Source organism: Callithrix jacchus, chromosome 2 (genome assembly GCF_049354715.1).
Source record: "Callithrix jacchus isolate 240 chromosome 2, calJac240_pri, whole genome shotgun sequence".
Lineage (NCBI taxonomy): Eukaryota > Metazoa > Chordata > Mammalia > Primates > Cebidae > Callithrix > Callithrix jacchus.
In genome coordinates, this window is record NC_133503.1 from 89,332,625 (window position 1) to 89,404,713 (window position 72,089).

Below are 72,089 nucleotides of genomic sequence, written 5' to 3' on the forward strand. Positions count from 1 at the left end.
ATCAGAGATTTTGGAAGTGGCTTTCTAGATAGGAATGTTGTTTTCTTGCCTGGATACTACCAAAGTGCTCAAGGATATAGACCTTTTCTAACTTGCTACTGAAAGGGAGTAGGAAGAAATTTTTAAGACAATGAGAAATGTATCCCCTGCAGTTTGTTGGTCAGAAAAAATGATGCCTTTCACAGAAGTCTAAAAGAGAGTGGTTGGCTATAACCTCTTCTAATTTCAGGGAAAGAAGAATGTCTACCTTTAGAACAAATTTTATTTATTTTCAATAGCTGGGAAAGGGTATAAGGCTTCTCATGGAGCCAGTGAATGCTTAAAAGATTGCCAAACTAGAGCCATCTGAAAAGGACTAAAAGGAACTTGGCTAAGGAGGATGTCTCATGGTGTGATGGGACCCCAAGAGAAGAAAATATTGTGGGGTCTTACGTTAGAAGGCAGGAGTCGGAGGGGCAGTAAGCAATGAGCTGGTGAGTATATGACTTGTACCTGGAAAAGGTGCCATAAAGAGCTTCTTAATGGGGAATCTCTGGCATTCCCATGTGTGTGCTATGAGAAAGAGTCAGCATTTGGGCATCTGCCTCCCTGAGAATCAATTATCCCATTATAAAACAGTGAAAGTCAGATCTTGCTTCATTTCTCTGATTATACTTTCCCTCTGCCCTCAGTCAGAAGAAGCCAGAAGCAACAGTTTATTTAGAATAAGAAAAGAGATAGGACAGAACACATTCTACCTTTCTAATATAGATACCCATCCTTGTGCCTAGTCTGAGGATGATTAAAGGAGAAATTTTAAATTAGATGTGAGACAATAGTACCAAATTAGACTGAACTAGATTTTGTACAACCAGGAAGTGAGTTTGTTTACCTAAAAGTAACTGGAAAGTTATGGAATCTATTAAAATAATACCAAACAAACAACACACAAACACACACACACACACACACACACACGCACACACAAACACACAGCAAAGAAAGTAACCAGGAAAAAGAAGATAGTGTTTACTGCTTATATCCTACTGAATTTAGCCCATTTAATAGACCAATTATATGGACCTTAAATTTTCCTTAACAGATATTCTCTCTCTCCCCTGTCTATATGAAAACCATTCTCTTTAATAAAAGAAGTTTGCATCTCAGAGGGCAGAGAGAAAGAATATGAATTAAAGTGTTAGGACATTAATGAGCCCAACATTGGAACAGACTAAACATCAGAGCCAACTATTTTCCACATGATTATCTTGAGATCAGAAAAGCTAAGTTATTTGCTTAAGCCCGAACAACTAGACATACCAAGAGGGCACATCTTGGTCTTAGTATTCCTGACTTATAGACAAGTTTTTAATCTACCATAGTAATAAGTGGTTTACCTGAGACAGACAGGGGCAGACAGAACTAGTACTGTCCTTATTATTATTTTAATTATTAGTTTTGGGCTTTGGCTCATTTTAGATTACCACACTTTCTATTGAATTGAAGTTCAGGACAAGATTTCAGCCCTAAGTGACGTCTTTGTAAATTTTGGGCCTGGTTTAGATTCTCCTTACATGCCCTCAAAAGACATATATATATATATATCACAAAACACATATATCCTACCTAATCCTCTTACATACATAAAATGGTACAACAAATTAAAGAAATAATCAAGTGTAGGAATAATTTCCACATAATGTTTTCTCTTTTACTAAAAAACCTGCTAAAATATAAATAGGTTTAAAGCACTGAGCTTATTTTTTTCTGGTCCAATAGAAAAACTGTTTAATTTCTAGCAGTGAATTTAATTCAAGAAAATGTTATATCAAAATATTTTCATTTCCAATTTAGCCTATTATAAACTGATTTTATATATATTTATTAGCTGGTAAGAACTAGAAGACCTTTTCTAGACCAAAATGACAAGTTGCAAATAGATTGGAAATTATCAAAGAATGATATAGTGCTAGTTTTATTTTGTCCACAAAGAAAACATATTACCATTTGATAAAATGAATAACCAAATCAACTTTAGCCTTTGTAACTATGAATAAGCTTTGACTTGCAAGTAGCAGAAAATTGTATTAGAATTACTGACGTCACAAATTTATGTTGAGGTCTTCAGGCTGGTGGATTCAGTGACATGATGGTATAATTATTACATGAATGTGTAACTAAGGTTCTTCCCACTTTTCTACTTTTCCTTTTACTATCAACTTTTTTCTGGCCTGGGTCATTTGTCAACAAATTTCAGCTAAGATAAACGCTGTGACCAATACTGCTACCTGCTTATTCTTAATTCACTTTCCCTTTACCTCTAAAAAATGTAGATCTGATTTTATTTAGGGCTACAATGCACATGTTTAAAAATTGCATTTTCCCTCATAGCCAGATATAGTTATGTGATCAAGTTTTTGCTAAGGAAAAGAAATGTATGGGGCTTCCAACTAAACTCTCTAAAAGAGATGAGCATTCTCCATTTCTTAGTCTTGTCAGTGATGTGTATACTTGAGGATTCCAGCAGTGATCTTTAAAAGAGGTGTTGAGCCCTTCTTCTCCTGTTCCCTTTCTCCTTCTTTCTGGATGACATAAGATTTTAACTGATAAAAATAGAGAAAACCCTGGGACTCTGATGCCTTTGTTGAGCTGCCATACCATGCTTAGTTGGTCTATCGTCAGACTTCTTTCTTAAGATGACAGCTGACACTAATCATAACTGATCCAAACACCACGTTTGGGTTGGCTTGGCCCTCCTCTAAATTAATCAATGTCAATGGAGCTGGAATTAGCAAGACTGGTTTAAACCAGTAGCTCTCAACCTTGACTGCAGTTTAAAGTCACCTGAGGAGTTTAAAAATCTTAGTCTCTACTTCAGACAAATTAAATCAGAGTCTCTGTATTGAAACCCAGGCATCACACCTTTTAAATTCCACAGGTGATTCCAGTATTGAGCCAACTGGCTTAATTATGCACAGCCCACCCTTGAAAGAAAGGTCAGTCTCCAAACCACCTTGCTGCTGCGTAGTGTGGGGAGGAGTGGGCCGGATGTTAGAGTCAACTGCAATGTACACTGCCAGCTGCTATCCTAAAAATGTCACAGTACAGTAAGAAAGGGGTTGTTTACTTTAGAAAGAAACACACATAGAAGGAATAAGGAGAGCATAAGCAATTATGTGTCCTTATTGTATGATAAATAATCAGAAAAATTCAGGGAGGTAGAAAACAGCTCTGGTCCTCTGTTAAAATGCCAGTTGTCCTCTATGTTAATGAAGATAAAAGCTATTTTGTTACATGCCTATACTGAAAACCTAAGGGTAAAACATTTCCCTTTGATTGATCTCATGCTATACAAAAAAGTCTTTGTTCACTATTTTTCTCGAAAATGCATCCTTAGCAACTGTCTCAGTATAGTAAGCAATAATCTCTTAAGATATTTGGCCTCTAAGAGTTCTGGAGAATTACTCTGTGGAATCATAAACATTAATGTCATCTTCCAAGTCTACCAAAAATATAAGAATAGTGAAAACAGAAAAAGATAAGTAAATTTTAATTATTTCTAGTAGTATAAATGCCAGTTTCAATACATAGAAAATATTATATACCAAAATATTGGAAAACGTATAAACCATGCAAAAAGGTACATAAAGTGAAAAAAAGACATGGTGAAATCTGAAAACCTTTTCAGTATGTAATATTTGGTAAGTAGCTTTGATGGAGGTAGTAATCCCTCAAAAAGGAAAATTATAAATAGGCTAGGCCGGGTGTGGTGGCTCACACTTGTAATCCCGGCGCTTTGGGAGGATAAGAAGGGTGGATCACCTGAGATCAGGCATTCAAGACCAACCTGGCCAAATAGTGAAACCCCGTCTCTGCTAACAATTCAAAAATAGCTGGGCATGTACCTGTTGTCTCAGCTACCTGGATGCTGAGACAAGAGAATTGCTTGAGCTCAGGAAGAGGAGGTTGCAGTGAGCCAAAATTCTGCTACTGTACTCCAGCCTGGGTGACAGAGTGAGAGTCCATCTCTGAAAAAAGAAAAAGGAAAAATTACAAACAGACTGGATTCAGAAATTTCTGTTTAGACATATTATCTTTGAATATGATTTTACCTTTTTTCAAGACTGTGTCACCATTAAGCTCACTTAATTTTTACATTAATGGTATGTTTGATTTCCAGGAGTCCCTGGGGAAAATACACAAATATATTCCCATGCTGTCACCATACATGATAATTTAGTAGTTACTGTTGTTCTTTAATTTAAGCGTGTTAGTGGCTGTATCAGATAATGCCAGTGCTCTTCCCTTCACTTCTAATATCCTGAATCTTAACTAAATTTTAGAGCGCTGCCATTGGCCACTGAAGCCACCTTGCCTACATCCAAAGAGAAGGGGTTTCTGATAATGTGGAGTGGATCTTCATTAGCCATGTCTACTGTATTTGAGAATTCATCTACTGACTAAAACTTATTTGTACCTGTAAATCAATGATGTGCCTTATGGAAAAAATATAAGTGATAGATAAGCTTAATTTAGGCATGAGTTTTAATGTTGCTGTCTATTAATTCAATGTTAATGAATAAAGCATGTGTATCTTTAAACAGAAACCTATAAAACAAGGTTATATGGTGATTGGTTAACAAAAATGTAATGAGAGGATCATAGGAACCTAACCTTTTATTTCCTCTAAGTACAATGATCAGAATTCATCATTCAGTGTTCATGATGATTTTGCAGAACATAACTACCATGAATAACAATAATCAACTGTATTTCTCTTACTGGGGACTAGGAGTATTTAAGCAGCCACTGGCCAGACTGGCAGATATTGAGCTAAGAAAGGTCAGCTGTCTTGCTTTGAATCAGGATACTTTTGAGACATAATCTAGACTCCAAAATTTTTCTGCAGATGGAAGCCGTCCTCTGTAGGATTTTCTTAAGATTATACCCTTGTTTTCCTTCTGCCCTTCTCTGTCCTACTTTGACCAATATTTTGCCGGTTCCTACTGAGAGTACTCTTAATAAATCATTGCACAAAAACTATTTTATGAGTAAGCTTCTAGAATATTTGATCAAGACAAGAAATTCAACCTAAAACTTAAATATTAACATAGTAAACACCAATATGGGGTATAATGTAATAATAATAATTGAAACAACAATAGCTACCATTTCTTCAACACTTATAAAGTGTCATATGTTACAGTAAAGACATCTTGCTTAATCTACACTGCTACACTATACTATACATATTTTAGTCACCATTTTATAAAGGAAGAGACTAAGTTGAGAGAGTTTAAATTGTCCAAGATTGAGCCAAGTACTTAAGCTATAGAGCTGAAATTAGCTATAGAGCTAAACCATGTGTCACGAAAGGTTATAATCTTAACCACTCAATATGATGTTTTGATATATACAGTATTAATAAATTGACCTTTTATGTTCCAGTTACAGAATAATTTTTGCTTAAATGTGTACCAACAAAAGGTTGGTTGTTGTGCTTAAAACAACTATAGGCTGGGATTAGAGGTTCATGCCTCTAATCCCAGAACTTTGAGAGGCCAAGGTAGGTGGATCATGAAGTCAAATATTCAAGACCAGCCTGACCAACATGGTGAAACCCTGTCTTTACTAAAAACACAAAAATTAGCTGGGTGTGGTACTACGTGCCTGTAATCTCAGCTACTTGGGAGGCTGAGGTAGGAGAATTGCTTGAACCTGGGAGGTGGAGGTTGCAGTGAGCCGAGATCTCGCCACTGCACTCCAGTCTGGGTGACAGAGCGAGACTCCTCAAAATAAATAATTAAGATAAACTACCTATCAGTCTTCCAAGAGGCACATAGCATATGAAACAGAAACTATTAGTTCTATTATCCGAGCTTAGAGCAGAAACTAGACCCTCCAATATGTCTTAAAAGGCCACACTGGCATGGCCCTGCTCACCTCTTCAGCTACACAGATAACCTTTTCTCTTTCCATAAAAATGCAAAGTTCACATTATCCCTAGGACACTGCCACAGGCATTTCTCAGATCTTCACAAAGCTGAATATTTTCATTTTTAATTTTTAAATTTCACTTTATTAAATTATAACCTCTTCACAGAAGCTTTCTCTGCCAAAATAACCTAAATAAACCAACTCACCTGCAGCATTCACTATCCTTTACAAACACTGTTTTATTTTAATGGTAACAATTGGCACTTTTTGGAATTATCTCATATCTTTACTTTTACTTGTTTCCTTGTGTATTATCTTTCTCCCTCACTATCATCTGAGTTCTATGAGGGGGATAACCCATTTGTCTTGCTCACCACCTTTATGCCACCACCTGGAATGTAGTACATCCTCAACAAACATTTGTTTACTAAATGAATAAGTGTGCATTACTGTGAAACTGTGGACTAATGTGAGACTAAAATACTAGCCTGAATTCACTGAAGACTCTTTCAGGTGTTCTTACAAAGCTCTTTGTGAATGCTATACATTTATAGTTGCCTTTCTATTGGCATCTGCTTTTGTATCTGGTCTTGGTAACTGTGAAGTAAATGATCAAATCTGGACAGAGACTATGTCATCTCATAGTGTATGAAGTATGTCATTGTTTTTGGTTTTCTGTGACTTTAGTTTCCTTTTGAAAAATCATATTTTAACATGTTACAGCAAAGAATAGACAAAATATTGATTTTATTTATTATCCAGTGCTTTGCTTTTCTTGAGTCTGTGAAAATGGTGACAGTACAATGTGTTTTCTCATTAATGTCTCTCATAGATATGGTTCAATCTCTCGTGTGTGTGGGAGGGGGTGGGGTGGGTGTGTGTGCACATGCCTGCACATGTGCATATCAGGAGATATTTTAACTGTACTCAAATTTTAGATATCCAAACCCACCAGGAATGTCATTATAATGTTTCAAGCTTTTCAGCAACTTGAAGCCTAGTGATATAAATGCTGTTTCTTCAATTTATGCCATAAGCTCATCTACCTGCAAATATCTTTTTTTGAAATTTTGAATCTAATTATGAACATTACTTACTGTGATATGTTACTGATACAGCTATTGATGCTGAGATACATATAAAATTTTAGTGGAACAGCATGTGGAATTTAAATATAAATAAAATCTGTAGTTGAATAAAGTGACTGAATATAGCATTTTGTTTTATATATATATATGTGTGTGTATATATATATATTTGAGACATAAGTTTGAATGACTACTGGCATTGACAATTGCTTTAAAATATATTTTTTAAGAACCAGATTTCACACTACATTTTAATTATCCAGTGCCTTTTTGAAAAAGAAGATCTGGCATCCACCACTGAAAAATTCCTATATATAGTGGACTTATTCCAAAAGTATTGAATCCAATGATGGAACAGCCTCCACATATAAGAATTTTTTTTTAGCTTCCCAAAATTAACTTTTTATTTTTGTGGTCAGCTGTCTTCACTCAAAACACTTTAGGATATCATTCTTGATTACACAATAGGTTTTTTTTTATTGCTTTTACACATTAAGTTAAAATTGACAATTGTGAATATGTTGCAAGTTATATTTAAGGTACTGTACGAGGACTTAGGTGTGATATACAGATAAGTAGGAAAGCCACTTCTCCCATCAAATATCTATTGTTGACAGAAATGGCAATTCTGCATACAATGCGATACATGATAGAAACAAGGGATAATCTAATATACTTCTAAGCAAAATGTTTTAGAAATACTAATCAGCCAAGGTCCTCACAGGAAACAGATGTAACACTCAAGGAGCAAGTAGGCAACAGTTCAATGAAGGGATTGCTTGCAAGATCATGAGGAATGAATAGTGAAGCACTCAACGATAGCAACAACAAGGACCTATCATTTACTCTGGGACTGAGGATACAGGGGGAGGTATGCTTAGTAGAACCTAGAGAGAGATGAAGTGGTGACTGTAGTAAAGATCACATTATATGACCTTCTGTATTAGTCTCTTCTCATGCAGCTAATGAAGACATACCTGAGACTGGGTAATTTATAAAGAGAGGTTTAATGGACTCACAGTTCCACATGGCTGGGAAGGCCTCACAATCATGGTGGAAGGTGAAGGAGGAGCAAAATCACATCTTACATGTCGCCGGCAAAGAGAGCTTGTGCAGGGGATCTCCCATTTATAAAACCATCAGATCTTGTGAGACATATTCACTACCATGAGAACAGCATGGGGAGAACTGCCCCCATGATTCAGTTATCTCCACCTGGCTCTGCCCTTGAGGATTATTACAATTCAAGGTGAGATTTGAGTGAGGATGCAGCCAAAGTACATCACCTTCCAACTGGGAATACAGCCACTGCCAATTTGCAAGCTGGAAGTGAGAAACTGGGGAAGTAGGTATTCTAAACTCACTCTCTCACCATGAATCTGCTCCTTGTAATCCCTTAGGCCTGCTAACCCCAAGTGGAAGCCAAGCGAAAAGGGAGCCTGAGAGATGCCGGTCACACTGGTCATACCTCTGGGCAGGCCTGACTAGGGGGAAATGAGTGGGACTCCAGCTTCTGGAGCAAAATTTAAGGAGGCACCACTAATCAAAATAATGTTTTATTGTAGTATTTTAAAACAAAAAAAAGCAATGACAGAATACTAAAATTTTAAATAAAGACAATATTCATATTACTGTTTTTTTCTATTTTTATTTTTTATTTTTATTTCCTCTTGTTTTAGCTTCCAGATGTCTCATCAAAGCACTGCTTTTGGGTAACAGCAGAAAAAGCGTGGAAAGTGCATTTGTAGGCTCAAAATGCTGGTTAATGATGCACTGGAGTGTAGGAAGGCTTTAAAAATCCCAACCTTGTGAAGGGGTGGGATAAGGGTCTTGTATCCTATGTGGTCATGGAGGATCCTGAATGCAAAAGTGTCCTACTTAGTATAATGCTTTGTCATCACTGTCTTGAAATTCTTAATTTATGAGTTAAAAGGCCCACATTTTCTTTTTGCAGTGTAGCCTGAAAATTACATAGCCAGCCCTGGCCTTTGACTATGGTTTACATTTTTAATTTAGATAGATTTATTTGCTTTTATTTTTTTAATTAAATATTTTAAAATAATTGTACATGCAGTTATAAGTAATAATATAGAGTGATACCATGTTTCTTTACCCAGTTTCCCCCCAGTGGTAACATCTTACAAAGCTATTCTACAAATAGCACAACCAGGATATTGGTATTAATATAGTCAAGCTACAGAACAGTTCTACCACCACAAGGATCCCTTATGTTGCTCTTTTCTAGCCATGCCTAGAAACAGCTCCTTCTCTCCCCCATAACCCCCACCATCTTTGATCCTTGACAGCCACTAATCTGTTTCTCAAGATTACTATATAAATAGAATTATAGAATGTATGACCTTTTGATATTAGCTTTTTCACTAAGCATAATTTCTGAGAGTTTCTAAGTTGCTGTGTTATCCATAGTTTGTTCCTTGTTATTGCTGAATAGTATTCCATGGTATGGATATACTGTACTTTCTTTAACCGCTTACTTATTCAAGGACATCTTGTTGGTATGTATAGAATGCCTTTCTCTATCATTTTGTAGTTTTCCGTTATTATTTTTTTTATTGTACTTTAGGTTCTCGGGTACATGTGCAGATCATGCAGGATTGTTGCATAGATACATACATGGCAAGGTTTGCTGCCTTCATCCCCCCATCACCTATATCTGGTATTTCTCCCCTCATTTTCCCTCCCCACCCTCCCCACCCCCGCTGTGCCTCCCCTAGCCCCTCCCTACTGTCCACAGTGTGTGATGCTCCCCTCCCTGTATTCACATGTTCTAATTGTTCAATGCCTGCCTATGAGTTATAACACATGGTGTTTGGTTTTCTGTTCTTGTGTCAGTTTGCTGAGAATGCTCATTTCCAGATTCTTACATGTCCCTATGAAGGACATGAACTCATTGTTTTTTATGGCTGTGTAGTATTCCATGGTGTATCTATGCCACATTTTCTTTATCTAGTCTATCGATGATGGAAATTTGTGTTGTTTCCAGGTCTTTGCTATTGTAAACAGTGCCACCATGAACATTCGTGTGCATTTATCCTTATAGTAGAACAATTTATAGTCCCTTGGATATATACCCAGTCATGGGATTGCTGGGTCAAATGGAATGTCTATTTCTAGGTCCTTGAGGAATTGCCACACTGTCTTCCACAATGGTTGAACTAATTTACACTCCCACCAACAGTGTAAAAGTGTTCCTATTTCTCCACATTCTCTCCAACATCTGTTGTCTCCAGACCTTTTAATGATCACCATTCTAACTGGCATGAAATGGTATCTCAATGTGGGTTTGATTTTTATTTCTCTAATGACCAGTGATAATGAGCATTTTTTCCCTATGTTTCTTGGCCTCATCAATGTCTTATTTTGTAAAGTATCTGTTCATATTCTTCACCCAATATTTTGTTTGTTTGTTTGTTTCTTGTAAATCTATTTTAGTTCTTTGTTGATTCTGGATATTAGCCCTTTGTCAGATGGGTAGATTGCAAAAATTTTTTTCCCATTCTGTTGGTTGCTGGTTCACTCTACTGATTGTTTCTTTTGCTGTAGAGAAGCTCTAGAGTTTAGTTAGATCCCATTTGTCTATTTTGGCTTTTGTTGCCATTGCTTTTGGTGTTTTAGCCATGGAGTCCTTGCCTATGCCTGTGTCTTGAATGATTCTGCCTAGGTTTTCTTCCAGGGTTTTTATGGTGTTAGGTCTTATGTTTAGATCCTTAATCCATCTGGAGTTAATTTTAGCATAAGGTGTCAGGAAGTGGTCCAGTTTGTGCTTTCTGCACATGGCTAGCCAGTTTTCCCAACACCATTTATTAAACAGAGTATCCTTTCCCCATTGATTGTTTTTGTCAGGTTTGTCAAAGAACAGATGATTGTATATGTCTGGTGTTGCATCTGAGGCCTCTGTTCTGTTCCATTGGTCTATGTCTCTGTTTTGGTACCAGTGCCATGCTGTTTTGATTACTGTGGCCTTGTAGTATAGTTTGAAGTAAGGCAGCATGATGCCTCTGGCTTTGTTCTTTTTGCTGAGGATTGATTTGGCTATGTGGGCTCTCTGTTGGTTCCATATGAAGTTTGAAGTGGTTTTTTCCAGTTCTGTGAAGAAGGTCATTGGTAGCTTGATGGGGATAGTGCTGAATCTATAAAATACTTTGGGCAGTATGGCCATTTTCACAATGTTGAGTCTTCCTAAGCATGAACATGGAATGTTTTTCCATCTGTTTGTGTCCTCTCTTATTTCATTGAGCAGTGTTTTGTAGTTCTCCTTGAAGAGGTACTTTACTTTGTTCATTGTATTCCTAGGTATTTTGTTTTCTTTTAGCAGTCGTGAATGGGAGTTCACTTTTGATTTCGCTCTCTGTCTGTTATTGGTGTATACAAATGCTTGTGATTTTTGCACATTGATTTTGTATCCTGAGACTTTGTGGAAGTTGCTTATCAGTTTCTGGAGATTTGGGGCTGAGACAATGGGGTCTTCTAAATATACAATTATGTCATCTGCAAATAGAGACAATTTTACTTCCTCTCTTCCTATTTGAGTACACTTTATTTATTTCTCTTGCCTGATTGCCCTGGCTAGGACTTCCAATACTATATTGAATAGGAGGGGTGAGAGAGGGTATCCTTCTCTTGTGCCAGATTTCAAAGGGAATGCTTCCAGTTTTTGCTCATTCAGTATGATATTGGCTGTGGGTTTGTCATGAATAGTGTTTATTATTTTGTGATATGTACCATCAATACCTAGTTTATTGAGGGTAAACAGGAGCTGAATTTTGAAAAGATCAACAAAATAGATAGACTTCTCACCAGACTAATAAAAAAGAAAAGAGAGAATCAAATAGATACAATAAAAAATGATAAAGAGGATATCGCCACCGATTCCACAGAAATACAAACTAACATCGGAGATTACTACATACAACTCTATTCACACAAACCAGTAAATCTGGTGGAAATGGATAAATTCCTGGACACTTGCATTCTCCCAAGACTAAACCAGGAAGAAATTGAATCCCTGAATACACCAATAACAAGGTCTGAAGTTGAGCCAGTAATTAATAGCCTACCAACTAAAAAAACCCTAGGTCCAGACAGGTTTACAGCCAAATTCTACCAGACAGCCAAAGAGGAGCTGGTACCATTCATTCTGAAACTATTCCAAACAATACAAAAAGAGCAAATCCTCCCCAACTTATTTTATGAGACCAACATCATCCTAATACCAAAACTGGGCAGAGATGCAACTAAAAAAGAAAACGTCAGGCCAATATCCATGATGAACATTGACCCAAAAATCTTCAATAAAATACTGACAAACAGAGTGCAACAGCAAATCAAAAAGCTTATTAATCATGATCAAGTAGGCTTCATCCCAGGATGCAAGGCTGGTTCAACATACACAAGTCTATAAATGTAATCATCACATAAACAGAACCAAAGACAAAAACCACATGATTATCTCAATAGATGCAGAAAAGGCCTCCTATTTATTCAAAGGGTTCTGTGTCCTTAAACTGGCTCAAGTCTGGAAATAGATTGAGGGGCTGTGATTCTCTATTTTTATAATTCAAATTAGTTTCAAATTAGTCTTTTGTCTACTCAACCTGGAAGTTTTCTGCTTATACAAATTAAGTAAGAATACAGTAGACTACCTACCAATTTCAATTCTAGGAACACCTTGATTAATCAGCCAATGCCAGAGCTCGACATGAGTCAGATGTCTAACTGGTGCTTTGTCTCTGCTCTGCATTAGGGTAGCTATGCCCACCTTACCCTTGACGGTTGAGTGCCACCTCAGAATCCAGTTATTCTTATTGCATTTATATTTTCTAATTGAGTGACTGTGATTTCCCCTGTAAGATCTGGCATACAGAGAAGAGCAATCACAGAGCTCTTCAGTGATGCAGGTGCTCCTCTCACAAATATATTTCATAAGGTACTGGTGAAGGATATGTCTTCTGGACCCTCCCAGCTGGGATAAGGGGATCTAAAGTGACTAATCCACTTTAGCATCCCAACCCTCCTAAGCCTTTGGATCCCTTCCTTACATTAAACCAAGGAAGATCAGGCATTTCTAGCTCACTCACAGTGGGCCATCTTTTGATCCATATTTCAGTTAACCAGTTAAATAAACTATTAGAATCCTTTCTTTCGTCCTTTTTTAACTCCCTGAGCTGCAACAGTTAATGCAAAATCCTTGCTTAGTGAGCCCAACAATTTTACATTCCTTCAACCATTACCCCACACCTTTGATATCCACTTCCATGCCTGTTCTTCAGAATTCTGCTTATATAAATCAGAAAACTCAAGCATTTAATTTGGGGTTTAGTGTAACTCCTCATGGGGCACACGATGAAACTCACCTCCAGAAGGCTGTCAGAAGTTTAGTTTAGTTATAGTTCTAGAAGCAGACAGGAGTGTTAGGGTGGGTCATGAGGAGCATCAGTGTTGTCTTGCCTTGCAACTATCTCAGGGAAGGCAATCACTCTTGCCTCAGGCAGTGTGTGATTCATCTCCTCAGAAAAATGTAGAAAGGCTGATGGCAGCCTGGATCTGCAAGGGGATGTTGCCACCACTGGATGTGGGGAGGCTGTTTCCTCTGGCTAAAAAAGGCACATCAGAGTTTAAAAGCTCAGTGTCCCCAGCATCATCAGGGCTCTCCCATATGTCCCCATTTCAGTGCCCTCACTTTAACAGTAAACACCTGGTGAGACTGAGTGTGCACCCAGGTCAGCCACTTGCATAATAAGAGCTAGTGTCTGATTTTCTGCAATTTCAGTTCTTTACAGAAAAAAAGACTCACTTAGGGCAATTTTAGAAGACTTGAGGCTCAGCTGGGAATGGTGGCTCATGCCTGCAAATCCCAGCACTTTGGGAGGCCAAGGTGGGCAGATCACCTAAGGTCAGGAGTTCAAGACCAGCCTGACCAACATGATGAAACCCCGTCTCTACTAAAATACAAAAAATTAACAGGGTGTGGTGGTGCACATCTGTAATACCAGTTACTTGGGAGGCTGAGGCAGAATAATTGCTTAAACCTGGGAGGTGGAGGTTGCAGTGATCCAAGATTGTGCCACTGAACTCCAGCCTAGGCAGCAGAGTGAGACTCCATTTCCAAATATATAAAAAAAAGAAGACTTGAGGTTCAGGATGTGCTTATGGAACTGGGAGTTAGAATGCCTGAGCTCACCTTCTTAGTTCATCATTTTGTCCAGTGGACTCAGGAGCAACCAACCAACTTCATTATATACCTTGATTCTCCACATATAGTCAAAGGTATTATGTACAGAGTCACTAAACTCCTTGCCTCTCAGGAGTAGTAAATCAGGAGTATCAAATGCTTTCATTTTTCCTAACTTTCTAAACAGTTCACACCAAAGACTATCAGTGCTTTATACTATTAGAAGTAGAATCCTTAACATTTTGGTATCTAATCATATTAAGCAGCCAACTCCCAAAATCCCAAAACCAACTAAAGAAATACATCCTTAAAATTCTGTTCCTCTAGAACCACTCCTGGTACCAAAATCTGTATTAGTCAGGGTCCTCAATAGGGATAGACTTAACAGGATATATGTGTATACGAAAGGGAGCTTATTAAGGAGATTTACTTACACGATCATAAGGAAAAGTCCCACGACAGGTTGTCTGCAAGTTGAGGAGCAAGGAAGCTTGTGGTAGACCAGCCCAAGTCCCGCAACACAACCTCGAAAGTAGGGAAAATGACAGTACAGCCTTCAGTCTGTGGCCAAAGGCCTGAGAGCCCCTGGCAAACCACTGATGTAAGTCTAAGAGTCCAGAAGCTGGGCATCAAGTATCCAGCACAGGAAAAAGGGGAAGGTCAGAAGTCTCAGAAAGTCTGCCCTTTCGAACTTCTTCTGCCTGCTTTATTCTAGCTCAATCTGGGTGGGCAGCTGATTAGATGGTGCCCACCCAGATTGAGGGTGGGTCTGCCTCTCCCAATCCATTGACTTAAGTGTTAGTCTCCTTTGGTAACACCCTCACAGACACACCCAGGAACCATACTTTGTATCCTTTAATCCAATTAAGTTGACATTCAATATTTACCATCACAGTATATAATAAAGATCAGAATTACTTTAAATTAAAAAAGTTTTACTGTAGATTAAGAAGAATATCTAAATACATGGATACAGTGGTCTGTGTTCTTTGATAGAAAAAATGACCACTGTAATGTTGCTAATTGTCTATAATCAATAATAATTACTGCAATTATGACCAAAATATCATCAGGAAATTCTGAGACATGACAGAATCATAAAATAATTAACAGAAATAGCTTGGACTATTTAGGAAAGGAGACTAACGAGCAGTCTTGGCTCCTTGTATGCTGAAATCATGATCATAATCATGATTATCATCATCATTGCTAGAGTTTGGATAGAGTTTGTTTGGACCCAGTAAATCTTACATTGAAATTGGATTCCTAGTTTTGAAGGTGGGGCTTGGTGGGAGGTGTTTGGGATGTAGGGGTGAATTCTTCATTGGTAGCTTGGTGCTACACTAACAGGAGGGCATAAGTCTCACTTTTAGGTTCCCTCAAGAACTAGTTGTTGAAAATGCTTGGTATCTCTTTCTTTCTTCTGTCTTGCCTCTTTCTTTCCATTTTATTCCTGAAGAGCTGGCTTCTGTTTATCTTCTCTCATGGGTGGAAGCAGATGCTGGTTGGTGTCATGCTTCTTGTACAGCCTGCAGAACAATAAGGCAAATAAACCTCTTATCTTTATAAATTACTTAGCCTTGGGTATTCCTTTATAGCATTCCAAAGAACTAAGACAATCCTCATTTTCAGCAATTATTGAAATAGAGTGGTGCTTAGAGAGCTAAAGACACTTAGTAAAGTAGAAGGCCTAAAAATTGTTCCACATAAATATGAAATTAGTTTATAACAAATGCAGTATCATAAACCTAGAATGGGAAAACCACTTGAATTATATATAAGGCCCAAACCATACAAAAATAATTGCAGTAATGATACTGAAACAGCTAGGTTAGTCATTAGAAAACCAAAAATATTAGCTCTAACCACATAACAAAGTAAATTCCAGATAAGGTGATGATTTTAAATGAGGAGGAAAGGAATACAGAAAATAGCAAAAAGAGGGAATGCATATATGTATTTTTGTATGATTATTAATAAAATAAAGCTCTATGCAAATTTCAAAAGTAGTAAAATTTGCACATATTCCAGAACAGTGTGGTAAGATTCCACAAGACAAATGCTTAAACACAACATGTCTTTGAGAATGTGACATTAATATTTATAGTTTATTGTTACCTGGCTTCAACTCTGTGTGCTTTCAGTGGTGAGCACTCTGTATGAATTTCTTGGTTATAGAGAATCTTTCTGAGATGGCTTCCTTAGATGCTGGCCGTAGGTAACAATCAACATAATGACTGGAATAGAACATTATATTTCAATATCAACATTGAATTTAAGGGATTCAAAGATTCAAGGATTCATAGGTTGCATATCTACTAACATGAAAGCTTATTGTTCAACAGGTAATATTGGCTGAGACCCTAATGAAGACAATAACCCATTCTTCAGGCTGTTTTTCTCACATATATGATATCTGGAGAGACACAGCTTCCACTCCAGGGGCATCATTAAAAACTAGATCCTCAAGGCACATTCAGGTAATCCTAAGGTAAGAAAGTGGAGGACATAGTCCAAGAAGAAAGTGAGAACACAGGGAGTCTTCTTATCACAAATTGGGTGTTCTAGTGGACATATTGAAAAAACTTAAAGGAAAGGAGAGGAAAGGGATTTGAATAGGATTATGGATGTGCTCAATAAAATAAGGATAAAGAACCCTGTGACACAGGGTAGCATAAAGGCTTAGACATCTAGTTTGATTTAGGTAAATAGTGAATGTTTATTTCAATTCCCATTGAAGATGGATAGATTTTAGGATTTCTCAGACCTGTAGCAATTAGTCTAAGCTAGAGTTCTGCAATTTAGTTATTTTGATATGAAGCAGTGAAAGAACAAAACTTACTGCATAAAAGAGAAACTTTTGCATTTTCAAATGCAGTTATTCAAAATACAGATGATGTCTCTTGTGTTTATGCATAGCCTGATAGGCATGGACTAAATTATATAAATAAGGTTCATGAGATGTAGAAAGAGGAATGTGCCAAAAAGCTATAAAGGCAGCAGTTTATAAGATTCAAGTGGTTATGAAAGCTGAATTCATTATCACCATCTTCAGGATATCACAGTGGCCACAGAAAGGTTACTAGTAGAACAATTTGAGAAGGATTTTGAGAGTTGGGAACTCATGATTTATGAGAATGTATAATACACAGGAAGGAAATATAGTATCTGTATCAAATGCTATGATAGAATAAATGAAGAGAGACAGACAAGAGGAAACAAAGGCAAAGATGTGCTGATAATAAATATCAATCAAGGATGATACCAGAATTAGGGCTTAGAACCTATAAACAGCTAATATTTAACATTCATATGCTCCTTATATGTTTAGACACTATCCCAGCGTCATTACAAATTTAACTTGTTTAATCCCCTTTAAAAACAAAACAATAGAAAACATTAGGAGATGTTAATGTCATTCTTAACCTCATTTTGTCTATTAGTAAATGAAGGCCTAGTAAGGTAAGGACCCTGCTATGGTCATGAAATAGTATGTGTTGGAGCTGAGATTCACACTGACTCTGTCTGTCTTCAAAACCCTTTGTCTTAACCTTTAGGAATTCAAAATAAGGAATTCAAGAACAGTACAATAAATTGAAGAATACTGTATTGGCAGAAAAAAATTTAACAACTCAATAATATTAAATAATTGATCAAACGGTTTATAAAAAAATATTAGACATTACTGAAGTTATACCAGAATTTTCATCATAAATATCAAGTTTTAAAAGTTTAATTACCATTATATCTAATATATGAACTTTGATCAGAAAAAAAATGCTATATGTAGACAGGACCTGGCTTCATGAGTATGCAACAAGTGAAGTCACGTGGTTCTCTGTGCTTACAGGAGCCTCATGCTTTGTTTAATGCTTTAATACCACCAGAGCATTATTTAATAAAATTTGAACAAGGAGCTTTGCATTTTCATTTTGTGCTACACCTTGTGAATTGCATAACTGGTCCTGTATGCAGATAATTAAATATTTCATGAATTATCCCAACATGCCAATATACTTAAATTTCATCTGATTTTAGCCAAAGTGAAAGTGATAAAAAAAATTATGGTACTGAAAATTTGGAATGTATTATTAAAAGGTAAAACAATTAAGTTTACCATATGTGCCATGTTTAAAACCAACATATCTCTGGTTTTTAAAATAGGAATGTTGATGCAACTAAATTAATAATGGTAAGGTATTTTGGAAGGATATCTCAATTATCCATAATGAAAATGCTACAAGTGTCCAGGAAGCAGTTGCAGCTAAGGCAGGTGTGCGGTGGGGGCAGAAAAGATCCAACTTAGTTTTAGGAAGAAAATGCACAGAGAAATGAGAAGGCATCTGTCAGATCTACGTGAAAAGACAATTTGAGAACAGATGGGAATAGAAAGTAGAAAATTACTTTCATACACATGTAGACATCTTTTGGCTAGCAGCGAAGAATTTGGTACAATGGGCTAAGTCCTTTAGGACATACTAGCCAACATGGATAAGAAAAGCCTTTCAAATCTGCTAGGTTTTTGCTAATGTCATTTTAGTCATTAATGTGTAGAACAAAAGAATACCAACTAATCTTTTAGGGGCCCAAGCAGAGATGTGTGTAGCAGTGTAGGGTCTCTTAAAAATTTTCTGCTTCAAAGTGTAGAGTAATAAAGTGAAGATAAAAATTCTGTTCAAAAACACATTTACATATTAAGCATGCCCAGAATGAGGATTTAGCCTATCAAATAAATGCAGTTCTATAATAAGAATGATAAAAAATTGCACCAGATTGTTATTTTGCTAGATAATCGAAAGACTGCATGTTTTAGGTCAAAATAGACTTCTGACAAAAATCTATTGGCTACACAAAGATTATAATTTCATTTCCCCTCCTCCTCCTTCTCTTCTTCTGCCTTTTCCCCCACCTTCTTTTCCTCCTCCTCCTCCTTCTAGCAAATTTGTGTGTGGGTCTATATAAAGAACTTATGATATCATATAAAGACAAGAAGGGTTGAGTGGAATTTAATAGCGTTAAACCTTTTTCACTATATCTTCATATTAAAGTATATATTTAGTCATAAAAATTCTATAAGCGAAGTGTGTATTTGTGTATGTGTATAATTATTTCCTTTTTTTGTAGTTTCATGTGCAGGTTTGTTATATAAATATGCTGCATAATGGTGTGATTCAGGCTTCTACTGTGCCCATCACCCAAACGGTAAAAAGTGCACCCAATAGGTCATTTTTCAACTCGCACCTCCCTCCCCCTTTTTGAAGTCCCCAGTGTCTATTATATCCATCTATATGTCCATGATTACTCAATGTTTAGTTCCCACTTATAAGGAGAATATGCGTTATTTGAGTTTATGTTTATTTCATTGTGAACAATGGCCTCCAGCTCCATCCATATTGCTACAAAAGACATAATTCCATTCCTTTTTACAGCTGCATATATACTACATTTTCTTTGTCCCATCATCTGTTGATGGACACTTGGGTTGATTTCATGACTTTGCTATTATGAATAGTGCTGTGATAAACATACAAGGGCAAGTAACTTTTTTATATAATGATTTATTTTCCTTTGATAGATGACCAGCAGTGGGAATGCTGGCTCAAATAGTAGTTGTATTTTTAGTTATTTGAAATCTCAATACTGTTTACCATAGAGACTGTAATAATTTACATTCTCAAAATAACATGTTGGTGAGGATGCAGAGAAAAGGGAACGCTTTCTCCACCCTCACTAACATCTGTTATTTTTTGACTATTTAATAATCCTCATTCTTAATCGTATAAGATGATATTTCATTGTGTGTTTCTCTGATGACTAGTGATACTGAGAATTTTTTTTGTATTTTTGTCACTGTATACAAGAATTAACTCAAAATGGATTAAATATTTAACTGTAAGACCTAAAAGATACGAAATCCTAGAAAAAAAACTAGGAAAAACTCTTCTAGACATTGACCTAAGCAAATAATTCATGATTAAGACTTCAAAAGCAAATGCTATAAAACAAAAATAGACAAATGGGACTTAATTCAACTAAAAATGTTCTGCATAGCAAAAGAAATTATCAACAGAGTAAACAGACCACATACAGAATGAGACAAAATATTCACAAACCATGCATCTGAGAGAGAACTAACATACTACATCTACAACCAACTTAACTCACCAAGATAAAAACAAATAACACCTTTAAAAAGTGTGTAAAAGATATGTACAGACATTTCTCAAAGATATATTTCTTTTTTTTAATTGCATTTTAGGTTTTGGGGTACATGTGCAGAAAATGAAAGATGGTTGCATAGGTACACACATGGCAGTGTGTTTTGCTGCCTTCCTCCCATTCACCCACATTTGGCATTTCTCCCCATGCTATCCCTCCCCAGCTCCGCTCCCCCCACTGTCCCTCCCCTATTCCCCCCAATAGGCCCCAGTGTGTAGTGCTCCCTCCGTGTCCATGTGTTCTCATTGTTCATCACCCGCCTATGAGTGAGAATATGTGGTATTTCATTTTCTGCTCTTGTGTCAGTTTGCTGAGAATGATGTTCTCCAGATTCATCCATGTCCCTACAAAGGACATGAACTCATCATTTTTTATTGCTGCATAATATTCCATGGTGTATATGTGCCACATTTTTCCTGTCCAGTCTATCATCAATGGGCATTTGGGTTGGTTCCAGGTCTTTGCTATTGTAAACAGTGAACATTTGTGTCCATGTGTCCTTACAGTTGAACGATTTATAGTCCTTTGGATATATACCCAGTAATGGGATTGCTGGGTCAAATGGAATTTCTATTTCTAGGTCCTTGAGGAATCACCACACTGTCTTCCACAATGGTTGAACTAATTTACACTCCCACCAACAGTGTAAAAGTGTTCCTTTTTCTCCACATCCTCTCCAGCATCTGTTGTCTCCAGATTTTTTAATGATCGCCATTCTAACTGGCGTGAGATGGTATCTCAATGTAGTTTTGATTTGCATCTCTCTAATGACCAGTGATAATGAGCATTTTTTCAGAGATATATTTCTACTATTTAAGTTAGCTACCAACTTTGTAAATGAATTATAAGAAAGTCTATTATTTTCAGTCAATAAACATGTTCTCTTAAGTGGCAGGAGATATTTTAGTTTTCCAACAACTGGGTGTTGATTTCAGATTCTCAATTGGATTATGTTTCAGGGATATTTTTTATTATTATTGGCCTATCTTCTGACAACTATTAATACTACATATCCAGAATAATGCCTCTGCAGTACAAACCACCATAGAATTCTTGAAACATGAGAAGGATCCCAAAGCCAATATCTGAATCAAGAAGTTGATACTTGGGGAATGCAGATTATATGAAACATATATTTCTCACATTGTATTCCCAGCAAAGGGCACAGAGGCTGTCACATGGTAAACATGCAATAATGTGTTTTATACTGAAGTAAATGGTTTAAAATACTTGTGTTAACAGAGTAATTGTGCTCTCCATTTATATTTAATGAGCACATACTATGTGCTAGGGAGCTGGGGATTTGGGTTCAAATTTGGTTTAATCTTACATGACTTATTTTTGAAACCCCAGTTATCTTATTTCTAGAATGGAAATAATTTCCCTCCTACCTGTAAAGGTTTTTGAGAGTTAAAAACTTAATTGACTATGAAAGTAATTAAATTTAAATTATTACAAAATATGTTACTTTAATAACACCTTTTTTTTTCATTCAGCAGCAGTAATTTTTGTAACACTTGAATCAACTGTAAAACTCAGAATGTGTAGATACCAGTTCATCAGATTTATTCCCTAGAACTGAAGGCTCACTTTAATTTTAATGCTTGAATTTGCTAATGAACCATGTTATAAATCCCTTACATAGTTAATATTGTATTATTCATAATCTCTTATGCTTAGTTTAATATATGAAAGAGACTATTTTGAGTACTGTACTTTCCCATATAATTTATATATTCACAGTGGATGCCCTCATTGAATCTGAAAATTTCTTCATTAAAGCTCAACAATATTCTATAACATAGTTTATCTGAATTGTTTCTAAATTTTTTCAAGTCAGTTTTTAGCTGCTGAATTTTTAATAGAATACAGCTAAGCTATATTATTGACCTAAATGTATAATTTCATTTTTTTTCATTTTCTTTTTGTCATATACATTCAGAATCCTCAATTGTGTTCATGCTTGCTTGGTCTAATTTTATCAATTTAGTTTTGTATTAAATATTTTGGCCTTAGACATTATACTAACGGGTACCATTAAATACCTTGTAGTTACCTAAATGATAAAAAAATATGTTTCTTGTAACAATGAATATTGATATATTATTGTTTACTCAAGTCCACAGTGTAGTATTTTTTTTACCTAATACCTATATTTTTATATTCTAAAATCCTATTCAAGATACCAATTACATTTAATCAACATGTTTCTTTCAGTTCCTCTTGGTTCAATTCTCCTTTCTGCCACCATGTGAAGAAGAACGTGTTTGCTTCCTCTTCCGCCATGATTGTAAGTTTTCTGAGGCCTCCACAGCAATGCAGTGCTGTGAGTCAATGAAATCTCTTTTCTTTATAAATTACCGAGTCTTGGGTATTTCTTCATAGCAGCATGAGAATGAACTAATACACATGGTTTTTGGCAAATGCACAATGTATGTATTCATCATTATAGTATCATACAGAATAGTTTCATTGTCCTAGAAAGTCAAATCTCCTAAGCTTTATTTATTCACCTATTCCTCCTTTCACTTAGAATGGATTTATGTTTCTTTCATGCATTTTTGTGCCTTGCTAGCTCATTTCTTTTTTTCTTAGAATAATATCTCATTTTATGACTGTATCACAAGTATCAATAGCAGAGTAGTCCAAGCAGAAGAAATAATCTCAGAGCTGGAAGATTATCTTTCTAAAATAAGGCAGCCAAGAATAGAGAAAAAAATGAAAAGGAATGAACAAAACCTCTGAGGAATATGGGACTATGTAAAAGGTCAAAACCTGTGACAGACAGAAATGAGAATAGAACAAAGTTGGAAAACATACTTCAGGATAAATGATTTTTTTTAATGTATTGTCAAATTTGGTATACTGCTATTTTGTTGAGGATTTTTTCCTCAATATTTAACAGAGATATTGGCCTGTATTTTTTTGTTTCTTTCTACCCCTTTGTCTGGTTTTGGCATCAGGATAATACTGGCCTTGTAGAATGAATTTGCAAGTATCAGTTTCTCCTCTATGTTTTAGAATAGTTTGGATAGGATTGCTATTAGTTCTTCCCTAAATGTTTGGTAGAATTCAGTAGTTAATCTATTGGGTTTGGGCTTTTCTTTACTGGGAAACTTTTTATTATGGATTCAATCTTGTTACTTGTTATTATTGTGTTCATGTTTTGGATTTCTTCATGGTTCAATGTTGGCATGTTTTGTACGTCTCTTAGAATTTATCCCTCTCCTCTAAATTGTCCAATTTATTGGTATATACTTTCTCATAGTAGCTACTAATGATCCTTTGAATTTCTGCATTATTAGTTACAATGTCTCCTTTATATCTCTAATTTTATTTATTTAGGTCTTCTTTTTTTCTTCATTAGTCTGGCTAGAGATTTGTCAATTTTGTTAATCTTTTGAAAAAATAACTTTTTGTTTTATATTGTTTTATTTCAAATTCACTTGTTTCGACATAATCTGTATTATTTATTTCCTTCTACTAATTTTAGGCTCAGTTTGCTCTGCTTTTCTAGTTCTTCATGATGCATTGCTAGGTTATTTTTCAAAGTTCTTCTTTTTTTGATGTAGGCACTTATGGCTATAAATTTCCTGCTTAGTACTGCTTTCACTGTATCCCATACATTTTGGTATGTTATGTTTACATTATTATTTGGTGGAAGGGGAAGTAAACATGTCCTCTTTACATGGTGACAACAAGGAGAAGTGCCAAGCAAAAGGGAGAAAAACCCCTTATAAAACCATAAGATCTTATAAGAACTAATTCACTATCATGCAAAAAGCATGAAGGTAATGACCCCCATGATTCAGTTACCTCCTATGAGCCCCCTCCCACATGCAGAGCTTATGGGAACCCAATTCAAGATGAGATTTGGGTGGGTACAGCCAAATCATATCAGATATTTCTTTGTTGAGTGTCTGGGAGATCTGTCCAATGCTGCAAATAAGGTGTTGAACTCTCTAGTTAGTGTTTTGAGGTCTATTTCTGCCTTTAGCTCTAAAAATGTTTGCTTTATACATCTGGGTGCTCCAGTGTTAGCATATGTATTTATAACTATTATGTTCTGTTGCTGGATTGACTCCTTTGTCATTATATAATGACCTTCTGTATTTGTTCTTATAAGTATAGCTACTTCTGATCTTTTTTTCGTTTCCATTGGCAATGAATATCTTTTTCTACTCTTTCATTTGCCGTATATGTTATCTTTGTAGGTGAAGTGTGTTTCAATGGGTCCTGTTTATTTCATCCATTCAGACACTCTACATCTTTTGATTGGAGAGGTGTGTCATGGGGGTTTGTTGTACAGATTATTTTGTTACCTAGGGTATTAAGCATAGTACCCATTAGTTATGTTTCCTGATTCTCTACCTCCTTTTACCCTCTCTCCACACTCCAGTATGCCCTAACATTGTCCTCTATGTGTCCATGTGTCCTCATCATTTAGCTTCCACTTATAAGTGAGAACATGTGATTTTTTTTTTTTCTGTTCGTGCATTAGTTTGCTAAAGGTAATGGCCTTTTACTCCAGCCATGTTCCTGCAAAGAACATAATCTTGTCCTTTTTTTATGGCTGCATGTTATTCCATGGCATATGCATACCACATTTTCTTTATCCAGTCTATCATTGATGGGCATTTTGGTTGATTCCGTGTCTTTGCTGTTTTGAATAATGCTGCAACAAATACACATGTATATGTGTCTTTATAATGGAATGATTTATATTATTATAAGTATGTAAGTATATAAGTATATTCCTTTAAGTACACCCAGTAGTGAAATTCCTGGGTCAGATGGTAGTTCTGCCTGTAGGTCTTTGAGGAAACCACCCTGTTTTCCACAATGGTTGACCTAATTTACACTGTCACCAACAGTGTGTAAGCATTCCCTTTTCTCCACAACCTTGTCAGCATCTGTCATTTTTAAACCTTTTAATAATAGCCATGGTAACTGGCATGAAGTGATATCTCACTGTGGTTTTGTTTTTCATTTCTCTAATAATCAGTGATATTGAGCTTTTTTATATGCTTTTTGGGCACATGTATGTTTTCTTTTGAAAAGTGTCCCTTTTTGTCCTTTCCTACTTTTTAATGTTTTTTTTTCTGGAAAAAATTTTAAGTTCCTTATAGATGTTGACTATTAGATCTTTGTCAGATGTCTACTTTGCAAAACTTTTCTCCCATTCTATAGGTTATCTATTTATGGTGCTGATAGTTTCTTTGCCTTTGCAGGAGCTCTTTCCTTTAATTAGATCCCATTTGTCATTTTTTTGCTTTTGAGGCAAGTGCTTTTGCCATTTTTTGGCATACAGTCTTTGCCAATTCCTGTGTCCAGAATGGTATTGCCTAGGTTGTCTTCAGGGCTTTTTATGGTTTTGGGTTTTACATTTAATTCTTTAATACATATTAATTTTTTAATATAATATAAGGAAGGTGTCCAGTTTCAACCTTCTGCCTATGGCTAGCCAGTTATCCCAGAACCATTTATTAAATAGGGAGTTCTTTCCACATTGCTTGTTTTTGTCAGTTTTGTCAAAGATCAGATGGTTATAGGTGTGCAGCCATATTTCCATGCCTTCTATTCATTTCATTGTTCTATGTGTCTGTTTCTGTACCAGTATCATGCTATTTTTGTTACTGTAGCCCTGTAGTGTGTAGTTTGAAGGCCGGTTTTGTGAGGCCTCCAGTTTTGTTCTTTTTGCTTAGGATTACCTTGACTCTTTGAACTCTTTTCTTCTTCCATATTAATTTTAAGACCGTTTTGGGTTTTTTTGTTTTTTACTTTTGTAAAGAATGTCATTGGCAGTTTAATAGAGCATTGAATGTATAAATTGCTTAGGATAATATGGCCATTTTAGCCATATTGATTCTTCCTAACATGAGCATGGAATGTTTTTCCATTTGTTTGTGTCATCTCTGATTTTTTTTGAGCAGTAGTTTGTAATTTACCTTGTAGAGATCTTTCCCCTTTCTGGTTAGCAGTATTCCTAGGTATTTTTATTTTTGTGGCAATTGTGAATGAGATTCTGTTCCTGATTCAGCTTCTGCTTGACTGTTGTTGGTGTGTAGAAATGTTAGAGACGTTTTAATGCTGCTTTCATATCCTGAAACTGGTGAATTTGTTTTATCAGCTTAAGGAGCAGAGCTTTTGAGCCATGATATGCAATTTTCTAGATGTAGGATTATGTCATCTGCAAACAGGGATAGTTTGATTTCCTCTCCTCCTATTTGTATATCCTTTATTTCATTCTCTTGCTGATTACTCTGGCCAGAACTTCCAATGCTATGTTGAAATGAAAGAGGGCAACCTTGTCTTATGCTGGTTTTCAAGGGGAATGCTTCCTTGCTTTTATCCATCTAGTATGATATTGGCTGTGGGTTTGTCATAAATTGCTCTTATTATTTTGAAGTATGTTCCTTCAATACCTACTCTATTGACAGTTTTTTAACATGAAATAGTGTTGAAATTTATTGGAAGCCATTTCTGATTTGCATATTAATTTATATGGAGATCAATAAATGTAATTCATTACATAAACAGATCTAAGGACAAAAAAACACACGATTTTCTCCATGCAGAAATTAAACCAGCCTTGCATCCCAGGGATAATGCCTACTTGATCATGGTTTTTGATGTGTTTCTGGATTCAGTTTGCCAGTATTATACTGAGGATTTTTGCATTGATATTTATCAAAGATATTGACCTGAAGTTTTCTTTTCTGTATGTGTGTCTCTGCTAGGTTTTGGTATCAGGATGACTCTGGCCTAAAAGAATGAGTTAAGGAAGAGTTCCTTCTCCTCAATGTTTTGGATTGGTTTCAGTAGGAATAGTAGCAGCCTTCTCTGCACATCTGGTAGAATTTGACTGTAAATCCATCTGGTCCTGGGCTTTTATTTGTTGGTAGGATATTTATTACTGGTTCAATGTTGGTGCTTGTTATTGATCTGTTCAGGCATTTAACTTCTTCCTGGCTCAGTCTTGGGAAGGTATATGTGTCTAGCAATTTATCCATTTCTTCTAGATTTTCTAGTTTATGTACATAGAGGAGTATATAATATTCTCTGAGTTACTTGGATCTTCTCTCTTTTCATGTTTATTCACTAAACATACTTTATTTACTAAACATACTAGTTCAACTAGTGGTCTATCTATTTGATTAACTTAAAGAAAGAACTCCTGGATTTGTTGGTATTCTGAATGGTTTTACATGTCTCAGTTTCCTTCAGTTCAGGTCTTATCTTGGTTATTTCTTGTCTTCCACTGTCTCTGGGGTTGGTTTTCTAGTTATTTTAATCATAATGTTTGGTTGTTAAATTGAGATCTTTTTAACTTTTTGATGTGGATATTTAGTACTATAAATTTCCCTCTTAACACTGCCTTAACTGTGTCGCAGAAATTCTGCTATGTTGTATCTTTGTTCTCATTAGTTTCAAAGAACTTATTGATTTCTGCCTTAATTTTCTTATTTACCCAGAAGTAGTTCAGAATCAGGTTATTCAATTTTCATGTAATTGTATGGTTTTTAGTGAATTTATTAGTCTTGATTTCTAATTTGATTGTGCTCTGGTCCAGGAAACTGGTATTATTTCAGGTTTTGCTTTTGCTGAGGAGTGTCTAATTCCTGATTTTGTAATTTATTTTAGATTATGTGCCATGTGGCAATGAGAATTATCCTGTTGTTTAGGGATGGAGAACTCTGTAGATGTCTATCATATCCATTCGATCTGCTACTGATTTTATGTTCTAAATATCTTTGTCTCCCACTATAAATGTGTGGAAGTCTAGATCTCTTTGAAAGTCTCTAAGAACTTGCTTTATGAATCTGGGTGCTACTATTTTGGGTGCTTATATATTTAGGACAGTTAGGTTTTCTTGTTGAATTGAACTCATTATCATTATATAATCCCCTTCTTTGTCTTTTTTGACCTTTGCTGATTTAAGATAGGTCTCTTGAAGACACCGTATCAATAGGTCCTTGTTCTTTATCTATCTTGCCCTCTGTGCCTTTTAATAGGGGTATTTTAGCCCATTTACATTCAAGATTATTATTGATATGTGTGGATTTGATCCTGTCATCCTGATGTTAGCTGGTTATTTTGCAGACTTGTCTGGATGGTTGATTTATAGTGTCATTGGAGTGTGTATAGAGGCTGTGAGTGGTCATTCCTTTTCATATTTAGCACGTCTATCAAAAGCTCTTATAAGGTAGGTTTGTTTTTTTTGTTTGTTTTGTTTTTTTTTTTGTTTGTTTGTTTTTGAGATGGAGTTTCGCTCTTGTTACCCAGGCTGGAGTGCAAAGGCGGGATCTCGGCTCACCGCAACCTCTGCCTCCTGGGTTCAGGCAATTCTCCTGCCTCAGCCTCCGGAGTAGCAGGGATTACAGGCATGCACCACCATGCCCAGTTAATTTTTTGTATTTTTAGTAGAGATGGGGTTTCACCATGTTGACCAGGATGGTCTCGATCTCTCGACCTCGTGATCCACCCGCCTCGGCCTCCCAAAGTGCTGGGATTACAGGCTTGAGCCACCGCGCCCGGCCGGTAGGTTTGTTTTTAATAAATTTCCTTATGATTTGCTTGTCTGAAAAGAATCATGTATCTTCTTTGCCTGTTATGCTTACTTTGGCTGGATATGAAATTCTTGGTTTTTATTTTCTCTAAGAATGTTGAATATTGGCCCCCAATCTTTTCTGGCTTGTAGGGTTTCTGCTGAGATCCACTGTTGGTCTGATGAGCTTCCCTTTGGCCTTTCTCTCTAGCTGCCTTTAACATTTTTTCTTTCATTTTGGCCTTGGAGAATCTGATGATTATGTGTCTTGGAGATAGAAATAAATACTTCTTGTGAAGTAACTTACTGGGGTTCTCTGCCTTTCTTGAATTTGAATATTGGACCCTCTAGATACGTTGAGAAAGTTCTCATGGATAATATCCTGAGAAATGTTTTCCAAGTTGGTTCCATTCTCTTAATCTCTTTCAGGAACACCAATATGTCATAGACTCAATCTCTTTACATAATTCCATATTTCTCAGAAGTTTCTATTCATTTGCATTCTTTTTGCTCTATTCTTGTCTGTCTTATTTTGGAAAGCCAGTCTTCAAGCTCTGTGATTCTTTTCTCTACTTAGTCTATTCTGCTATTAATACTTATAATTGCATTATAAAATTCTTGTAGTGTGTTTTTTAGCTCTTTCTGGTAGTTTACATTCTTTTATATTTTGGCTATTTTGTTTGTCAACTCCCACACTATTTTATTATGATTCTTACCATCCATGGATTGCATTTTGACATATTACTACATCTAAATAATCTTCATTCCTATCTATATTCTGATTTCTATTTATGTCATTTCAACCATCTCAGGATGGCTCAGAACTCTTGTTGGATAGTTAATGTGGTCATTTGGAGAAAAGAAGACACACTGGGTTTCTGAGTTGTCACGGTGTGTGATGATAGTGGGACACATCCTCATTTGCATGGTCCAGCAGCAGCAGCAGCAGTGTGGTAGGGTGCACACTTGTTAGCTGTGTCAATTAATACAAATAAAATATTTATTTTACTTTATTTAGTCTTTCTCTGACACTTTTCCTTTATTTAGATAGATCTGAGTTTCTCGCCACCATTTTTCTACTCTCTGAAAAGTATCTTTTAACATTTGTTACAGACAAATCTACTAAAAATAAGTTTATAATTGCTTATCTGAGCAAATAGTTTTCTTTTACTTTTGAATAATTTTGGTGAATACAAAATTTGAGGTTGGTGTTTTTCCTTTATTCTTCATTTAATACTTCAAATATTAGAGAACCTTGGATTTAAATTTTAAAAATTAGCACCCAAACAAAACAAACATTCCACTCTCTTCTTGCTTGTATGCTTTACAGTGTGAAGTATCATGTAATTCTAATAATTATTCCTTTATTGTTAAGATTTTTTATACACTCTGGCTTCTTTCAAGATGTTCTCTTTGTTTTCAAACTCATATGATCTTCATATGCAGTTTGCATATGATATGCCTTGGTGGTATCTATCCTCCTCGGGGTCCTGTGAGGATTCTATTTTCATTTTTTAAGGCAAATGTTATTTAAATGCATAAAAATAAAATTTTAAAATATGTGGAGTAGGCATCTACTCATCTTTTATAAAGCTTTTCTTCTGTTCACCCTCTGTATATCTCTATTTCAGTTGTTTTTCCATTTCCATTCACCTATTCATATAATAAAATTTATTGAACATCGGTCAGGTGCAATGGCTCACACCTGTAATCCCAGCACTTTGGGAGGCCAAGGTGGGTGGATCACCTGAGGTCGGAAGTTCAAGACCAGCCTGACTAACATGAGGAAACCCTGCTTCTATTAAAAATACAAAATTAGCTGGGCATGGTGGCACACACCTGTAATCCCAGCTAGTTGGGAGGCTGAGGCAGGAGAATTGCTTGAACCAGGAGTTGGAGGTTGCGGTGAGCCAAGATTGTGCCATTGCACTCCAGCCTGGGAAACAAGAGCAAAATTCCATCTAAAAAAAAAAATTACTGAACATATAATATGTGTCAAAACCTGATTTTGGAAAACCAGAACATGATCTTTATATTTGTTTTGCAAAATTAATTATCTCATTAAATTTGCAAAATTCTCAGCAACTACTACTTGAAATATTCTGCTTTCCTGTTTCCCACCTCCTCCTCTCCTTTTCCGTTTTGCATTTTAGTTTGGGAAGTTTCTATTGACATCTCTTCAAACTGAATAATTTTTTCCTTGGCCATGTACAATTTACTGATATACCCATATGATTTTGGATTTTAACGTTTAATTTCTATTTTTTCTGAAGAATTTTTTTCTCTTTTTACCTTACCCATCTGTTCTTGCAGGTTCTCTACTTTTTTCAGTTAGATGCCTTAATTTATTACTCATTGTTGCTTTAAATTCTCTATCTGATAATTATAATATAGGTGTCATATATGAGTTTGCTTCTGATGCTTGTTTTGGCTCTTAAGACTGTGGGTTTGTTTTCTTTCTTGCCTTTAGCATGCCTTATAAGTTTTTAATAAAAGCCAGACATAATCTATTGGGTGAGAGAAACTGAGGTAAACAGGCATATTTATGTGAGATGTTATGTTAATCTGGCTAGGAGGCTGGATGTTTTTAATATTTGTTGTAGGTGTAGATGTTGGAGGCTTTGGGTTCCTCTAGTGTCTTTGTTTTGTTCTCCCCTAGGTCTTTAAACCAACAATACCTCCTTAAAGAGATTGTAACATTCAGCTCTTTATGATGTAACCCACTGTTGTAATGGATATTCAACGATGTTGCATTTAAGTGGGGAAGAAGGGAAGTATTCTGTAATAGGATTCTTGGTGTTTTCAGTGAGCTTGAGTTTCTAGGCTATGACATTCAGAAATGTTTCTCAGCTTCATCTTTTTTATAATTTTTTTCCACTTAAGTGAGCTTGACGTGGCTGTCCTTCCCTTAAGTGAGCTTGATGTGTCTGTCCTTCCTCCTTCCCTCAGATTGAATAAGGCTCTGGTAAATTTTCTTCCTTTGGAAAGCAGGTTCCTGTTGTGAAATATATTGTGGGCATATTTCAAAATGGCTACTTTTGTCCTCAACTTGCTAGAAACATAAAGTGATTTTTTCTTTGCTCTTTACCTTGAAATTGATGGGGTTTTGAGGGATAAAAGCCATGAAAGCATAGGGTCCTAGGATTACAGCCTCAGAAAATCTGCTGGTGTCATGTACCGATAGGAACAATTAAACTATAATTTTGATGAACTGCTTTAGGCCTTGTGGAGTAGCATGAGGGAAAGCAACTACTCAACCTAATTTTTGGTGTTTTGAAGGCTGTCTTCTCTCTCTGATTGCTTTCAGGAACCTCCATTTGGGACTTCCACCAAATATGGCTGAATAGGAACAGCTCTGGTCTTCAGTTCTCAGCCAGAATGAGCCAGAAGGTGAGTGATTTCTGCATATCAAACTGAGGTACCAGGTTCATCTCATTGGGACTGGTTAGACAGTGGGTGCAGACCAAGGAGGGCAAATGAAACTGTGCTCCTGGTGCTTCACCCCAGAAGCACAAGGAGCCAGAGAACTCTCTCCTAGCCAAAGGAAGCCATTAGGGACTTTTCCAGACACTCTGGCTCAAATACTGTGCTTTCCTCATGATCTTTACAACCCACAGACCAGAAGATTCCCTCTGGTGCCTACAACACTAGCACCCTGGGTTTCCAGCACAAAACTGGGAAGCCATTTTAGCCACAGCAGATTTTTTTTTCTTTCAGCCAGTGGCGGCTGAAATGCCAGCGAGACAGAACTGCTCATTCCCCTGAAAAAAAGGAGGCTGAAGCCTGGGAGCCAAATGATCTGGCTTGGTGGGTCTCAGCCCCACGAAGACCAGCAAGCTAAGGATCCACTGGCTTGAAATACTCACAGCCAGCACAGCAGTCTGAGCTGGACCTGAGATGTTCAAGCGTGGTGAGGGGAGGGGCGTCTGCCATTGCTGAGGCTTGGGTAGGTGGTTTTAATCTTGCCTGTGTAAACAAAGTCACCGGAAAGTTTATACAGCAACTGGGGAGAGCCCATGGTGGCTCACCAAGGTCTCTGCAGGCAGGCTGTGACTCGACTCCCTTCTTGCTGGGCAGGGCATCTCTAAATAAGGCAGAAGCCCATCAGGGATTTATAAATAAAGGCTCCATCTTCCTGGGATGGAACACCTGGGAAAAGGGGCAGTTGTGGGTTCAGCTTTAGCAAACTTAAATGTCCTTGCCTGGCAGTTCCCAAACCATTTATCCTGACTGGGAGACACTTCATACAGTAGAGCTCTGGCTGACATCTGGCGGGTACCTTTCTGGGATGAAGCTACCAGAGGAAGGCACAGGCAGCAATCTTTGCTGTTCTGCAGTACCTGTGGGTGATTCCTATTAGGCCTCCAAGTCTAAGCCTGGCTATTTAAGCCTTGGTGAGCCACACGTACACCTCTGAATGGTCCCCAGGAGCCAGGAAGTCTGAAGTAACCAGGGGGCCACAGAAAGAGGTAAAACAACTTGTTCCTGTCTCAACTAATAGCTGTAAACCTGCATCCATTGTTCCTGTTCAACCTTGCAAAGTTTCCCCCAGACATTGGGTTTCTCAAGACCGCCACCCCTGTAACTATGTAATTTACTGCACCCTCCCCTCTGACTGCAACTGACACTCCCCACACTTATATTTATGCCTGTTTGTAATAAATGACCTTCCCCCATTGTGATCACACATCCCATGACACCCTCTCCCTCCCCAAGATAAATTACCACCATTAGCTGACCATTTTCCCCAACTGTATAACCAATCCCCTCTCCTACCCCCTTTGCCTAACTCCTTTCTCAGACTTGGCCCACTTGCATCCAAGCATGAAATAAATGGCCTTGTCTGGTGGTCTCTTTACATGAGTGACACATATGACAATCAGCGCCAAAACCTGAGATGGGGGACCTCCTACAGGAGACTAAACCCCCTGCCTCTACTCCTTGTGTTTCCTCCGTGAAGAGACCTACGTACGACCTGAGTTCATCAGACTAGTCCGTTCATCCACTCACCATTCTTAGATCATGTAAGAAGTTTGCCTCAACTCTCTTCTTTAGCCCTTCTCACTGCCTGTCAGCTTCCTTGTCCTTTCGGTTTCATTTTCTTCTCCCTTTCAGTGGAGACAAGAAAGACAGGAGTTTCCTTGAGGTTCATGACTAGAAAAAATCCTAAGTTGGTCATGGAACTGGGAAGACAGTTTTTCTTCAATGACTGATCATTGCAGAGACATTTGCTCTGGTCATTCACTCACTCATAGGGTGACAGATCAACTTGAGGGATGTCCCTTTGATCAATTCATCCCAGGTTCAGACCAAGTTTTAGTCTGGGACGCCTGCTAAACTGCTTGGTAATGTATTCACTTTCCTTGTCTCCACCACTCTTAAACTATGGGCAATCTCCCACCCTCCATTCCTCCCCTCCTCTCCCTTAGCCTACATTCTAAAAAACCTCAAACGACTCTAGCTATCACATGACCTAGAACCTAAGTATCTTATTTTCTTCTGTAATTCTGCTTGGCCTTGATATACATTGGGCAATGGCTCTAAGTGGCCGGAAAACAGCACCCTGGATTTTTCTATCCTGCAGGATCTAGACAAGTTTTATCATAAAATGGGCAAATGATCTGATGTCCCGAATGTCCAGGCACTGTTCACACTTCACTCCCTTTCCAGACTCCGCTCCCAATGTGACACCTCTCAAATTCTCCTTCTTTCCCTCTTACCCATGCCCCCGTCCCTACTGCCAGTGCAGATTCCTCACTCTCAGTAGACCCTTCTTATCTTTCCCTTCCCCCTCAGGCTACTCCTCATCAGGCTGAACTGAACTGTAATCTCCCCATTGCCCCATCCCCTCCCTTGCACACTTCCTCTATCCCTTCCCCATCCCACACCTGCTCTGGGACACAATTCAATCTAACAGTTTCCCAACCCAACAGTTTCCCCTTTGAGAAGTGACTGAAGTGGAGGGCATACTCAGGGTGCATGTTCCTTTTCCTGTGTCCCAAACTGGTCAGCACTTGGGATCTTTTTCGTCAGATTCCAGTAAATATATCCAAGAGTTTCAATATCCAACTCAGTCCTACAATTTAACCTGGAATGACTTACATGTCATTCTAACCTCTACTCTTTCTCCAGATGAACAAAACAGGGCTTATAATATGGTTCAATCTTATGCTAACACCCAAAGATGCCATAAGCCATCTCTCCAAGAGGGTGTCAGGGTAGTACCTAGGGGAGAACCCCATTGACAATACCAGGTGGGCTCGCCTCCAAGCATGACTATATGGTCTCTTGCTTAAATGAAGGACTTAAGCAGGCAGCTTACAAAGCTGTTAATTATGACAAAGTTAAAGAAACAACCCAGGGCAAACATGAAAATCCTGCCCAATTCATGGCCTGCCTGGTAGAAACTCATAGACGCTTCACACCACTAGACCCAGAGAGGCCAGAGGGTCACCTTATTCTCAATATGTATTTTATTACCCAATCTGCCCCAGACATTAGGAAAAAACTTCAAAAACTAGATTCAGGCCCTCAAACTCTACAACAGGAATAATCAAACTCATTTTCAAGGTGTTTTAAAAAATAGGGGGGAAGGAGCCAAACAACTTATTTCAGGGCTGCAACTGCTTGCCTCCTCAGTAAGACAAACTCCAGCCACTGTTTCAATGACAGCTTTCAGGTATGCAGGCAACTACAGTCGGGTGCTCTATCAAGCCATCCTCTACCAGGGCCTTGCTTCAAATGTCAGAAAACTGGCCACTGGGCCAGGCAGTGCCCACAACTTGGGGCTCCATTCTGCTTCAAATGCCAGAAGCTTGGACATTGGGCTAATGAATGCTCACATCCCAAGGCTCCCTCTAAGCTGTGTCCTGTCTTTGGGGAACCTCACTGGAAATCAGACTGTCTGACTCATATTATAGCCACTCGCAAGTCTACTGGAGTTCAAACCCAATATTCTTCAGCTGACTCCTTTACTAACTCTCCTTACAACTTTCCTATTTTGCCTGTCCAGAAACTGGACAAATCTTACCGGCTAGTCCAAGACCTTCACCTTATCAATCAAATTGTCCTTCCCATCCTTCCTGTAGTGCCAAATCCATATACTCTCCTGTCCTCAGTTCCTCCCTCCACAGCTCATTCTGTACTCGATCTCAAATACGCCTTTTTTACCATTCCCTTACACCCCTCTTCCCAACCTTTATTTGCCTTCACATGGACTGACCCCAACACCCACCAGTCACAACTCACCTGGATTGTCCTGCCTCAGGGCTTCGGGGAGAGCCCACACTACTTCAGTAAGGCCCTCATTCACAACTTGCTCTCTTTCTGTCCCTCGACTTCTCACCTTATTCCATACGGGGAAGACCTCCTCTTATGCAGCCCTTCTTATAAAGCTTCTCAGCAAGACACTCTCCTGCTTCTTCAGCACCTATTTTTAAAGGAATATCACGTGTCCTCTTCTAAGTCCCAGATTTCTTCTCCATCTGTCGCCTATCTAGGCATCATCCTCCAACAAAACACTCATGCTCTCCCCACCAACCATATCCAGTTAATCTCAATCCTGAATTCCTCAATCAAACAGCAGCTCCTCTTCTTCCTAGGTATGGTCAGATGCTTTCACTTTTGGATACCAGTTTTGCTATTCTAACCAAACCTGTATATAAGCTCACCAAGAGAAACTTAACTGACCCCATAGATTCTAAATCCTTTCCTCACTCCTTTCACTCTTTAAAGACAGCTTTAAAAACTGCTCCCACATGAGCTTTCCCCAACTCATCCTAATCCTTTCCTTATACACTGCTGAAAGTCAGGATTGTGCAGTTGGAGTTCTTACCCAAGAGCCAGGTCCGCATCCTGTTGCCGTCCTCTCTAAACAGCTGGACCTCACTGTCCTAGGTTGGCCCTCATGCCTGTGTGTGGCAGCTCTCTCTGCTCTGCTCCTTCTTGAGGTTTTCAAAATTACAGGCAATGCCTCACTTACTCACTCTATTCAGCTCTCACAACCTTCAGGCTTTAGTATCCTCTTCCCATCTCCCACATCTTTATCTGCCCCATGTCTTATCCAATTCTATTCACTCTTTATTGAAACTCCCACTGTGACTGTTGCACATGGCCCTGATTTTAATCCACCCTCTCATCTAATATCAAATATAAACACAAGCCCCGAACCCCATGACTGTATCTCCCTAATCCATAGAGCATCCTCTCCTTTCCACATATTTCTCTCTTTCCCATTCCAGACCCAGACCACACATGGTTTAATAATGGCAGTTCTTCAAAGCCCAGTCATTTAACACTGGCTAAAGCTGGTTATGCAGTTGTATCCCACTTATCTATCATGGAGGCTACCACTCTCCCTCTCTCTACCACTTCTCAGCAAGCTGAACTAATTGCTTTAACCTATGCTCTTATGCTTGCTAAGGGACTACATGTAAATATCTGACTCTAAATACGCCTTCCACATCATACACCACCATGCTGCCATGTAGGCAGAAAGGGGCTTTCTCACTACACAGGGATCTTCTATTATTAATGCTTCCTTAATACAGGCCCTCCTTAGGGCTGCTCTCCTCCCAGCCAAGGTGGATGCAGCAAACCACCATAGCACATGTACACGTATGTAACCTGCACATTCTGCACATGTACCCCAGAACTTAAAGTATAATAAAAAAAGAAGAAAAGCTGGTGCAAAAATGGATCTTTAAGTCAGATTCTGTGCACAGATAGAGCAATATGAGGCATGAATTAAAAGCACCTAGACATAATAGGAAGAGCTGATATTTATATAATCAGTGTAAATTATACTAAACAAATGTGGATTTTTTCGGGGCAAAAGGTGAACTTTAGGCAATAGGTATTCTCTCGCAGTTTACTTGCATTTTTGAGGAAGTGAAAATATCATATCAAAAAAAAATTCAGTGCATCTTGATAGATATTGGATGTCTACAGTTACCTAATGCAACATATTATATCATTTATTAATTTATTTTAAAATGATTCATTTAACATCCACTTGCTGGTAGGTGCCCTTCTAGATGTGCTTTGTTAATAGGTGTAGGTACTATGAGTACAATAAATTTTAAAATGAGCTAAAAATCATGGGTATAAAGTAAAAAAGACTGGTGTAAATCTGTTAGGAGATCCAGAAGGTGAGGAAAAAAACAAATAAAACAGGCAAAAGGAAGGATAATGGCTGCAGCACTTCCAGAATTAATAAAAGGCATCAATCTTCACCTATGGAACTTATAGAACACCTATGTTCACTTATGGAACACTTAAGACTTCCAAACAACAAAGAGCATCTAAGTCAGAAACAGAAGTGATAATAAGAGTTAAGTGTTCTAAGATCACTGTATTATTAATTACTAATGCTAAAATAGGGTAACCTTTGATAGGTTAAGTTTTCCAAGATAATTAGTAATGAGTTCACAGATAATACAGTAGCTAAGCATAGAGTAGACTCCATCTCAAGACAATAATCAGTGGTTAGAGCTGTCTTCTACCTGCTAAATTTTCAGGACTTTTGGCAACCAGTTATTAAACTATCAGAAGCTTGAAATCAGCCATGGCAGGAGTAATCCATGGGCAATACCACTGAGAGCCAGTAGTTAAACATTTACAGGCACACTGCAGCTCTGAGTCCTGTACTCTTATCTCTATGATATGCCTCTTCATAATATGTCTTGGCAACATAAGCTTATAGAATAGCAAAGACAAATTTTTAAAATGTTTTTCTGTTTCCTGCAAAACGGGGCATATGTTCCTCAAATATTCTCTTGCTTAATAAAGAAAGTATGGCCATGGCTAGTCCTTAATTCCTAATGAAGAAATAAAACTTTACAATTAGCTTAATTACTTGCCATCAGAAAAATTACACATATCTTGGCCCTGAGTAAATAATATGTATTACTAATGCCTAAAATAACCTTAATACATGCATCATTTATTTATTAGTAGAACATAGTCAGGTAACTTTTAAATGTTTCACAGTGAAAGAATGGAGGTAATAATTGCAAAAAAATATGCATACAATGAGAGTATATTGATTGAATGATAAATAAACATGTCCTAGATGTCAGCAAAGTGTCATGAGAAGGCAAGATCTGTCTTCCCAGAGTAAATTACCTTTCAAGTTATAGAGAAAGAATTGTTAGTCTGCTTAGAGATGAAAATGAAAACATATAGAGCAAAGAAGGGGAAGATAGAATCAAGGTTTAATTGTTTTAAAAATCTATGAAAATAATTTTTTGATGTTTGCATGATAGAAAAGCCACAATGGTTAAAAAAAAACATACACAAACACAGTCTCTCTAGATTGATAGGTTAGATGATTAATAGACAGATTGGTTGATCAGTGGTGTAATGCAAATTTCTATTTTGAGTTATAGACAACAGCATTTGAAGGAACAGGTTATGAGATCATTTTTGGAAAATCTGATATAATTTTGAAAAGTACAAACTGAGCAACCCCAAGGCACATAACCATCAGATACACCAGGGTCAAAATGAATAGGAATATGCTAAGGGCAGTCAGAGAGAAAGGTCAGGTTAACAACAAAGGGAAGACCATCAGACTCACAGAAGATCTCTCAGCCAAAACCCCAAAAGGCAGAAGAGAGTGGAGGCCAATATTCAACATCCTTAAAGAAAAGAACTTTCAACCCAGAATTTCATATCCAGCCAAACTAAGCTTCATAAGTGAAGGAAAAATAAAATCCTTTGCGAACAAGCAAGTACTCAGAGATTCCATCACCACCAGGCCTGCTTTACAAGAGCTCCTGAAAGAGGCACTACACATAGAAAGGAACAACCAGTACCAGCCATTCCAAAAACATACCAAATGCTAAAGAGCATCAACAAAATGAAGAATCTGCATCAACTAACAGGCAAAACAGCCATCTAGCATCAAAAGGGCAGGATCAAATTCACACACAGCAATATTAACCCTAAATGTAAATGGACTAAATGCCCCAATCAAAAGACACAGACTGGCAAATTGGATAAAAAATGCTAGAACCCATTGGTGTGCTGTATCCAGGAAACCCATCTCACATACAAGGATAAACAAAGGCTCAAAATAAAGTGATGGAGGAAGATTTACCAAGCAAATGGACAGCAAAAAAAAAAAAAAAAAAAAGTAGGAGTTGCAATTCTCATCTCTGATATATAGTCTTTAAAACAACAAAGAACAAAAGAGACAAAGAAGGACATTACATGATGGTAAAGAGATCAATGCAACAAAAAGAGCTAACGATCCTAAATATATACGCACCCAATACAGGAGCACCCAGATATATAAGGCAAGTTCTTAATGACTTACGAAGAGACTTAGACTCCCACACAATAATAGTGGAAGACTTTAACATCCCATTGTCAATATTAGACAGATCAACCAGACAGAAAATTAACAAGGATATCCAGGACTTAAACTCAGACCTGGAACAAGCAAACCTAATAGACATTTATAGAACTCTCCACCCCAAATCCACAGAATGTACATTCTCCTCAGTACCACATTACACCTACTCTAAAACTGGCCACATAATTGGAAGTAAATCACTCGTCAATATATGCAAAATAATAGAAATCATAACAAACAGTCTCTGACCACAGTGCAATCAAGTTAGAACTCAGAATTCAGAAACTAACTCAGAACCACACAGCTTCATGGAAACTGACCAACTGGCTCTTGAACGTTGACTGGATAAACAATGAAATGAAGACAGAAATAAAGATGGTTTCTTCGAAACCAACAAGAATGAAGACACAACATCACAGAATCTCTGGGACACACTTAAAGCAGTCTCTAGAGGAAAATATATAGCAATAAATGCCCCCATAAGAAGCAAGGAGAGATCTAAAATTGACACCCTATTGTCAAAATTGAAAGAGCTAGAGGAGCAAGATCAAAAGAACTTAAAGCCTAGCAGAAGACAACAAATAATTAAGATCAGAGCAGAACTGAAGGAGAGAGAGACACAAAAAACCCTTCAAAAAAATCAATAAATCCAGGAGCTGGTTTTTCAAAAAGATCAACAAAATAGACAGACCACTGGCCAGATTAATAAAAAAGAAAAGAGAGAATAACAAAATAGATGCGAGGAGGGGGACTCAAGATGGCGCTGTGAGAACAACCCAGGATTGAAACGTTCGGTGAATCCACAGAGAGGTGAGTCAGAGCTGCATTTTCAGACTGATCTTTGTTGCCCACAGAACGGGGAAATTCCCAAGTATAAAGGAGACGTGGGACACCAGGCAGAGGCTCTGCCTGGAGAAGCCGGCAGCCAGGGTGGCAGTGGCCGGCCCGACCCAGCACTCCCCAGAGGGCGCGCTTGTCCGGGTGCCCTGTTGAACCGGCAACCTGAGACTTGAGAGGGCTGAACTTGAGACTGAAGGAAACTTGGACAGTGGGCCAGCCCAGGGGATTGCAGAAACACAGCGCTTGGGGTAGCGCAGTGGGACAGAAAAAACGGGGATTCCAAACGCTCGCTGTGGAGACAGTCCCTGAGGTGCTCCGTGTAGGAGGGGCATCCACCATTACCAAGGCAACCCGCCCCAACTGAGATACATGCCCACTGCTGACGCAGCCTGCAGTTGCCAAGGCAACCCGCCCCTACTGAGATACACGCCCACTGCTGACACAGCCTGCCATTGCAAAGGCAACCCGCTACAACAGAGAGACTCCGCCGCAGGGCATAGCCCGTGGCGGAGACCGCAGCAGCAGGGCAGAGCCTGCAGCAACAGGGAGAACCTCACAACAGCAGGACAGAGCCTCAGCAGGCAAATAGTGTCCAGACTGCCTCCTAGCTGGGCAGGACACCTCAATGGTCATCCAAAAACAAAGCCCCAACCCCCCAAGACAGAGCATTTGAGGAAAAAAAAAAGGGTTTTTTAATGAGCTCTGTTGCAGCCGAATCAAACATAGCAGCCCAACAGCCCTGAATGAACAACAGAGCACACAGCTCAGCAATTGAGCTCCTATAAAGTACAGACTGTCTCCTCAAGCAGCTCCCTGACCCCTCTATATCCAAAAGACTGACATTTGGCAGGCATCATCCTGGGACAAAGATAGCAGAAAAAGAAACTGGTAGCATCCCTTGCTGTTCCGCAGCTGCTATAGGTGCAACCCAGACAAGCAGGGCCTGGAGTGGACCTCAGCAGTCGTATAGTGAAGGGGCTAGACTGGTAGAAGGAAAACCAAGTAACAGAAATACTTCATCACCAAAAATCTGGGTGTCCAATCAGCGAACCAATCGAAAAGTCAGCAACTACGCAGACGACAAGTGGATAAATCCACAAAGATGGGAAGAAACCAGCACAAAAAGGAGGAAAACACCCGAAACCAGAACACCTCGCTTCCTAGAAAGGACCAAAACTCCTCACCAGCAAGGGAACAAAGCTGGACGGAGAATGACTGTCATGAAATGACGGAATTAGACTTCAAAAGGTGGATAATGAGAAACTTTTGTGAGCTAAAAGAACATGTATTAATTCACTGCAAAGAAACTAAGAATATTGAAAAAAGATATGAAAAAAGATTTGAGGATATGATAACAAGAATGGATAACTTAGAGAGGAATATGAATGAAAGGAGCTGAAAAACACAATATGAGAACTTCATGAAGCATGCACAAGTTTCAATAGCCAAATTGACCAAGCAGAAGAAAGAATATCTGACGTCGAAGATCAACTCAATGAAATAAAATGAGAAACCAAGATCAGAGAAAAAAGCGCAAAATGGAATGAACAAAGTCTCCAAGAAATGTGGGACTATGTGAAAAGACCTAACCTACGTTTGATAGGCGTACCAGAAGGGGACAAAGAGAATGAATCCAAGCTGGAAAATACTCTTCAGGACATCATCCAGGAAAATTTCCCCCACCGAGCAAGACAGGCCAACACTCAAATACAGGAAATACAGAGAACACCACAAAGATATTCCGCAAGAAGAGCAACACCAAGGCACATAATCGTCAGATTCAACAAGGTTGAAATGAAAGAGAAAATACTAAGGGCAGCCAGAGAGAAAGGTCGGGTCACCCACAAAGGGAAGCCCATCAGACTCACAGAAGATCTCTCAGCAGAAACTCTACAAGCCAGAAGAGAGTGGGGGCCAATATTCAACATTCTTAAAGAAAAGAACTTTCAACCCAGAATTTCATATCCAGCCAAACTGAGCTTCATAAGAGAAGGAAAAATAAAATCCTTTCTGAACAAGCAAGTACTCAGAGATTTTGTCACCACCAGGCCTGCTTTACAAGAGCTCCTAAAAGAGGCACTACACATAGAAAGGAACAACCAGTACCAGCCATTCCAAAATCACACTAAATGCTAAAGAGCATCAACATAATGAAGAAACTACAACAACTAACAGGCAAAACAGCCACTTAGCATCAAAATGGCAGCATCAAATTCACACATAACAATATTAACCCTACATGTAAATGGACTAAATACACCAATCAAAAGACACAGACTGGCAAATTGGATAAAGATTCAAAACCCATCAGTGTGCTGTATCCAGAAAACCCATCTCACATGCAAGGATACACAAAGGCTCAAAATAAAGGGATGGAGGAAGATTTACCAAGCAAATGGAGAGCAAAAAAAAGCAGGAGTTGCAATTCTCATCTCTGATAAAATAGACTTGAAAGCAACAAAGATCAAAAGAGACAAAGAAGGCCATTACATAATGGTAAAAGGATCGATAAAACAAGAAGAGCTAACGATCTTAAACATATATGGAACCAATACAGGAGCATCCAGATACATAAGGCAAGTTCTTAATGACTTACAAAGAGACTTAGACTCCCACACAATAATAGTGGGAGACTTTAACACTCCACTGTCAATATTAGACAGATCAACCAGACAGAAAATCAACAAGGATATCCAGGGCTTGAACTCAGACCTGGAACAAGCAAACCTGATAGACATTTACAGAACTCTTCACCCCAAATCCACAGAATATACATTCTTCTCAGCACCACATCACACTTACTCTAAAATTGGCCACATAATCGGAAGTAAAGCACTGCTCAGCAAATGCAAAGCAACTGAAATCATAACAAACAGCCTCTCAGACCATAGTGCAATCAAGTTAGAACTCAGAATTCAGAAACAAACCCAGAACCGCACAGCTTCATGGAAACTGAGCAACTGGCTCTTGAATGTTGACTGGGTAAACAATGAAATGAAGGCAGAAATAAAGAAGTTCTTTGAAACCAATGAGAATGAAGACACAACATGCCAGAATCTCTGGGACACATTTAAAGCAGTCTCTAGAGGAAAGTATATAGCAATAAGTGCCCATATGAGAAGAATGGAGAGATCCAAAATTGACACCCTATCGTCAAAATTGAAAGAGCTAGAGGAGCAAAATCAAAAAAACTCAAAACCCAGCAGAAGACAAGAAATAACTAAGATCAGAGCTGAACTGAAAGAGACTGAGACACGAGAAACCCTTCAAAAAAATCAATAAATCCAAGAGCTGGTTTTTTGAAAAGATCAATAAAATAGACAGACCACTAGCCAGATTGATTAAAAATAAAAGAGAGAACAACCAAATAGATGCAATAAAAAATCATAAAGGGTAAATCACAACAGATTCCACAGAAATTCAAACCATCATCAGAGAATATTGCAAACAACTATTTGCACATAAACTAGCAAACCTGGAAGAAATAGATAAATTCCTGGACTCCTGTGTCCTCCCAAGCCTAAACCAGGAGGAAGCTGAAACTATGAATAGACCAATAACAAGGTGAGAAGTCGAGGCAGCCATTAAGAGCCTACCACACAAAAAAAGCCCAGGCCCAGACGGGTTCACAGCCAAATTCTACCAGACACACAAAGAGGAGCTGGTACCATTCCTTCTGAAACTATTCCAAATAATCCAAAAAGAGGGAATCCTTCCCAAATCATTTTATGAGACCAACATCATCCTGATACCAAAACCCGGCAGAGACCCAATAAGAAAAGAAAACTTCAGGCCAATATCCATGATGAACATAGATGCAAAAGTCTTCAATAAAATATTGGCAAGCCGATTGCAACAGCAAATCAAAAAACTTATCCAGCATGATCAAGTAGGATTCATCCCAGGGATGCAAGGCTGGTTCAACATATGCAAGTCTATCAACGTAATTCACCACATAAACAGAACCAAAACAAAAACCACATGATTATCTCCATTGATGCAGAGAAGGCCTTTGACAATATTCAACAGCCCTTTATGCTAAAAACCCTCAATAAACTAGGTATTGATGGAACGTATCTCAAAGTAATAAAAGCTATTTATGACAAACCAACAGCCAATATCATACTGAATGGGCAAAAACTGGAAGCATTCCCTTTGAAATCTGGCACTAGAAAAGAATGCCCTCTTTCACCACTCCTATTCAATATAGTACTGAAAGTTCTAGCCAGAGCAATCAGGCAAGAAAAAGAAATAAAGGGTATTCAAATAGGAAAGGAGGAAGTCAAATTGTCTCTATTTGCAGATGACATGATTGTATATCTAGAAGACCCCACCATCTCAGCCCAAAATCTTCTGAAACTGATAAGCAACTTTAGCAAAGTCTCAAGATACAAAATCAATGTGCAAAAATCACAAGCATTCCTATATACCAATAACAGACTTAAATAGAGCCAAATCAAGAATGAAATGCCATTCACAATGCTACAAAGAGAATAAAATATCTAGGAATATAACTAACAAGGAACATAAAGGACCTCTTCAAGGAGAACTACAAGCCACTGCTCAAGGAAATAAGAGAGGACACAAACAGATAGACAAACATTCTGTGTTCATTGGAAATGGTAAGGAAGAATCAATATCTTCCTAACCATGAACACAGAATGTGAAAATGGCCATACTGCCCAAAGTAATATACAGATTCAATGCTATCCCCATCAAGCTACCAATGACCTACTTTACAGATCTGGAAAAAACCACCTTAGACTTCATATGGAACCAAAAGAGAGACCACATAGCCAAGTCAATTCTAAGCAAAAAGAACAAAGCAGGAGGCATCAGACTACTGGACTTCAAACTATACTACAAGGCTACAGTAATCAAAAAAGCATGGTACTGGTACCAAAACAGAGATATAGACCAATGGAACAGAACAGAGCCCTTGGAGGCAACATAACATATCTACAAACATCTGATCTTTGACAAACCTGACAAAAACAAGCAATGGGGAAAGGATTTCCTGTTTAATAAATGGTGTTGGGAAAACTGGCTAGCTATGTGCAGAAAGCAGAAACTGGACCACTTCCTGACACCTTACACTAAAATTAACTCCAGATGGGTTAAAGACTTAAATATAAGACCTAACACCATAAAAACCCTAGAAGAAAATCTAGGCAAAACCACTCAGGACATAGGTGTAGGCAAGCACTTCATGACCAAAACACCAAAAGCATTGGCAACAAAAGCCAAAATAGACAAATGGGACCTAATCAAACTCCACAGCTTCTGCACGGCAAAAGAAACATTAATTAGAGTGAATCGGTGACCAACAGAATGGGAAAAAATTTTGCAGTTTACCCATCCAACAAACAGCTGATATCCAGAATTTACAAAGAACTAAAACAGATTTACAAGAAAAGAACAAACAAGCCCATTCAAAAGTAGGCGAAGGATATGAACAGACACCTTACAAAAGAAGACATACATGAGGCCAATAAACATATGAAAAAATGCTCATCATCACTGGTCATTAGAGAAATGCAAATCAAAACTACCTTGAGATACCATCTCACACCAGTTAGAATGGTGATCATTAAAAAATCTGGAGACAACAGATGCTGGAGAGGATGTGGAGAAAGAGGAACACTTTTACACTGTTGGTGGGAGTGTAAATTAGTTCAACCATTGTGGAAGACAGTGTGGCGATTCCTCAAGGACCTAGAAATAGAAATTCCATTTGACCTAGGAATCCCATTATTGGGTATATATTCAAAGGATTATAAATTGTTCTACCATAAGGGCACATGCACACGAATGTTCCTTGCAGCACAGTTTTCAATGGCAAAGACCTGGAACCAACCCAAATGCCCATTGATGATAGACTGGACAGGGAGAATGTGGCACATATATACCATGGAATATTATGCAGCCATCAAAAACAATGGGTTCGTGTCCTTTGTAGGGACATGGATGAACCTGAAAATCATCTTTCTCAGCAAACTGACACAAGAACAGAAAATCAAACACCACGTGTTCTCACTCATAGGTGTGTGTTGACCAATGAGAACACATGGAGACAGGGAGGGGAGCACCACACACTGAGGTCTGTTTGGGGGAATTAAGGGAGGGACAGCAGGGGGTGGGGAGTTGGGGAGAGATAGCATGGGGAGAAATGCCAGATATAGGTGAAGGGGAGGAAGTCAGCAAATCACACGGCTATGCGTGTACCTATGCAACAATCTTCATGTTCTTCACTTGTTCATGTTCTTTATGTTTGTTCATGTTCTTTATGTTCATGTTCTTCATGTTCTTTATGTTTTGGGGTACACGTTCTTCACATGTACCCCAAAACATAAAATGCAATTTAAAAAAAAAAAAAACAGAAAACCTGAAGAACATTATATTGTATATGAATTCATTTTGCATTGGTGTAAAAAAATTACCTGAGATTGGGTAATTTATTTAAAAAAGTACAAATTGAAGTACAACTGATATACTTTGAGCCAACAACTTTTCAGATAAACATTATAGACAAAGAACATAACTTAAAATAATTTGATGAAAACATTGAGAATTAACCAAAGAAAAAGTGATAAAGATGCTGCAGAAATTTTAATCTGATTCAGAAAGAAATTTTAAAGTTAGTTGATTAAAAAGAATCTCCCAACAATGTCTCTTTTTTGCTCTTGTTTTTAAAATGTAAGCCCTCACGTTTGATCTACTATGTCTCTCTCAGCTTGTGATGAGAAAACTTACTCCATGATTTAGAATTCATATCCCACAAGCTGTAAAGAATTGTGGTTAGCAATTCTGGTCAAGAATTAATTAGAAAAGTTTTCATATGACCTCCATCTCCCTCCATTCTATTTCTATAATTAATCCACACACATAAGCCTACATTAAGACAAAAATTCTTGTAGGCTGATACTCACTTGTCTTTTCCATTCTCCACCTCCACACATTGACACTTGTAATTTTAGAATATGGCATTTGGCACTGAGGCCACATTGAACAACTAACATAATAAAATGTAAGGGTACAGATCATGTATTGTCTATTCCTTAAATAAAAGAATCCTTTAGTGATATTTTTATAAAATTAGATAACAGAAATAGTGATAAATTAGAAGTCAAACAGTCATTTTATCTACTACTTCTTTTCACATGGCTTAAAGATGACTGTAATTTTTGTTGGAGATATAAAACTTTTTCACCTTAATATAAAATTTTCATTTTAATCTTAAAATATTCTATCTGTTGCTTTTGAATTAAACAAGCATAAAAAAAAGATTCATTCTGAGCTTGTAAAAATTGTTTCAACCTTTACTCAGATACTCCAAGCCAATATTTTTAGAATAGAAAGTAAGCATGTGTAATGAGAAATGTAATAATTTTTAAACTGGAAATTATTTGTGAAATGAAGTTTTTTATGAAAGTCATACCTAGAGACTATTTGCACAGTAAGCCCATTAATCTCTCTTCTAGAAGAGTTGAGTGTTTGGAAATGCTGGGGAGGTAGTGGTACTGTAAAATCTCCTGAAGTCATATCTTGGATCTGTCATGATTTAAATCAAACAAACTTACTGTCTACATCTTTAACTTGATATCTTGTTGGAATTCATTTTGCCTGAATCTAGAAATAAATATGACAATATTTTTAATACAATTTTTCAGATAATTACACTTTGGTGTGGGCTGAAATCACTGAAGAAAAGACACTGAGCTCTATAGTATTCGACTTACATATTGTTGGATGTATGCGCGCACACACACACACACACACACAGTGCGCTGGTGTGATCTTGGCTCACTGCAACCTCCACCTCCCAGGTTCAAGTGATTCTCCTGCCTCAGCCTCCCAAGTAGCGGGATTACAGGCTCCCACCACCATGCCAATTTTTTTTTTTTTTTTTTGTATTTTTAGTACTAACAGGGTTTCATTGTGTTGGCCAGGCTGGTCTCGAACTCCTGACCTCAGATGATCTGTCCACCTCAGCCTCCCAAAATTCTGGGATTACTGATGTGAGCTACTGTGCCCAGCTGCACATATAATTGTTATGTTCTCTTGCTGAATTGACCCATTCATCATTATATAATGATCTTCTTGATCTCTTGTAAAATTTTTAATGGAAATCTATTTTGTCCAATATGACAACTCCTATTCTTTTTTAGTTTCTGTTGGCATGGAATATGTTTTATCATTCCTTTATTTTCAGTTTTTGTGTATCTTTATACAGGAAGTGTATTTCTTGTTTGCAACAGATCAATGGGTCCTGTTTTTCTTTTTCTGTACTATGTCTTTTGATTGGACAGTTTAGTCCATTTACATTCAATGTTACTATTGTTAAGTAAGGATTTATTTCTACCATTTTCTTATTTTCTGCTTGTTTAGTGGTCTTCTCTTCCTTTTCTTTCCTTCATGTCTTATTTAGTGAAGGTGATTTTTCTCTGGTGATAGGATTTAGTTTCTTGCTTTTCATTTTTTTTGTGTCTTCATTGTATGTTTTTTGGTTTGAGGTTACCATGAGGCTTATAAATACTATGAGGCTTATAAAAACCTACTGTTTTAAACTCATAACAGCTTAATGTTTTCATAAACAGATAGACAAGCAAAAAGAAGAGTAATAAAAATGCTACACCTTAACTTTATCCCCTGCTTAACTTTTAGTTATTTCTATTTTCATCTTATTGTACTATGTCATGAAAATTTGTAGTAGGTGTTATTTTTGATTGGTTCATCGTTTGTTCTATTTAGGACAAGAATAGTTTGCACACAACAGTTACAGTGTTATCATATTCTGTGTTGTTTCATGTACTTACTATTATTAGTAACTTTTGTACCTTCAGATGATTTCTTATTACTCAGTAACATCATTTTATTTCTGACTAAAGTACTACCTTTAGCATTTCTTGTAGGACCAGTCTTGTTTTAATAAAATATCTCAGCTTTTGTCTCAGAAAATCTTTTTTCTCCTTCCATTTTGAAGGATATTTTCACCAGATACACTATTCTAGGGTAAAAGTTTTTTTTTTTTCATTCAGCACTTTGAAAATGTCATGCCACTTTCTACCAGCCTGCAAGGTTTCTGCTGAAAAGTCTGCTAAGTCTGCTGCCAGATGTATTGGATTCCATCATATGTTATTTGTATCTTTTCTCTTGCTGCTTTTAGGATCCTTTATTTATCCTTCACCTTTAGGAGATTGTATTATTTAGGTTAAATCTCCTTGGTTTTCTATAGCCTTCTTTTTACTTAAATGTTGGTATCTTTCTCTAGGTATGGGGAGTTCTCTGATTCTGTTCCTCTGAATAAAATTTCTACCCCATCTTTTTCTCTACCTCTTCTTTGAGGTCAATAACTCTTAGACTTGCCCTTTTGAGGCTATTTTCTAAATTTTGTGCATTTACAAATAGCCTGTCTTAAAGATCACTAATTCTTTTTTTATTTAATCACACTATTAAAAGATTCTAATTCATTTTTCAGCATGTCAGTTGCCTTTTCAACTGTAGAACTTCTGTTTAATTGTTTCAACCTCTTTGTTAAATGTATCTGATAGAATTCTGAATTTCTTCTCTGTGTTATCCTGCATTCGAGTTTCCCCAACACAGCTATTTGAAATCTATCTGAAAGGTCACATATCTCTGTTTCTCCAAGATTTTCCTTGGTGCCTTATTTAGTTCAGTTTTATGAAGTCATGTTTCCTGGATGGTACCAATGCTAGTAGATGTTCTTCAGTGTTTGGGCATTGAGGAGTTAGGTATTTATTGCAGTCTTCACAGTCTGGGCTTATTTGTACTCATCCTGCATGAGAAAGCTTTCCAGATATCTTAAAGGACTTTGATGTCATGATCTAAGCTGTATCTGCTTTAGGGGAAACCCCAAGCTCAGTAACACTGTTGTTCTTCCCAACTTATAGAGGTACTGCCTTGGTGGTCTTGGACCAGATCTGGGAAAATTCTCTCGATTACCAGGTAGACACTCTTATTCTCTTCTCTAACTTTCTCCCAAACAGTCTCTCTCTCTACGTTCTTAGCAACCTAATGCTGGGGGTGGAGTGACACAAGCACCTCTGTGGTGACCATAACTATAACTGTGCTGTGTCAGACCTAAAGCCAGCACAGCACTGGGTCTCACCCAAGGTCTGCTGTAATCACTCACTGGCTACTGCATAAGTTTGATTTAAGCCCTGGAGCTCTACAATCAGCTGGTGGCAAAGCCAGCCAGGACTATATCCTTCCCGTAAGGGTGGTAAGGTCCCCCAGTCCCCAAGTGGGTCCTAAGGTTTTGTCCAGGAGTCAGGGACTAGAGTCAAAAACCTTAGCCATCTACCTGGTATTCTACTACACTGAGACTGAGCTGTCAGTCAAGCCACAAGATTCAGTTCTTCCCATTCTTCCCTCTCCTTTCAATAGGGAGAGGACTCTCACCTGTGGCCATCACCACCTCAGGCCATGAGGAGTACTGCCAGCTACTGTAATGTTCTCTTAAAGCCCAAGGGCTCTTAAGTCAGCTTGCGGTAAATGCTGCCTATCCTGGGACTTCACCCTTCAGTGTAGTGGGCACCCCTTTGAAATGCTGTCAAGAGTCAAGTCTTAGAATCAGGAACCCCAAGAGCCTACTTAGTGCTCTAGTATCTTTTGGCTGTCCCGGGACCTATGGTGCAAGAAAAAATTCCCTTTCATTTCCCTCTTCTTTTTTCAAGCAGGTTTTTGCCCATAGCCACCACAGCTGGCAATGTGTTGAGTTTCATCTGTAGCCAGCTAGTCTCAGAGGCTCACTCAAGACCCTCAATAAAGTATTTGGTTATTTGAATAACTGTCACTGAGGGTTATTCAGGGCCCAAGGGCTCTTCAGTTGGCAGGCGATGAATGATGTGAGCACTGGGTCCCTCAAGGCATAGGGTTCCCTTCTGGGCCAGGGTGTGTCCAGAAATGGTGTCTGGGAGCTAGGGCCTAGAATGGGGTCTTTACAACTCTGAGCAGCACACTTTCTTGCTGTGGCTGAGCTGGTATCCAAAATGCAAGACAAGGGACTTCTCAGTCTTCCCTCTCCTCTCTTCAAGTGGAAGGAAAAGCTCTCCTTTGGACCTGTGAGCTGTGCAGCCTGCGGTTAGGGAAGGGATAATGCCAGCACTCCCTTGGCTGCCCCAGCTGCTGTCTCAATATGTCACATGGCCTCATAGTCCCCAGTCTCTGGGCCTAGTTCAGTACTGGAATGTGCCTAAGATTTACAGTCCTTATGGCCTAGCCTACCTTTCAAGTTTATTTTGAGACACAGAGCACTGTAGCCCTTGGTGGTGAGGTTTGTGGGATCTCAAGTTTGGACTTTGAGATCAGTGATTCACCTCTGGCTAGGGCTGGTTTAATTCCTCCCTCTATGGGTGGCTGGCAGCTAAATTTTATCTGGTTTTCCTTTCTACTCTAACAGGACAACACTGAGCTTAATGTTTCACAATTGTGTTCTCCCTGCACCATCACCCAGAGATACTCTCTGCTCTATACTTCCACTGTCTTGTATAGCTGGAAGATGATGCTAAGTTAAAAAAAAAAAAATTGCTTCATGTTCAGGCTAAGACACAACTAAATCTAAAATAATGCAACAAGATTTCATTTCCTGTCTCTGATTCCCCTGATTTCCAAATGTTGGCGTAAACCACGGTATCTTCAGTTTTCATCCCTTTGCTATATTTACTCTTTGCCTAGGAAATACTCTGGATTTTTGAGTAAGTTGGATATTCCTAAATTTGTATTTCTTTTCATTACTTTCAAATTTAACACACTTAAAGAGTCTTAACTTCTCTACTAATCCTCAAGGACTCCTCCAAAAATGTTAAGATCATCCCTGAATTTGTTTAGAACAAAACTTGGAAGTTATCTTTGATTTCTCTCTTTGTTTCACATTCACATCTAATCCCACCAGCAAATTTTAATGCCTTCATTTATGAATATATCACAAATCTGACTACTTCTAACCACCAGTGTAACCTCTCTATGCTAGGTGATTATAAATTACTGCACAGACTGCTTCAAATGTACTATTTGTTTCCATGCTCATACAATTGTAGTCCCATCCTTACTAACTACAGTCTATCTCTAAGTCATTCTATGAAGAAAGTGTTATCCTGATACTAAATCCATACAAAATATCACAAGAAAATTATAAATATCCCTTGTGAATATAGTTGCAAAAATACTCAACAAAATATTAAACTGTACCTAGCAATGTATAAAAAGGATTATAGACCATGACCAAGTAGAATTTATGATAGGAATGCATGGTTGGTTTAACATCTGAAATCAATCCATTCCATTAATAGAATCCAGGGGGAAACATATGATCACTTCAATAGATGCCGAAAAATAACTTTTAAAAAATCCAATATCCTTTCATGATAAAAACATGAAACAAACTAGGAATGCGAGGAAACCTCTTCAACACTGTAAAGGGCATGTACCAAAAATCCATAGCTAATATCATTCTTAATGGCGAAATATCAAATCCTATTTCCTAAGATACAGAACAACTTAAGGATATCTGGCCTTACCATTTATATTCATCACTGTAATAGAAATTCTATCCAGAGATATTATGCAAGAAAATAAAAGGCATAAAGATTGGAAAGAATGAAGAAAACCAGTCTATTTTAAGATGATGTTTGTATATAGAAAATAATGAGAAATATACAAAAACCTATTAGAATAAATACATAAGCTAAGCAAGGTTGCTAAGCTCTTAGGATACAAGATCAATATATGGAAACTAATGTATTTCTATATACTAGAAATGAACAATTCAAAAGTAGTTTTTAATAAGATCTCTTACAGAATTCAAAAAGAATAAAATACAAGTAAAATTTTTAAAAGAAGTGCAATATTGGCACACAAAACTACAAAATATTGTTGCAATAAATTTTAAAAGATCCAAATAAATGGAAATAACCCAAGTTCATAATTCAGAAGACTTAAACTTGTTAAGATAGCAACAGTCCCCAAACCACTCTATAGATTCAACATAATTCCCACCACAATCCAAAATCTAAGCTGAATGTTTTCATTTTGAATAAATTAACACATTGGGATTCGAAAAAAATTATATGAAAATTAAAAGGACCCAGAGTAACCAAAGGATTCTTGAAAAAGACCAAAGTTGGAAGAGTCACAAAGCCCAATTGCAAAACTTATTACAAACCTACAATGATCAAGACTGTGCAGCACTAGCACAAGAGATCAATTATAGAATTGAAAGTCCAGAAATAATTGATTGAATTTATGGTAAATTGATTTTTGGCAAAGGTGCTAAGAGAGAAAAGAATAGCCTTCTCAAAAAATAGTCCTGGGACAAATGGATAGCCACATGCAAAAGAATGAACCAGGACTACTAGCATACTTGCACACAAAAAGTTCAAAATGGATTATAGTTCCTTAAATGTAAAAGCAAAAATTATAAAACTCTTAAAGAAAACATAGGGGTAAATCTTTATGATCTTGAGTTAGGTAATGGCTTTTTGGCTATGGCACTCCCTACTCCTTAATTTGAGGCTATGTATAACAACTTATTTCCAAGAGTATAGAAACAGGAGAAAAAGTGTGGAAAAAGGAGAAAAATAATAACTTTCCAAATTTTCAAAGTAAATATCAATTATATATGTGTTACTGATAGTATGTACTTTTGATATAATATGCTGAAAATTGTACTTTACCTTTGTGATCTTCCCAAAAACTCAGTGTAATTATGACAAAAATAACTGACAAATTCTATTTCAGGAATACTACAAAATACTTCACTAGTACTTCTCAAAATCTTCCAGGTCATCAAAAACAAGGACAGTGTTAGAAACTTCATACACTTCATAGAGGTATCTAATGTGGTATTCTACATGGCATCCTGGTTTAGAAAGAACATTAAATAAACATTAAATAAAGAAACCTGAATAATGTACAGACTGTATTTAATAATATTGTATCAATATTAGTTATAAAAAATATGCCATATTAATCTGAGATTTTAACAATGGGAGAAATTAGATGTGGGGCACACAGGAGCACTTTTCTGTAAATAAACTATTCTAAAATTTAAAAGGTTTTTTAAAAAATAAAAGGAAAAATCTTTCTAAGATTAGAAGATATTCATAACACTTTTGATTTCATACACTGAGACGAAAAACTCAAAGTTGCCACTTTGAAAATATGTGGAGAAAATACGTAATCATATTCTCACTTTTAGTTTAAACAAGGATCAAGTCGAATATTAAGGAGGGCTTGAACATAGTTGGATTCAGGGGTGGGTGGGTGTGTGGGTGTCTGTGTGTGTGTACTAAGAGTAAAGTAATTCTTTTTATAGCTTCTCTGTACTTCCAACAGTCTATCTCATTGACAATATTTAAAAATAATAAGACATGCACTAAAAAGATCTTGAGTTTAAAAATATGAGCCACCAGACAAAGACATTGCAAGGAAACCAGAGACCAATACATCTCATGAATATAGATAAAAATTCTCAACAAAATACTAGCAAATCAAATCCAACAGTGTATACGAAGAGTTACACACCATGACCAAGTGGGACTTTTTCCAGGTATGCGAGCCTAATTCAGCATTTCAAAAACTGAATCCCTTCCTTACAACTTATACAAAAATTAACTCTAGATAGATTAAAGATTTAAACATGAGACTTAACACCATACAAAGTCTAGAAGAAAACCTAGGCAATCACTCAGGACATAGGCATAGGTAAAGACTTCATGACTAAAACACCAAAAGCAATGGCAACAAAAGCCAAAATAGACAAATGGAATCTAATTAAACTTAAGAGCTTCTGCACAGCAAAAGAAACTATCAATAGCGTGAACTGGCAACCAACAGAATGGGAAAAAATGTTTGCATTCTACCCATCTAAGAGCTAATATCCAGAATCTACAAGGAACTTAAATAAATTTGCAGGAAAAAACAACCCCATCAAAAAGTGGGTGAAGGATATGAACAGATACTTTTCAAAAGAAGACATTTATGCAGCCAAAAAACATGAAAAAAAGGTGATCATCGCTGTTCATTAGAGAAATGCAAATCAAAACCACATTGAGATACCATCTCACTCCAGTTAGAATGACAATCATTAAGAAATCAGGAGATAACAGATGCTGGAGAGGATATGAAGGACTAGGAACACTTTTACATTGTTGGTGGGAGTATAAATTAATTCAACCATTGTGGAAGACAGTGCAGTGATTCCTCAAGGATCTAGAAATAGAAATACCATTTGACCCAGCAATCCCATTAATGGGTATATACCCAAAGGATTATAAAACATTCATTAGAAAGACACATGCACACGTATGTTTATTGTAGCACTGTTCACAATAGCAAAGACTTGGAACCAACCCAAATGCCCATCAAACATAGACTGGATACAAAAAATATGGCACACATACACCATGGAATACTATGCAGCGATAAAAATGTTGAGTTCCTGTCCTTTGCAGGGTCATGGATGAAACTGAAAACCATCATTCTCAGTAAACTGACACAAGAACAGAAAACCAAACACTGCATGTTCTCACTCATAAGTAGGTGTTGAACAATGAGAAAATATGAACACAGGGAGGGAAACATCACACACTGGGGTCTGGGGGGCAGAGGCCTGGGGGAGGAATAGCAGGGGTGGAGAGATTGGGGAGGGATAGCATTAGGAGAAATAGCTAATGCAGATGATGGAGCAATGGATGCAGCATGTGCATTAAGTATGCACAATGGCACGTATATACCTATGTAACAAGCCTGCATGATCTGCACGTGTACCCCAGACTTTAAAGTATAATAAATATTTTTTAAAAAAATAAGTAAAAACAATTATAAAAAAAATCAATTAATGCAATCTATCACATAAACAGGCTAAAGAAGAAAAATTACATGGTAATAAACATAGATACAAAAAAATGACAAAATCTAATACTTGTTTATACTAAAAACTCCCATTTATACTAAAAACTAGAAGCGAAGGGAAACTTCCTCAACTTGATTACTAAATATCTACAAAAACTTGGGGGCTAACATTATACTTAGACCTGAGAAATTCAAAGCTTTTCTACTTAAATCAGGAAAATGACAAGAATGGGTCCTTTCTCTACTTCTTTTCAACATCTACTGAAATTTCTACCTAATACAATATGACAATAAAATGAAATAAAAAGTATATAGATAGAGAAGGAAAAAATAAAACTATTTTGATTACAGTTCATGTGAGTAGGTAGAAAATTCAAAAGAATCAATGAAAAAACTGCTGAAACAGATAATTTTATCAGGTTGCAGGATGCAAAGTTAATATGCTTCAGTCAGTCACTTTCCTATATACTTGCAATGACTAATTGAAACTTGGAATTAAAAACACAGTATCATTTATATTAGCAATCCCCAAAATAAAAAGGAAATATATCTAACAAAATATGTAAAAAATGTTCATGAGAAAACTATACAACTCTGATGAAAGAAATCAAATAACTAAATAGATATGCTATGTTATGGATAGAAAGATCCAGTATTGTTTAATTTTCCATATACTTATTTTTGTATTTAATACAGTCTGAGTAGAAATCTCAAGTGATTTTGTGAATATTTTTACACTGTGTTTAAAGTGTATATGGAGAAACAAAAGATTGAGAATTACCAACACAATATTGAAGAACAAAGTTCAAAGAGTGACACTAAATACTACCCTACTTAAGATGACAATCAAAGCTACAGTAATCAAGACAATTATGGTGACATTGGCACAAGAATAGACACATAGAACAATGGAACAGAATGAAAAGTTCAGAAATAGTCATAAATATAGTCAATGGACTTTTGACAAAGGAGGAAAGGAAATACAATGGAGTAAAGAGATTTCCAGCAAATGATGCCAGAATAACTGGTCATACACATGCAAAAATAAATGAATCTAGACACAGATCTTACAGTCTTCAGAAAAACAGACTCAAATTTACATATATGTATATGTAAAATGGAATATTATAATACTCCTAGAAGGTAGCCTAGGAAAAAGCCTAAATTACCTTGGAGTTGGCAATGCTTTTTAGATAACCACCAAAGTCATGATCCATGAAAGAAAGAATTGATAAGCTGGACTTTATTACAATTTAAAATTTTCTCTCTGCAAAAGACATCCTCAAGAGAATGAAGGGACAATTTATAGAATGGGAGAAAATGTTTGCAGAAGATACATCTGATAATGAACTGTTATCCAAAATATACAAAGGCCTCTTGAAACTCAACAATAAGAACACAAGAAAATGATCAAACATAAGCCAATCATCTTCACACTTCACCAAAGAAAATATGTAGATGGAAAATAAGTATATGAAAATATATCTTTTATGATCTCACATCATACATTACCAAGGAAACACAAATTAAAACAATCATGGCCTACCACTACATACAGAAATGCCAAAATACACCAAATGCTGGTGAGTATGCGGAACAATGGGAACTCTCATTATTGCTAGTGGGAATGCAAAATGATACAGCCACTTTGGAAGACAGTTTGGCAGTTTTCTACAAAACTGAGTGTATTTTTATCATATAATCCAGCAGTCATATTCCTTGATATTTACCCAAAGGAGCTGAGAACTTATAAATACAGAAAAACCTGCATGTGGATGTCTATAGCAGCTTCATTCATAATTGTTAAAATTTGAAAGCAATAAAAATATTTTTCAATAGAATATTTCCAGACAATGGAATATTATTTGGTGCTAAAAAGAAATGGGCTATCAGGCCATGAAAAGACAAGTGGGAAACTTAAAATGCATATTGCTAAGTAAAAGAAGTCAGTCTGAAAAGGCTACATCCTGTATGATTTCAACTATATGACATTCTAAAAAGGTAAAGCTGTGCAGACAGTAAAAATCTCTGTGGTTATCAGGGGTTGGGGGAAATGTAAGTAGGTAGTGCACAGGCAATTTTTAAGTCAGTGAAACTACTCTGAATAATAGCAGATACATGCCAACATGCATTTATCCCAACCTACAGAATGTATGACACCAAGAGTGAACTCTAATCTATATATATAATCTTGATATACAATAAATCTTTTACATACATTATATATAATCTCAATATAATATTTATATATGATCTATAGCTTATAAATTTATATATATATTTATATATACTTATATAATATACATAATATAATATATAAACTCATAATTTATATTTTATAAAAGCATATTATTATATATAATCTATATATTTATATTTATAAATATATATTTATCTGAAAAAGTATATAAAAGCCAAAAGCAACTTAGAGGTTTAAATTTAATGTATTCATTAATTTTCTCATTTAATGTATTTATTGAGCAATTGCTACATGCTCTCATGCTAATGTAACAGACAGAAAACAAAACCAGCAAACAAAAACTAAGAAAATAATGGGAATTACTATCTGCTATGTTTAAAATGAAGTATGTAATAATGTCTGGCGACCCACTTTAAGCTGAATGATCTTCATTAAGTGACATTTAAAAAAAGATCTGAATGATCAGGAAGGTTCTGCCATGCTAAAATCTTGAGGACAAGTATTTAAGGCAGAATAAATTACAAGTTCTTGGCCTTAAGGCAGGAAAGAGCTTAGTGTGTTTTTGGAACCCACAAAGGCCTGAATGCCTGAAGCTTATTGACAAAGAAGTGGTAGAAAGCCGGGAAGAGTCACACATTTAGGCAGAATGTGGTAAAGTAAGTCCTTGCTGGTCTTGGTTAGTAAAGTCTATTTTATGTGGTATGAGACTGGAAACCATCAAAGTGACTTAAATAGTAGTGGTCTGATATGATTTGCATTTTTAAAAGATCATCTGGCTTCTAATAGCAGCTCTGAGACATCAAATATTGTTTTTTGATCTCCCCATAACTATGCTTATTTCCTAAGTGCAAGGCTAATTCATGAATTTGTAGCTTCAACATTTGCTTTTGACCTACCAATTCAGAAAACTATCTAAGGAGGAAAATGGAAATCAGCTTCTATTACCAGTTTGTGAACTGATAAACTACAAATGTCCTGAACCATGAAAGAAGCAAATATTATTACACCAAAACCCAACGACATAGTTTTCTCCTAAGGCACAGGTTACTGAATAGTTCTTCAATAAGGCCATGGATATTGATTCTCAGTAGAGGAAGCTCATTACAAGTATTACTTTGACTAAAGCTAGAGGTTCTTGGGAATTAAGGTAATATAAGCTGAAAAAGATATGTAAATTAAACACAAATTAGAAAGTCTCTAAATTATTCTATGTTGTGTCTTAGGATAATCTAGTCACTCTTAAACGTACATAGGTGGCCTACATAATTTAGACATCAAGTGATAAGAAAAACATCTGTGCCACTGACAACCCCTCATATTGAGAGTCATTAAATTAGTTGGGTCTGATTTATTTTATGAACTGCATATTCAGAGCCACTCTGATATTATCATAGGCATACAGAGCAAACTTTCAAATATTCTCTGTAAATCATACGTATCATGAATGGAAGAAGCCCATTCCGTTATTGAATCGGTCCCTTGCCAAGGCAAAATAAAGTCTTCATACAGAGAATGCTCCTTTACTGTAAGCTGACTTTCCATTATGTCCTACATCCAAGGCCAAGATTATAAAATAAAGCAAAGTAGGGCAAGCACAATAGATTTAGTACATGAGATAATTTATTTCTTAAAAATTGCACAGGCAGATACTTTCCAAGTCACTATATTCAAAGACCAATGTATTTATCTAAATTTTGTGAGTTAGATTTAAAAAGTTGGGGGGGAATATTTTAATTTGTAGAGTCAGAAATGCCTTAGTTATCATCTATCCCAGCTATCATTTTGCAGAAGGAAAATTAAAGTACAAGAGTTTTAAGTATCTGTTCAAAGCTAGAGACAGGAAGAGCCAGGGCTGGCACACAGGTTTGTGATCCTGGTTCGGTGAATTTTTTGAACTCAAACCAGAATTGGAAAAAGGAAGAGAGCCTGCTTCTTTCTGCACACTGGAAGAGGCAGAAATAAAACGTTTTTTTCAGCTTCCTTCGAGTCAGGCTATGTTTAGCCAAACAGGAAACTAAGTACCTTTTTTTGAAAGGCTTCATATGGCTTTGTGTAATTATTTATTAGTAGTATAAACTCATTATGAGTTGGACTGATGAGAGCTATGTTGTCACTGACAGATGCCAGGGGAGAAATGCCCAATTCTATAAACTTTTCTTTCTTCCACTGTGGGCAGCCCACTAGTGTGAAAATAAGTTGGGTGTGTAGATTTTAAAACATAAAACAGATCCCTAGGGACTAGGTCTTTCTCTGGCCTATCACAATAGAGACAGATTGTGTCTTATCCAAGGACATCAGTGCTTGCCAAAAACAACAGCATTAACTAAAACTAAATAAAATGACCAAATTGAAATTCTGCATTGCCTAGAATAGGCATGCAGAATTCCGGTATTTCTTGCCTGACCTCTTCTGGCAAAAGGAACTTTGGTTCTGAATACAACTGTTTTGAATAAGGGTAATTTTGTGAGTCACTTGTTGTCCTTGAAAAATAGAAAAGTCAAAAATAAATTGTCAAAAAATGACAGGCACATTGCCATATCAATTTCACAATTTAAATTTCTTATACAAAACAAAAAACTAATCTCCTTATTAAAAATTTGTTTTAGAGAGCAATGAGAGCTTCATCCTTGTTTTGTTTCTATAATATAAATTTAACTCAACTTTTTGTAAGATATGTCTACTCATTTTGCATAAAAACAGAAGCATAATTATCTTCATCAATTCTAATAGTCTAAACACCATCAAAACATATATTCAAATCGTTTATCTGCATAATATTTTTGTGCCCCATTATTTTATCTCTAAAATAAGAAAATTGCAAAACTAACCTGCTACTATAGTATAATTCATAAATGCAATATTTTTAACATTATGTAGACATTTTGTTTGCATAAAAAATACTAAATGTGGCTGGGCGCAGTGGCTCAAGCCTATAATCTCAGCACTTTGGGAGACCGAGGCAGGTGGATCACAAAGTCAGCAGTTCAAAACCAGTCTGACCAATATGGTGAAACCCCATCTCTACTAAAATTACAAAAATTAGCCAGGCATGGTGGCACATGCCTGTAATCTCAGCTACTCTGAAGGCTGCGGCAGGATAATCGCTTGAACCTGGGAGGTGGAGATTGCATTGAGCCAAGGTTGTGCCACTGCATTCCAGTCTGGGCAATGGAGCAAGACTTTGTCTCAAAAAATAAAAAAAAAAACTAAATGCATCAGAGGGCATTTCCATTTAATTACATTTTGTTTTTCTTTTGTGTTATATATAGAATCATTATTTTCTTGCATACAGAGAGCTGTCCTCTCAAACATTGCAGGAAGTGGCCCGTAGTTAAATTATTAAGTCATCTGAAAATATTTCAAACATGGAATCAAAGTCACTAGATAGTGCTAATAGAAAATCTTACTCTAAAATACCCAACAGTAAAATTATTCCTAGAAAGATTTGAGAACAAAAGGAAAGGCAAAGTCTAAAAAAAAATGAATACATCAAAACCATCTAATTTCTTCTAAAATATAGTGAGTCTTATTGAGCTTGTCAAATGTAAGCATTAATTCAATTAACAAAAACACATTAATACCTAACCAAGAAATGTGTATCTTCAGAATCTGTATATGTCTATATAGACTTTATATATGAAATGTATATATTCAGGATCTAGTTCAAATGTTTAAGTAAAATGTCACATTATATATCAGAATTTAACATCATAGGACATTGACAAAAGGAAACAGTCTATATTATTTGTCCTTATTTTTGAACATATTTATATATAAATCATATTTGTATATATAAATACATAGATTAGACAGATATACACAGATACATGTATACATGTATAGAACTGTGTGATTCACCATGTTTCTTCCTTTCTTGGTGGACTTAATGGAAAACCACAGCTCAGAAACCGAAAAGGCAAGTCTCAGAGGAAACTAGGAACTTTTTATCTCATTAAATCTCCTAAGATCTTTCCACTCTTATCCATCAAGCTTTATTTTATAAGAGTTCTATTCTCAGCAAACTGACACAAGAACAGAAAAACAAACACCACGTGTTCTCACTCATAAGTGGGTATTGAGCAATGAGAACACATGAACACAGGACGGGGAACATCACACACCAAGGCTTTTCGGGGGATGGGGGGCTAGGAGAGGGAGAGCTGAGGGTTGGGGAGCTAGGGGAGGGATAGCATTAGGAGAAATACCTAACATAGATGACAGGGATATGGATGCAGCAAACCACCATGGCACACATATACTATGTAACAAACCTGCAGGTTCTGCACATGTAGCCCAGAACTTAAAGTATAGTAGTTAAAAACAGAGTTCTATTCTAACCAGTTTGGTGATATTATAGCATATTATACCATGAATGTTCTTCGCCATTAAGTTAATGAAGGGGTTCAAAATTTATACCATGTCGCTCACATTCTTTTCATGGGCCTACACATAAGGACTCAAGGAAGAAATTGATTTCAGAGAAAACATAAAAATTTCCTGTTTAATCTGAGGACTGTGAATTTCAAACTGGAGTTTCAGAAAAGACATGTTTTTACATATCCTTAACTCAATGTGGTATCTCAGTAACCACACAATAGAGACCTCTTGTGCAAATACTAAGAAGACTAAACAATAACTCCTTTTTTGCCGGGGAGGGTCAAAGTTAAACAATCTCAAAAGCTTTAGATTTTCAGTTTGGCTATCCAGAGCTATTCAGTTTCCTGAGTGTGTTGCCCTTTAGGGACCTAATTCTGCAAGTTGCATAACTTTGGTACCCCGAAGACTAAGACAGGCAGAAACAAGAACATAAAATGCAGATCCTTATCTGATTCAATTTATTCTAGAAAGAAGTTTGACATCTCCTATTTCCCCCATCATATTTCAAAATCATAGCAGTTTAATAGAAATTAGAGAAGCCCACAGAACAACTGGCAAAGAATCGCTGTGAAAGCATATGGCTCATACTGTTAAACTAAAATATTAGTTCACGTGCTGTCAACATTTGAGTTGTCATTAGTCTGTTACATTTTCATTATTATATTTTTTCTGACTAAAGTTTATAGTTATTGTGAGATATATATATATATATATATATATATATATATATATATATATATATATAAATTTTTCTCATAATGCCTGTCCCAGTATCTTATACAGAGAGAATGGTCAGTAAATACTATATGTTGACTGACTAATTTATTAATTGATTGTTAGTGTTGAAAGGAGTCTTATAACCTCCAGGTAATGACACTGGTAAAAGGAGGGGAGAATGAAAATGCTCCTGTGAGACTTAGAAGGCTGGTTCCTGCCCTGTGATGTGTGACAGAGACTAGATTATTTATTTATTTATTTATTTATTTATTTATTTATTTATTTATTTATTTATTTTTGAGACGGAGTTTCGCTCTTGTTACCCAGGCTGGAGTGCAATGGCGCGATCTCGGCTCACCACAACCTCTGCCTCCTGGGTTCAGGCAATTCTCCTGCCTCAGCCTCCTGAGTAGCTGGGATTACAGGCACGCGCCACCATGCCCAGCTAATTTTTTGTATCTTTAGTAGAGACGGGGTTTCACCATGTTGACCAGGATGGTCTCGATCTCTTGACCTCGTGATCCACCCGCCTCGGCCTCCCAAAGTGCTGGGATTACAGGCTTGAGCCACCGTGCACGGCCATGATTATTTATTTAAAATACCAATAGTATAATATTGTTTTGATTTAGACAGAATTAGGAGAATGTCCTCTGCTTTCAAATGGATACCACATTATATCATTTGAATTTTATGATTCTATATCCCATCAAGAACCAGAATGTATTAAAATGTAAAAAACATCTATTTTTCTTCCAATATAAATTGAAAGTAATCAAAAATTTTCTAAGTATATGAAATTTCAGTTCTAAATTATCTGACATTTAATCTTTATCTAAAAACACACAAATATATAAATGGCTGAAGACAAGAAAATCAAGTCAGCCACAGAAGAACAAAAGACAAATGCTTTTTTCTTTTTGAGACAGGGTCTCTGTCATCTGTGGCTCACTGCAGCCTCAGCCTCTTTCGCTCAAGCCATATTCCCACCTAAGCCTCCAGAGTGGCTGGGACTACAGGCAGGCACCACCACAATTGTATAATTTTTATTATTATTATTATTATTATTTTGTGTAGCAACCAAGTCTTGCTATGTTGCCTAGGCTGGTCTTGAACTCCTGGACTCAAAAGGTCCTCCTGCCTTGGCCTCCCAAAATGTTGGGATTATAGGCATGAGCCACTGTGCTTGGCCAGCAAATACATTAATTCTGCTTTCTTTGTGTACTTCCGCTTTTAGAGCTAATTATTTGTTCTTTAGATGAGACTGTCAGCCTTGTATGAAATGTAGAGTCTGTAGAATTTGAAACTTCTCAGTTTTCCCTGAAATGTTCTATGAGTAACACAGAGCCTCTTACTAAAGTCAACCATTAGCATTAGGTAGAAAAGTATAAATAGAAACACAAATCTTGAACATACTAATGTTCGCCCTCTGCTATGGACATTAGACAGCATTCAAATATTGTAAACAAATCAGTAGGCTCTAATGCTATAAAAAGAAGAGGTATTTTATTGCTTTACTCAGTTATACAGCTCATGCTATAAAATCAAAGCATTGATAAATATCGTATGAAATTATGCCATATATATGCGTGCGTGTGTGTGTATATATATATATATATATATATATATATATAGTTTTGCAAGAGGTTTTAGTTACTGAGTCATTCTGGAGCCCAGAGTCCCAAGTGAGTAATTTTATTCAAGGGAGAGCAAGTATCCACATTTCCATTGTTTGTTTAATGACCCAATAGAACTTGGATAATGAGACAATTGAGGGTTGAGAAAGGCATACCATTCATCACGGTGAGTCTAATGCTAGTGACAGACTGTTTATTTACAGTGCAATATAGGAGACCTATGGCTCACACTGCGGACACAAACAGAACAATAAAAAGCACTTAAAGCCATTTATATTCATTTTAAAATTAAACCCATGGGGTGATGTCAAGATTCTACTCTTTCTAACAGAGACAGAGCATTTATCAACAGCTTGTATGCCTCATTCTTCAAAGAGTGCACAGAGGGGACTTGAATTTCTACAATTCTTGTTTCACTTAAATGGAGAAACAATGAAATGGATAAACAAGTTATTAGATCATCTACTTTGTCTTCATAGTTATGTTTGTGAGATATGCTATCTTATTTTTCTCAGGCCTCTTTCTGATGGATTCCAACAAAAATCCTCAGTACTTTTCTTCATAATAGTACAATACAGTTCAGCTGTCACTAGATCTCCTTTCCTCTTTTCAAAGTTATTCCATTATTTCTAGTATATTCTACAGAGTAAAATATTTCTGATTTTTTTCCATTGGCAATGAAATTGTTTTGCTATTTCTAAAAAGTGATGTCTATATTAGATCTTGATTACTTAGCTTTTCACATGTAGTCCCATCAAATATTACCTGTACATTCTTGTTTTTTTCCTATTAGTTTTAATTCTTATTCTGCCACTGACTCGTACTTTCAAAAAGATAGCTTATAAAATCAGAAGATTAATTCTGTTCCACCTACGTTATTTAGAAATGAAGAAACATCTACCTAGCTTTATTAGGAAGACGGGTCCAGATGCACACAGTTACTGCTAAGGGTAAGGTTAGAGTGAGGAGTGATCAGTTTCTGATTGCTTTCATTGACTACAGAGGAGAAGTTCAATTATATAGACTAGAAGACAATTCCATGATAATTTTAGCACCAAGCAATTAGCTGCTCGTCTGGATCACTCACTGAGTTAGCACTAGCACTAATATTACTTGGCATAAGAAAGATTTTGCTAATATTGAATCACCCGGTGCTAGTGATAATAGAAATATTTCTGACAATTTTGTTTCATACATTTTAAGATACAACCTTTAAAATATTTTCATATTTTTCATCTCTTTAGTAATGTTTTAAATAATACTTAGCTTCAAAATAATAGAAAAGACTAAGAAAAAATTATATTTTTAAAAATCTAAAAAATACTAACTGCTTTGTTCTCTCACTAGACAACTTATCTAATACTTTTGAAAATTTTACTCTAATAACATTCATATCCAGACCGATTTGAAAAAAAAATGTGAGTATATGATGTGAATTCTTAAATTATTTTTAGAGCATTGATATTCTATTCACTCTCTTCTGTACCCATTAAGAGGAATTATCAAACTTTATCTTAGAGATATTTAACCTAATTTTTTGCTAGTGAAAAATATTCCATAATTGCCATAATACATATTTCTTATATTTTACCTGTGTAATGACTTTTCACCTCATAGTAATCTTATAGACTATTAATGTTATAATTTTATCTTTTAACATACTTCCCATTTTTTAAATAATATGTTATTATCCAAGTCTTCAAAAACATTTCAAATACTTCTCATACAGTTTCAATAATCAGCCAATTTGCAAATATAAAAACCAAGAACTAAAATAACTGCATTGTGTGACTATATATCCTTTGAGTATTTACAATTAATTTATTCTTAGCCATCACTACAAAATTACAGAAATTATATTAATTCGAAGTATGTTCATATATTTAACATAAATTTTAAAGACTTGAATGACAGTGATTTTCTGGGAAAATTCAAGTTCTCACATCCCTTTATAGTGGCTACTATTCTGACTCATACATCATTCTTTTGCATTCACTGGTTCATGTGTTGAACTCGTACTATTTGTCCAGCCCTTGTCCAAAGCTAGAAATTCAGAGGTAAAGACATTCCTAAATTCTTAGAGTTAGAATTTACTATGACCTTATATTTCTTTTCTTCTGTATATTTTGACTATAGGGTAATTTCTTTGGAAGTTTCTCTTTCTATTCAGAACGTTTCAAGAATGTTAATATATAAATTTAGTATTTCTAATAGGTTAGATAAGAAGTTTCAGATAATGTTCAACCATCTTAATGTGATTTAGTAACATTTTGTCAAAAAAGTTATATAATAATCTATTAAAAAGTGGTAAATTCGTATTTCATCTTTAGTAAAGTGTGATCAATGTTATTTTGTTAATTCAGACTTTTTTTTTTTGAGTAGGAGTTTCGTTCTTGTTACCCAGATTGGAGTGCAATGGTGTGATCTCCACTCACTGCAACCTCCGCCTCCTGGGTTCAGGCAATTCTCCTGCCTCAGCCTCCCGAGTAGCTGGGACTACAGGCACGCACCACCATACCCAGCTAATTTTTGTATTTTTATTAGAGACGGTGTTTCACCTTGTTGACCAGGGTGGTCTCAATCTCTTGACTTTGTGATCCACCCACCTCGGCCACCCAAAGTGCTGGGATTATAGGCGTGAGCCACTGCACCCGGCCTGTTTATTCAGACTTTTATCTCATATTGCATTAAAAATGAACATTTGTATTTTCATATAAAATGTACATACAGAAATGGTGGGAAATGTTTATGTAATTCAAAATAGGCAATTACATAAAAAAATTTCAAATAGAACTCCTAATAAAAACTCCACATCTGATATAATAATGAAAAAAATTAATGAGCATACTGAATCTATGAGAAGCTGTAACAGATTACTACACATTAACCAAAATTTATTTCTCTTCATTCTGGACACATAACTGGACTGCATTTTTCAGCCCCATGTAGTTAAGTTTTGGCATGTGCCTGAATATTGTACAAAGAAATGTGAGCTGAAGTGAAATATGCTACTACCACCCCTAGCTTGAAAAATCTCCCTCAGTGTCTCCAGGATCTTTATTCCTTATGACAGATTGAAATAGGGAATTGCATTATGACCCTTAAGTCCACTACTTAAAAATGGTAGCAGTAGGCAATTATACAGATATAGGATACTAAAATGCTTAAAAAAAAAAAAAAAGTCTGTTATTTTTCAGTCAAATATTTGTTTAAATGCTGCTTATGAAGATTTTGAAGAAAGACTAAGAATCTACCAAAACTGTAGCTCAGGACAAAGAGGTTGGAAAAAAGTCAGGATTTATTGGCGCTGACTACTAATTGATGTATTTGCCCAGCTAATGTCTTTTGAGAAATAAATGAACACAAAAAAAGAACTGACTGATTTGCAAGCAGACATTAAGAATCTTGCAGTGCTGGAAAAGCCAACTTCTTCAAAACTACTAACATAAGAAATATAAGCAAATAAGGCTTTGAGCACAAAGTCACGAGAAGTTTTCTCAGTTATTAAAGGTAGGCAGACCTGAAACTAAAAATAAGATTAAGGATATTACCTTCTTATGAAAACCTATTGTTCAAATGGCAGCTACTGCTTTGGTAAAAGAAATAGGCATGGGATCAAAGCAGCAAGAACATTCAGAGAGCTTGAAAAGTAAGTCTTAAAAAAAGATCTTGGGTATGCATACTACCACTAAAATGGAAAAAAATACACTAGAAATTTAATACGTTTTTTTGAGGAAATTCTATTGCTAAAGAATTATGAGCTTAGCAAAAAAAATAGAGAAAAATTTTAAAAAATGGAATGTAAAATAACCCTTGGGCTCCTAATTGTGTGTAATCACAAATTGGGCTTTGATTTTTGAGGAACCTCTCTCTCAACAATATTTTCTCTAGGAATTGTACATTTTACATTCCCATCAAAGCAATCATTGCCAAAACAAATGTCCAGACATTTTCTCCTACTTTGTTTCTAGAAGTTTTTCAGTTTCAGGTCTTACATTTAAGTCTTCAATTGATTTTAAGTTGATTTTTTTGTATGGTGTAAGATAGAGGTCCAATTTCATTCTTTTGCATGTGGCTATTCAGTTTTCCCAGCACCATTTATTGAAGAGACTCTCCTTTCCTTATTGTGTACATATGGTAACCTTGCTGAAGATCAGTTAACTATAATTATGTGAGTTTATTTCTGAACTTTCTACTCTGTTCCATTGGTCTGTATGTCAGCCATATAATCCAGCAATCCCAATTCTGCATATATATCCCAAAGAAATGGAATCAGGACCTCAAAGAGATATCTATTCTGTCATGTCCATTACTGTATTATTTATAATAGTCACCATATGAAAACAACCCAAAAGTCCATCAACAGATAAATGAATTTAAAAATGTGGCATACACACACAATGGAATTAAATTCAGCCTTTATAAAAATGGAAATCCTCCTATTTGGGACAACATGAATAAATCTGGAGGACATCATACTAAGTGAAATAAGCCATTCATAGAAGGACAAATATTGCATGATTCCATTTATTTGTGGTATCTCACATAACCAAACTCATAGAAGCAGGGAATAGAATAGTGGTTGCCAGGGGTTGGTGGGAGGGGGAAATGGAAGCTATTTCTCAATAGGTATAAAGTATCTGTTATACAAAATAAAGAAGTTCTATTTATCTACTGCATAATGTAGGGTCTACAGTTAACAATATAGTGCTGTGCATTTAAAACTTCCTTGGAGTAGATCTTATATGATTTGTTCCTACCACAAAAAAAGAAAGGAAAACAAATTAAAAAAACAACACAAAGGCACACAATAAAACTTTTGAAGTTTTGTAAAAACAGGTATGTTTAATACTTGATTGTGATGATGGTATCACAAGTGTATCAATATATCTAGACTTATCAAATTGAATACACTAAACATGTACAGTAAAGTATGTGAAGACATGTTAATTAGCCCAAGGTAGCCATTCACAATGCATATATATTTTGAAACAACATATTATACACAATAATATATATAATTTTTATTTTTCAACTTAAACATTTTTTAAGATTAAAAATAAATGTACAGATTAATATATCAATTGTACCACAATGATGCTCTTAAAAAATTGGGCTTTAAAAGCTCTGCAGCTTCCCAGGAGAACAATACTCCCGAGGCCCCACTCCAAAGATGTCTGTGGAAGAAAATATACGAGAAAGACCCTCTAAAAGGATGGCATCAGGGTTCATGAGATTAATAGACAATGATTCTTCCGGAATGCTCACTTAAGATCTAATTATTAAATTTCCTCCACTGCCATTGTAGAAAAGTTTTTAAAAATACCTTCCCAGAAGGAGTTCATCATTGCTCTGTAAGAGTGCCTGCCATGAGTTTCCCATTCATCCACTTTCAGAATGGGCTTTTTAAAATGATTATTATATACTTGCTTCACTAGTGTATGCTGACTTTTAGTTCCTGAGAATTAAAACACAAGAACACCCACTGGTCTTGACTGATAGAATTGAGCATCTTCCAAATATTTTTGAAATATTTGATTTTAAAATTAGTGCAGATATGAAATGGGATTTTAGGTTGTCTCACTTGAAGAGAAGAAGAGTCTGCTTTGAATGTGGGGAAAAGGCTACAAATTAATATTAATATTTCGTGACCAGATGGGCAAAGTGGCAAAACCTGCTCGCTGTTTACCAAAAAAAAAAAAAACAATGAAAATGAAAACTATATTCACTTCTTCTAGGGCACAAAATAAGACAATATTTTTAAGAATTCCTTTTATTATGGTCTCTCCATGTGATGAAACAGAAATGACATGTGCTATTTTGGGGCTTGGCCAATGAAAACATCCCCAAATCTTTACACTACAGCTCACTGAGATAAGATTACCATGCTATCCCTGAATACCTCATCGGAGCTTTCATCAACATGAGTCCCTCTGTGACAGATAGCAAGGAAGAGAGCTGTTCCTGTCCCAAGTAACACCTGCCTTGAACCATCATATGAGAAAAAAATTAATTTATCTTGTGAAGGAGTTTTTGTTGACAGTAGCCAATAATATACTATATATCAAAAGCTAAATTTTAAAGTACAACTTTCATACTATTCACCTATACATTTATTAATGTTCC

The 72,089-nt window shown here is 36.5% G+C and overlaps 1 long non-coding RNA gene across 1 annotated transcript; it reads right to left on the reverse strand.

Moving 5' to 3' along the window:
* Positions 1-9,782: 9,782 nt before the first annotated feature.
* On the reverse strand, positions 9,783-36,371 carry LOC108589522 (uncharacterized). Its single transcript, XR_004735823.3, has 4 exons — positions 36,212-36,371; positions 33,974-34,071; positions 16,315-16,433; positions 9,783-15,725 (listed from the first exon to the last, which is right to left on the reverse strand). It is a non-coding gene; the product is annotated as an uncharacterized LOC108589522 (long non-coding RNA).
* Positions 36,372-72,089: the final 35,718 nt, after the last annotated feature.